The sequence below is a fragment of the Sorex araneus genome, chromosome 7, assembly GCF_027595985.1.
Source record: "Sorex araneus isolate mSorAra2 chromosome 7, mSorAra2.pri, whole genome shotgun sequence".
In the NCBI taxonomy this organism is placed as follows: domain Eukaryota; kingdom Metazoa; phylum Chordata; class Mammalia; order Eulipotyphla; family Soricidae; genus Sorex; species Sorex araneus.
Window position 1 is genome coordinate 7711930 of NC_073308.1, and position 60948 is coordinate 7772877.

General features: G+C 43.7%; 1 pseudogene; it reads left to right on the forward strand.

The window, feature by feature from the left end:
* Nucleotides 1-34893: 34893 nt before the first annotated feature.
* Nucleotides 34894-58520, forward strand: LOC129406565 (RAD52 motif-containing protein 1-like; annotated as a pseudogene).
* Nucleotides 58521-60948: the final 2428 nt, after the last annotated feature.

Consider the following 60948-nt stretch of genomic DNA (forward strand, 5'->3'; position numbering starts at 1 on the left):
GTAAAGAAGCAAAGCCAGTGGCTCTCAGGTTTTAGACTTGGCCGGGTAGGGCTCAGTGGTGGAGCATAGGGCTGGCATGTGCGAGGCCGGGGTTCCATGGCCAACTTGTGTGCTCTCCCATGCACAGTCAGGAGGAGTTTCTATCTTTTCAAAAATCAGTAATGAGACTGAACCTTCTCCAGTGCCACAAGAGGCCCTGGATCAGCCTCCTGAACCATCTGAGCATTTCTGCATTCACAAAAAATGTTCCATCTCCAAGTCAGAATGAAGCTCTAAGCTTAAATTTGCCCTATGTCACTGCTGAACCTATGGGTTTGACTAGTACTGTAACTACAGAGGTCAGTAATTGTAGGATATCATTAGTTTGTCCTTTTTCCCTTGCCACAAAGAGTTTAGGTTTATCTGGCAATAATCTCTAAAAATTTTAAGACAACATTGGTATGTCCTGTTCCCCTTGCCACAAGGAGCTTAGGTTTATCGGGTCGCACCCATCAAAGTGCTCCTGAGTCACTCCCATTCCTTTGTCTATCTGTAACCACTCCTTTATGTTCCCTTCCCTAACCAGTTAATCAGCTTTCCCCCCCAACCAACTCTGTTAATTTGTAAGGTCAGATCTTTCTAGGACACTGAACTTGTATTGTAAGTGTTAGGACAGGACTGCCCTGGGTGGGGCCAAAGACAATAAAAACCGTGTATTTTCCACTCAGGCCTCTGCTATATGCTTGCTCCAAGAAGAATGCGGGCTCCTGAGCTATGATCATATAAGGGTATAATCCAGACAGATAGCCTCCTGGGCCAGGCTCAGCCCTCGGACCAATGCAGGCGCCTACGCAATTGTGACCTGTAAATCTATAGGCTGGACAAGCAGATGGGCCTAATGGGATTGGGGGGAGAGGCGTGTTGAATTATGAACTTATTGGCTAGGGAATGCGTGGGCTTTCATGCTTTCGCCGAAACGGCCCACATGGGCCTATATAAGTAACTTCTGCACACTGGGTCGGGGACTTTTGCCAAACCTGCTGCACCTGCGTGTCCGCATAGGCGGCTGGAACCTGGCTAGCCAGTCTTACAATAAACCCTGCTTGCTGTTTGCAGTCTCTGGAGTCTCTTTGTTGTTATAGGGAGATCTCGATTCGCGCCCTAACATTAAGTTAATATTGCCTTTCTCCACTTCTTGTGTCTTTTGAATAGTTTACTTTAAAGCAATGTCCTTTTTGTATGGACAAAGAAAGACAGTTGTTAATATGCTTTTATAACTTGGAATTTAATTGTCTTTGAATATTATTTATTCCTGGGCATCTGCTTTCACGACTTAAGCCTCAGTTGCCCTTAGTTCCTAGCACCCCAAAGGCAGGGTCCTGACGAGGAACGGAACAAACCCGGGGCAAGCGGTGAGCTATGTGCTACCCTGACATTCAAATGGGCCAGACCAAAGTGCCTGATGCTTAACTATAAGTTAAGAGCTTGGTCATGGACAAATGCTGTCATGATCCAAAAGTAATGACGAGACTAGGACCCTGCTAAGGATAGGAAAGACTAATCTGGCCTGAGCACTGTAGTCTGAAATGGAGATGACCCCAGGAGAACAATTCTATAAGCTTAATGCATCTCTTCCTGTGTCCATACAAAATGATTGATATTATGAATGCTTATGTTAGTTGGACAAGGAGAGGAGAAACACACCCATGGGATTCCGCTCTTGGGAGGGTATCCTGCTGAAAGAGAATCTGTCCTAGAAGCAGCATCCCTTGAGGGAAAAAACTTTACCCCTATTGATTGTGACCACACCTATGTGTAAGCCCAAACCCCTCATGCTTGGGGATTTAACTAGGCTGTAAGAGTGGGCTGGGGGTCCCAGTTCCAGATCTGGAGATGCCAGATCCAGATCCAGATCCAGATCCAGAGAAGGAGAATGAAGTAGCATGGGGGAGGAAGAAGCAGGAGGAGAATGGAGATGGAATGGCATAAACTGAAACTGAGACCAACCAGCCTGGCCCTCGTTCCAGACATACTCAAACTCAGCTTTCACAAGGAACCTGCTGAGGAAACGGAAATTTCTTAGCTATGCAGGAGACCCTCACCCAGCTCTCGCAGCTACCAACTGATACTTTTTGCCTCAGGCTCCCAAGCAGTTGGAAGGAACAGTTTCACCGTCAACTCAGCATCCATCATCAGTCCGGGTCACGACTATCATGGCGGAACCAATAGAAGACCAAAGGTTCTATGACCCTGAAGAAGACTACCACTCCTACAGAGCACACTGTGACAAAGCCTGTCAGGGCATGTGCAGAATCATTCAATCTCCACGAAAGCTTCAGCTCTACCCAGTCTGGGGGTTCAAATCAATATTTGACTGTAACTGCAGAACACACCAGGAAGACTAAACCCTCAACAACCCTGACATGTACCAGTGCTACCGAAACTCAAATGAGACACCTATCACACCGTCTCTGAGTCCTCATTCAAACCTGAGTAAAGTCACATATCCACCTATCAACAAGGACATTACTGTCACTGAAGGCAGTTCAGTTACATCTCCTTTGGAGATGTAACTGAACTGCCTGAGACTCCAGGTCAGTCTGCAAAGGCCCCAAAGAAAGCTGAGGTAACAGTTTCTACAAGTACCACTCCAACAACCCCCTGGATTGCAATCAGAACAGCGTCAGGATCAGCATACAGATCTGGGTGAACACACGTCTGTATCTTTGGACAAATCTCTACAACCAGAAACATCAAGGACAGCTCATTCTTCCCCGACTCACTCTTCAGCCCTGCCTTCTTTAGGATCTACTTCAGAAAAGGCACATGTAGATTTCCCTGAGCACCTAGAACAGAATGTACCCATGATCTTCGACATATGTGAGCTCTGTACCTGTACAGTGAATACCCTCTCCTGAATGGGTCTCGGTCCAGAGAAGAGGCTCCGTTGTGCCAGGGCCCAACATCAACAGCACCTTCACTATACTCTAAGAATCACCTTTCCTCTTGGGGGCCGGAGCGATAGCACAGCGGGTAGGGCATTTGCCTTGCACGCAGCCGACCCGGGTTCGATCCCCGGCATCCCATATGGTCCCCCAAGCATTGCCAGGAGTAATTCCTGAGTGCACAACCAGGAGTAACCCCTGAGCATCGCTGGGTGTGACGCAAAAAAAAAAAAAAAACAACAAAGAATCACCTTTCCTCTCATCTCTGCATTCTGCCTATTGACGTAGCAAGCCTTTGCTTTATGTCTTCCTGTATCTGCCTCACTCCCCCTGCCCATGTGAAATGATTCTCATTTCTCATTGAGCCCGATGCTCAAGGCTTGGCTACTCCCATACCCAAGCCTCGAAAGCAGCTCGAGGCGTTTCCAGTGCAAACACGTTCTCAGAGCAAATATCTCTCTGCCATGAGAGTTTTTTTCATGAGTTACGTTCCCTACTGATATTAAGCCAGAGAGACCACCACCTCTCTGGTGTGACTCCACTTCCAGTGAATCAGAGGAAAGTGAGGGGTATGATGAGCCAGCTACCAGTTGCTCAGATTCTGAGTCTGAGAGCGGCATGGTAGAGAAGGCTTCTCACAGGAGCCTCTGCCCTTCAACCAAGCGGCCTCCAGGTCACTCAGGACACAGGAGTCTACAGCTGAGACCTCTCGACTGTAAACGGTCAATCCCACCCAGGCCCCATGAGCTCCGTCTCTTTTTTCCCATCCAGGTGGAAGAAAATCAATCTCTTTCTTAGGAAGGGTTAAGAATGGACTCACTCAGTAATTTCATAAAGGCCTGTGTCTCATATGGACCTACACATCCATACTGTAAGGAGTATCTGACAGGCTGGATAAAAAGGCTCATTGGGTACCTCAAGCTTTTCATGTGGTTGCTAAGACTTGCTTAAGCCCTTCTCAGTATATGCAGTAGAGGATGTGGTTCAGTGATGTGGCCAAGGCAAAACTACAGAGCCTAGGCCATGCTGGACGAAAATTGTCAGGGATTAAATTGATTTATGAGGTGTTAATAGATGAAGGGAAATGGCAGGACCCTAAAAAGCAAGTCACCTTGCCCCGTGCTGTTTTTATTCACGTCAGTTATGCTGCCTTGTGGGCCTGGGAGAAGACTGATGCAGATGCTGAATTGAAGGGGAGCTATACTAAGATTATTCAGGGTGCCTCAGAACCCTATGCAGACTCCACAGGGAGGTTGATGGAAGCCATAGAAAAGCAGGTGAAGGGTAAGGAATCTCAGGAGCTTTTGTCCAAACAATTGGCCTTTGAAAATGCTAGTGAGGATTGCCAGGCCGTGCTGTGCCCCATTAAGGAGGAGGGGGACATTATGGGGTACTTGAAGGCATGTGGGAATGTTAGTTCTATCAAACACCAGGCACCTATGAATGCTGTTGAGGCCTATGCCATACAGAGGCAAGATCAGGGCAAATGTTTTTTTTTTTTTCTCTCTTTAATTTTTATTTTTTATTTATTTTTTTAATTTATTCTTTTATTGAATCACCATGTGGAAAGTTTCAAAGCTTTCAGATTTAAGTCTCAGTTATACAATACTCAAACACCCATCCTTTTACCAGTGCATATATTCCACCACCAAGAATCGAAGTATACCTCCCCCACTCCCCCCCGCCGCCCCCACTCCTCCCCACCTCCCCAGCCTCCCCCACCTCCCCAGCCCCCCCACCTCCCCAGCCTCCCTCACCTCCCCAGCCCCCCACCCCGCCTGTGTAGCTGGTAAATTTCACTTTACTTTCAGGGCAAATGTTTTAGTTGTGGGGGATCAGGCCACTTCCATAAGGACTGCAGGGCACCTCCAAACAGTGCCACTGTGAGAACACCACCTGGACCTCGTCCACGATGGACTAAGGGAACCACTGGGCCAGAGATTGTCCCTCCCATCTTGGCGTGGCTGGTGACCCCTATTCAGGAAACTTGCAGTGGGGCCATTCCCAGGCCCCGCAAAATCAGGGGACACTCCCAGCTGCAGCCCTTCTCCCCAACGTGGTAGTTTCAGAGCTCGAGTCAGTAGATTCACTGCAACCGGCCAAGGCAGGAAGCACTGCCTTGGATATTCCCTGCCCTGATAAGTTATCATTTCTCCCACCCAGAGTCCCCACAGTTTATAAATTCTGGTGTACAGGGACAAGATTTGAACCCTGGGGTGAAAAGGGAGCTTGTTCAAGAGAACCTTAGAAGCAGCACATCAGGTTTTCACGGTTGTCTGGAGAATTCCCTGACAGTGCAGTTAAAGGCGTCTCTGATCCCTGAATCCATTCCTCATGAAGCATCTAGAGGCTCACCGACAAGTGAGCTTTCAGGGAACAAGAAGCTATCCTGCATATGGGACATGCGGAGCTGAGCTCTGTACCTGATGGGCATCAGGTTTTGAGCCAGGTTTTGAGCCAGGACAAAGACTACATTTTCAACATATGAAAGCACTGACCTCATGGAGGGTGGGGAATCTTCAATCCTACAGGAAGTGCAGACTCAAGGACCAGACCACCCAGAGAAAAGCTTTTCTACTCTGGAGCAAGAATCGTCCCAGCCTTAAGAGAACCTTCATGATTACTTTCATAACCACTCAAGGGTATCTGCTCCACCCTCTATCTGGAACTGGGTCCCTGTCATCCAAGTTTTATTTATGGACACCTAAAATTTCAAAAAGTCATCAAGTGCTATCTCAGACTGCAAAGAGGTATCAGGCTCATCATAAGAAATCTGAAAGTAACAAGTCTGAAACCACTAAAACTTTTATCTTTTGCAACCCAGGAGGACTTCGTGCTTAAGATTCCTGAGCATCTTGAGGTAGTTATTTCTTCGACTCAGCCAGGCACCTCTCCTAAGGCTCCAGACTCTCCAGCTCAGACTCACGAAGCATACAAGTAAAAACTTGCATACAAGTAATAAATGACGTTTAAGCTAATGAAAGCATGGTAATCATAGGAATTTGATGCCAATTGGCAAGAGGGGAAAAGGCTATAATTTGTTCATATCTTAAAATATCTTTTTATTTTAGCCATCATGATTTACAGTTTTACAGTACTGTCCATGGTAGTGTTTCATGGTAGTTGCTCATGATTAGGTTTCAGTCGTACACTGTTTCAACACCCATCCCTCCACCAGTGTGCATTTCCCAACATTAGTGTTCCCAGGTTCCCTCCCATCACCCCCACCCCCCACACCATGCCTGCCTTAAGGCAGGCACTTTTCTTCTCTCTGTCTCTGTCTCTCTGTCTCTTTCTCTCTCCTTTTGGGCATTGTGGTTGCAATATTGATACTGAAAGGTTATCAAGAATATCCCCTTATCTACCTTCAACACTCAATTCTTGCCCAACGTGATCATTCCCAGCAATTACTGTCATACTGGCCTCTTCTCTTTCTTGCATACACTCTGCCCCACACACATCTGTGGTTGAGTTCAACCATTGACCCAGTCTTCCTAGCCCGTTTTCCCTGGTTGTTGGTGTACAACATCCCATAATCTCAGGCCTAGCTAGGCTTGGATGTAAATATCGTTTTTCTGTGCAGAACACAATTCTCTCCCTACTTTTTTTTTTTTCTTTTTGGGTCACACCCGGCAATGTGCAGGGGTTACTCCTGGCTCATGTACTCAGGAATTACTCCTGGCGGTGCTCGGGAGACCAGATGGGATGCTGGGAATCAAAGCAGGTTCAGCCGTGTGCAAAGCAAATGCCCTACCCACTGTGCTATTGCTCCAGCCCCTCTCCTACTTTTATCCATAAATCTAAATTGAATTGTTCTATATTTTGGGCCTTAAATCAATGACAATACTTTTGTATCCTCTCAAGGAGGCATCTTGTTATCTGTTCTTTTAAAGGCAGACCAGCTGCTTTTGTTAGAGAGTTCAAAGTGTCAACATAGGCATCCTGTGGAGACATTACAGAATTACCCATTGCCCTTTTTTCCTTTTCTACCTTTATTTATTCTTTATTTCTTTCTCCCTTTCTTCTTTTCCCTTTCTTTCTTCCTGCCTTTCTTTGTTCCCCTTCTTTCTCTTTTTCTTCTTCTACCTTTCTATCTATATTACTTTAATCCCTTTCTTTTTTTCTTCCTTTCTTTTTTCTCTATATTTCTTTATTTCCTTTCTCCTTTTCTTCTTTCTTTCTATCTTTTTTCTTCCTTCCTTTCTTTCTTTCTTTCTTTCTTTCTTTCTTTCTTTCTTTCTTTCTTTCTTTCTTTCTTTCTTTCTTTCTTTCTTTCTTTCTTTCTTTCTATATTTCTCCTTTCTCCCTTTCTTTTTCTTCTATCTTTATTCCCTTTCTTTATCTCTCCCCTTTCTCTATTTCTTCCCTACCGGGCCTTTATCTTCAGTTGGGCGCCATATGTTGCAATAACGTTGCTGTAAGGTTTGTTTAGACAGTCTGAGGCATTTAGATATGCACAGGAAAGAAATATGCGTTTTCTGTGAGGATCACATAACAGTCAGTCTTCAGAGTTTTTTGTGTTGTGGCCTGCTGGAGAGCAGCCTGTTCAGCCCCATTTTATCAACTAGGTTGGTGTTTTAACCAATGATATTCAGCCACATAGGCAGCATATGCAAATTAGCTTAGTCAATGGAAACAGTATCAAAGTCAGTTATAGCCGTTAGTATAGTCCTTTAAAGTAACAGCAACAGAAAAACGATATTTACATCCAAGCCTAGCCAGGCCTGAGATTATGGGATGTTGTACACCAACATTTCCCCCTTTTTTTTTTAAGATGACCAGTAATAAATAATACAAACATTTTCACAAATCTTTCCAGTAATATCTCAAGAAAATCTTAAGAAAATTTAACCTTATTCTACAGAAATTGTTTTTCATTTTACAATACAGAGTTTACATATAGAGAGTTTACACACATTAAGCAATATTTCAGTTCCAGTCATGGTTCAGAGACATTTGTCAACAAAGACCAATTAGTCTAAACAAAAACAACAATTTCATGCCATTTTTGGACGAACTTCAAAAATGGCATGAAAGAAGAATCACTGGCATGCATAAGTCAAATTAGAAACTTCCTCTTCCTCAAACTTCATAGATGTCCCGATAAAATATGCATGGAATATCATCTGGTCTTATATAATAAACCTGTTTTCTCTTAAAACTTATGTTTTGAACTAAACCAATAAATTTTGAACCTATTTTTATGTAAAATTATTTCAATTCTCTTTTTAACAACTCAATATAATGCAGATACAAACAAAAATTATAATATAAACATTTAGAGAAAAAAATGTACTAATAAAAACTTGTATCATTTTTACAAAGCATGAGGAAAACATCTTTTTAATTAATTTTATTAGCTCTTATGCTTTAGATATTTCAAATCATGAATCTTTTACACCAGTCTTTAACAATTTTTACCTTGGTTTTGTGCTCTAATTTTACAACTCTTCATAAGCTCCAAAAAACACTCAAACTTTAAAAAATTTTTTGGAGTACTTATTACTTACCTTTAATTCTGATTTCAATCTGACTTCAATATTTAAACACTTAACACAGACAGACATACAGAAAGGCAACAAAATCATATGCATGTGCATTCATACATACCTGATCAATCGATCTGACCCTCCAAGAACCAGGGAAGAAAAACTGATGGACAGAGAAAGGAAGGGCAGTCCCCAGGGTAAAAATTTCCCCCTAAGATTGGTTACCTTCTACTTTAAACCCCATTAAATGTGGAGTGCTACTCTTGGAATAATATTAGCCTTGGTATGTCAAGTTTCTGCTTTCTAGTAAAGTAGTCTATAAGTGTCAAGTTTCAATTTGCCCATTTGCCCATTTGAAATATATCATCAGTGTGAGATCTGTGCCATGATCTTGACTAATTTCTCCCTTCCCATTGACCTATTCAGGAATGTCCAGAATAGATCAGACGGCAAAACTGTATGGTTAACAGCACTGACAGAATATACCTACCACAGAGCCTTTGAGACATAGCCTTGTATGGTGCCTTCCCTTTGTCACTAAAATCATGATTTAGTTCTCTTTTTAATTTTTTTAATTTTAATTCTTGTTTTTTTATATTTTTCTTTTTTGGGCCACACCTGGGTGTGACCCCCAAACAAAACAAAGCACCAAAGGAACCCCCCCCCCAAATAACAAAGAAATGTTCATTAAAGTCAGGGGTGTGTGATAAGACGTCTTGGGACCTTTGCTTTATTGTTCTTTCGTGTTGGGGGGTGCACAGCCACTGGTTCTGGGCTCAAGGTTTACTCCTGGGGGATCATATGGGGTGCTGGGTCTGACCCAGTAAGCCATGTGCAAAGCAAATGCCCTTCCCTCTGTACTATTGCTCTGGCCTCAATCGTTCTTGGGTATTTGTCATGTGCATTTTGTGCTCATTTTACTTCCCAGAACAAAAAAAAATTTAATGGTGTTCAGTTTCGAAGGGTTTCCTTTACAGACTTAATTTTATTCTTCATGGGGTATCCAGAGTAATGTTTGGGAAGAGAGGAGGGAGTGGCAATCCTGTGGTTCTGGTGTCATCCAGAATTTAGATTTGACAGATTTTGTGACCTAGAGAATATGCTTTATATAGGTTACTTGGTGAGAAGAGTCAATAGCTGTGTTCGTGTGCATGATGGGTATATGGGAGGACAAAGCAAAGAGCCTAAACAAAGATCACTATCCCTAAGTTAAATAAGAATTGGGATCTTTAGATAGCACCATTATTATGTGTAAGACTTAGTCCTATGTAGTAAATGGTCATAATTATTTTGCATTTTGGTCCAGAAATAATTTTTCCATTTCTCAGAATCCTCAGTGACAATTCTTTGACTGAATTACATAAGGATTCATTTGAAGGCCTGCAATCCCTCGAGTATTTGTAAGTTAATCATTTATCTATGAGTTTTTAGCTCTGTTGTTTATAAAACAAAGAGTGTACAAGTTAATCTTTATCATTTCTTCCAGCAAAACTATTCTATAGTTTTGTGATTACAGCATTAAAACCTCTCATGTCATTTCTGGCACTAAATTACATTTGCGTGTATATATACACACAAACACACACACACACACACACACACACACACACACATATATATATATATATATATATATATATAAAACTTTAGGCTTACTCTTCAAGCCCATGTTCTCCCTGAATCATGTACTTTTTTACTTGTCCCCATGACTCTTTGTTTGCTTATTTTGCTCTGGAGAAGCCCGTGTTATCTCATGAACACATTCTTTCTTTTTTCCCACCCTCCACATCTTTCTAAGAAAGTTTCTTTCAATATAAACTATCTTGCTTCACAAAAGTTTTTTTTTCAAACTTTACTAATAGATGAAAAGTATTTATATCTGCGCCACCCATATAAACCTAAAGTAAGTGCTAATTTACCATCTCCTCTATGTCCATGTAGAGTTCCTTTATGTCCCCTGAATCCAATCCAACGCATGGTCCTGTTTTACATAGCCCATTAGCTTAAGATTTGTTTTTGTCAGCTGGGGAGATTGCACAAATGGTGAGTGTGATGCTGAGCAAAAGAAGGCCCAAGATGGATTCCCAGCAGGACACGGTTCTGGGCTCCCCATTCCCTGACCCCCCAGTAATTTCCCTGAAGTAGCCCCTGAGCACTACTAAATAAAAACAAAGATCTATGCAAATATGTTCATGTTTTTATTTTTTAATTTTTACTTATTTATTTATTTATTGCTTTTTGGATCACACTCAGCGATGCTCAGGGGTTCCTCCTGGCTCTGCACTCAGGAAACTCAGTAATTACTCCTGGCAGTGCTGGGGGGACCATATGAGATGCCTGGGATCAAACCCGGGTCAGCTGCATGCAAGGCAAATGCCCCACCCGCTGTACTATCACTCCGGCCCCATGTTCTTTTTTTTTTTTAATTTTGTGTATGAAGCAAGACAGCTTTTATTAAAACTTATATAGAAAGATGTGAGGGAGAGAAATTAAGAAGTATGTGTTCAAGAGAGAACACAGGCTCTCCAGAGTGGAAATAAACCAGCAAAGAAACAGAGAAAGAAGCAAGCCCTGAGGACTTTCAGGAGGTGCTTTTATTCAATCCTTCCAAAAGGTTGTTCTCTCTCCTTTTGGGTGTTGTGGTTTGCTATAGGGGTATTGAGTGGCCATCTTGTTCTTTCCTGGAGTTTTGCATACTAAAATTTAGTCTGGGTGTTGTCACAGGAATGTCTTGCACTGTTGATGTTCTCTTTATAATCTCATGGATTCTTGTGTAACTTCTTTTCTGAGGGGACCAGCCTTTTCTGGGTGGGGCCTTGGATTTTTGCATCCTGGAGGTACCTCAGTTTCTCTCCCAAGAATTCAGGATTTGTATTTCAAATGATGTGATCATCAAGCCCTTGAGCTATTTTGGGGCTAGGGAATTTCTTCTTTAGTCTTATTATTCCCCCAAAGTACATCTGCCAGCCTGCACCAGCAGGAACGGGAAAGCAGTCCCAACCTCATCACAGGCATCCTGGGTCCACTGCCTGTCCCTTGCAGGAAAGAATTTCAAGAGGTGCAACAGTGAAGCAGGTTAGTTTTTATTGAATGAAATGTGCTTAGGAAGATGTGGGAGGAGAAAAAGGAGGGCGATGTTGGAGAGAGAGCACCGGATTTTCCAGAGTGCAAGTGAATAAGCCAAGGAACATAGACTCTAGCAAGCGAGACACACGGGAGAGCACAGCTTGAAGAGCAAGCTCAAACTATGTTTGTGTCTTTAAAGTCGATGTTTGTGGTTTTCTGTAAAAGAAAAAAAATCATAAAAATATGCTCTGCAAAATCTAAAATATTATTATTTTTAAATTTCTGGCCTTTATAAAAAGCTTTTTAAAGCTGGTTTAATAAAAAATTTATTTTAAAAATGAAAATAGGGGCTGGAGCGATAGCACAGTGGGTAGGGCATTTGCCTTGCACGCAGTCGACCCGGGTTCGATTCCCAGCATCCCATAAGATCCCCTGAGCACCACCAGGACTGATTCCTGAGTCCATGAGCCAGGAGTAACCCCTGTGCATCGCCGGGTGTGACCCAAAAAGCAAAAAAAAAAAAAAAAAAAAGAAAAGAAAAGAATCCTGAATTATAGAACAAGAAAATAAAGAACTTTACTTGAATCCCGTTAGCCCAGAATTTTATAAAAAGTTTTAGTCTTCTCGTTATGATTTGCAATGCAACATTCTAACACCCTATGTCAGCATATTTCCAAATTATCTATAACTGAAATGAACATTTAAATATGAAATACTTGACTAAAACAGATTGATTCTATAGCAGTAGTATAAAGAACATGTGAGATTATCTCGAGAAGAGTTCTGGTGTTAAGAATTTTAGTGTAGGAATTGTTGGGCTATTGTCAGACAGACATCTTGGACAGAATCTTGTAAAAAGAGAGTAGGAGAAAGGTAAAACACAGGAAAAACACCACAATGCTCTCAGAATACCAAAAAAGAGGGTAGACACCTAGACCCAGGAGTTGTAAGCCAGGGCTAGCATGCAGAGCTCCCTCGTGCCCACCTGCGCTGGGTCACTCAGGCCTGCAGTAGATCACTTGGAGGGCCTGTTAACCCCCCACCACAGTTCCCGCTCCAGCTGATTTGGAGTAGGTTGATTGGAGAACAGGCATCTTCAATCAGCTCCCAAGTGAGACTGGTGTTTGAGAACTATTTGGAAAGTTAATACATGACGGTGTGCATTGTGGGTCAGAAAAGGAAAGCCTGGGACTGGAGTGATAGGACAGGGGTAAGGGGCTTGCTTCTGCACATGGGTGACCCAGGTTTGATCCCCAGCACCATGCAGGGTCCCCTGAGCCCCCCCAGAGTGATCTGAGTGCAGTCAGGAGTGAGCCCTGAGCACTGCTAAGGAAGGGAAGGAAGGCAAGAAGAGAGGCAAGAGAAAGAAGAGGAATGAGATTGAAGATAGTTATACCCATCTTGGTCATATGTGAAAGAACTTAAGTAGAATTCATAGATATAAAACAGTCAACTGTAATCAAATAAAAATTCAGCACTCTGATTTTGTTTGTTCCACCACTTTATAATGAAAGCAGTGAAATTCATGAAATATTCAGAAAATAAAAATTTAGAAAAGAAAATGAAATAATTTTATTTTATATAAATTATATAATTTTATTTTATATTTAATTTTTAAATATATTGTGTATTTGTATGTGTTGTTTATTATATTTTATTTATTATTTATCATAAATTTTGATTAAAATTAAAATTGATATTCAGAAAATATTCAAAAATAATTCAGAAAGTAAAATAAAATTTGAATTTCTATTATGATATAAAAGTTTAATTCTAAATTAGTTCAAAGTTCTGTCTGGAAGAGTAACTTCATCTCATACTATATGAAAATGGATCAACTTTTTAGCCTAAAAAACAGTTAAATAGGAAGGTATATAAACATGATATTATTTATATGAATTTTTGAAAGAATAATATTAAATTTAGTAATTTATATGAATTTTTCAAATAATTATATTAAATTTAGTAATTTTACATGAAGATAAAAAATTGAACTCCATCTATCATTGAGAACATAAAAATCACCTAATCAGTTCTCTGCTCTGAGAAAAGTTTAAGTCCAATATTAGAACCAAGTAGTCATACACTTTATTCCTGAAGATTTGTGGTTGAGAGAAATGAAAGCAAGGTTAGGAGTTCTGGAACATTCAAATCTACTCATTCAATATTATTTTGACTTTACTTCTTATTCCTAAAATTAGATATTTTGTAGTTAATTGGAGCAATATTTTCCTAGAGATTTATCCTTCAATAAAATGCAGTTTATTAAAGGCATATATTTGAAGCACTACCATATCTGCAGTATGTGTAAGTTAAAAATATGCTTCATTATTTTTGGAATTTTTAGAACACTTAAATGTCAGCCTCTGTTATTTATGTTAATATATTAGAACATTATAAATAGCTACGAAAACTGTACAGCAAATCCGTTTTGCCTGTAAGTAAGGATTACTATGAGAATTACTAGTCAGAGCAATGTGAACAATCGAACCGTGGCCCTCAACCAGGATGATTTTGTACCCACATGATCCTTGTTAGTGCTTTGAGGGTTTTTTTTTATTATTTTAATTGTCAGATCTATAATGATGCTGTTGGTACCTAGTGAGCAGAGGCCTCCAGATACACTGCTGAATAGCTACAATGCACTGGACAGCGCCCCCATGACTAGCCAGCCCCCATGTGGCAGTAGTGCTGAAGTCATGAATCCCTGTTTTAGAGAAATTAATTAAGTATTTGTTAAGCATTTGCTATTTTGTGTCTAATGCCCCCACAGCATCATAAACATCAAAGAATAAACCTTAAGCTTAGGTCTTCCACAGTGATGTTTAGTGCATAAAATGCTGTGTTTATGTGAATTGAAAGTAATGCCCGGTGTGACCCCAAAAGAATAAAAGAATATTTCTTCTTTTTCTTCTTCCTCTTCTTCCTCTTCAACTGCTTCTTCCTCTTCTTCCTCTTCCTCCTCTTCCTCTTCCCCCTCTTCCTTTTCCTCTTCTTTCTCCTCTTCTTTCTATTACTCTTCTTCTTCTTCCTCTTCTTCCTCTTTCTCCTCTTCCTCTTCTTCTTCTTCTTCCTCTTCCTCTTCCTCCTCCTCTTCCTCTTCTTCTTCCTCCCCTTCCTCTTCCTCTTCTTCCTCCTCTTCTTCTTCCTCTTCTTCCTCCTCCTCTTCCTATTCCTCTTCTTCCTCTTCCTCCTCTGCCTCTTCCTCTTCCTCCTCTGCCTCTTCCTCTTCCTCATCTCCATCCTCTTCCTCGTCTCCTTACTCTTTCTCATCTCCTTCCTCCTTTTCCTCTTCTTTCTCTTCTTCATCTTCTTCCTCCTCTTCCTCCTCCTCTTCTTCCACCTCTTCCTCTTCCTCTTCTTCCTTCTTTATCTTCCTTCTTTCTCTTCCTCCTCCTCCTCCTTCTTTTTCATCTTCATCTTCTTCCTCTTCCTCTTCCTCCTCCTCTCTTTCTTCTTCCTCTTCCCTCTTCCTTTTCCTTCTTCCTCTTCTTTTTTGTTTTTGTCTTCATCTTCTTCCTTTTCCTCCTCCTCCTCCTCTTCTTCTTCCTTCTTCCTACTTCCACTTCCTTCTTATTCCTCCTTTTTCTTCTTCCTTCATCTGTCTTCTTTCTTCCTTCTTCTTCTTTCTTCTTTTTCTCCTTCCTTTTTCTTTTTTCTTCTTTCTTCTACTGCTGCTGCTTTGATTTATTTTTTATTTTTTTCTTTGATAGGAATCTTGGTTGCAAGTTGATCACTGAACTGATCTTTGGAACATTTCAGTCCTGGCATGGAATGCCTTTTTACAAAAGATGAAAGTGAAACAGCAGATAAATATATATATTGAAACTGTGCATAAAAACATCACACAGTTATTATTAAGTCACTGGTATAAGGCCAGTGTGAACTCTAACAAGTATGTCCTGAGATCCAATCCCTTTTTTTCAAATGAGGAAACTAAGGAACAAAGAGGCCAGGAGATCTGCATGGGGCATGGCAGGCTTTGCTTTCTCTATTATTGATTATTGGCGCGAGCACTAACAGAAAGGCACCTGTTAGCATTGTCACTGGTACGTGCTGAACTGTGAATGAGGCTTTAAATTCCCAGTTAAATCCCAACTTTGGTTCCTGTTCATGTGCAAAGTTCCAAACCACTTAAACGTATGCAACAAAGATAGGTCATTTTATTACCTATCTGACAAATGACTGGGTTGATTAGAGGCTGGGTTGATCATAATTTACTCCCTGCATTAAATATAGCTGAGGAAAGGTCAAGGTGAGAGCCACACAGAGAGCTCAGTGGGCTGAGGCATGCCAGGTGTAACCCAAACCTAAGCACCAACAAAACAAAAAGACCCATCTGAGGTGAATTGATAAGGAATTAAAGGAAGCTGAACTCCAAACCTTACTTGCCAGATCTCGGGGAAGATCCCAGCAATTTTTATATTCATAATTTTGCATTTCATTTATTTTGTTAAACAGGATTTTGATAAACTAGATGAAATTCAGGGCCCACAAAACCTTAATTCTTCCTGGGTTCCGGGTAATTATCACTCAGTCAGTTTCTTGAATGAAGCATCTATAATATTAATAGACATTGAGTGGTGAACATGTCAGTTAAATAAAAAACAGGTCACCTACAATATGCCATAATAATTTGCAACTGTAAATTAATAAATTTTCCATAAATTGTCAAAATATTAATAAGATGCCATTGTTTTTGAAAGGGTGATAATCACATCTCTTACAGATGAAATCAGGAATGAAGTATGTTATGGAAATCCTACAGTGTTTGCTAATCCTAAATGTTCAGTATCTCTTTTTTTCTTTTGTTTTTGTTTTGGGGCCACATCGCCATGCTCAGGCAGGGGTTTTTTCTGACTCTCTTCTCAGGAATTACTCCTGGTGGTGTCTGGGGAACCATATGTCATGCCAGGAATTAAACCCAGGTCAGCTGTGTGCAAGGCAAACGCCCTACCTGCTGTTCCTCCTGTACGATTGCTCCAGCCCCAAGAATTTTTTTTCCTTCTGACTTTCAAGTGTTTCTTCATTCACCTACACAGGTCTAGACTGATGACTTGTTTAAAAAATTCTTTTAGTCATTTCATCGGTACAAGTTCCATGATTGTAGCAACTGAAGACTTGACAAAGTAGAAAGGCGATGCCTTACTCAGACAGAGCAGTGGACACTCTGGCATGTTTGTGGAACATCAGTATTTTGCCAAGACATAAGTACTAAAAGAGAACAAAGGAAACCCAAGCCTTGTTCCTACTGATTGCTTGACCCCACTGTGGAGATTGTCAGTGAGGTGGGGAGCTGCACTGTGAAGGCAGACGGAGCTGTGGTCACAGTGAGGCCCTCACGCTTTCCCAGCCACATAGCATAATGGCCTGTCTTTAGATGAGTGTCCACACGAGAGCTTACTCTAAGGCATTGTTATCAATTTGGGGTATGTACTGAAATCCTGGCAGCAGCTTCTCATCGTTCAAAAGCTTCTACCTTAAAGATGAAGACCGCTCGGGACCTTGGAATGGTTTAGGGGTGACTGGATTCTTTGTATAGTTGGAAAGCTGAGGAGTTGATCACATTCAGCAACTGAAAGCGTCTGTTCTCCCAAGTGCGTTTTTCCCTTCCCATCCTTATAAGGAGATATCTTCTGTTTCAACTTACAGTGCTGCTGGAGCACTGTAGGGGTCACACCTGAGCACCACCCAGATGTGGTCCAGCTGCTCCCTTTAGGCTCCCTGCTGCCCCCACACCCCCAAACAGGTTCTACCTTCACTTCTCATCTTTATTGTTGAGAGATGTCTGAGGGTCATACACACCCCTGGCTGTGATGCTCAAATTCAGTTGCGGTGCTCACTGGAAATCCTACATCAGGGCCAGGCACTTGCCCCCTGGGCTGATGTTTGCTAAAGGCCTCCATGCTTTGGGGTGGGGGGGGAGGGTGGGAGGCTCACACACACACAAACACACACACATACACACACGACCAACAGGTGTCGCTCTTCTAATCCTCGTGTATTAGAGCACCTTCTATGAGCCATGCTCACACCTGTGCTTGTCAGAGGCACCACTTCTCGGCATGGTTCTTGTGCACCCTTTCTCTTTTATATCAAAGATCAGCAAAGACCTTTGTTGCCTGAATTTCAAGGTGGATTTATATGCTTCTTGGGGTCTTGCTATTCCGGAGACTGAACTCCACCCATGCCCACTGGCAGAGAGCCATCTGCTCAGCCACAGTGACCTAGGCAGGAAGCCACGACAGGGTCTGTGGTCTCTAGCAACAGAGGGCAGTGTCCCCAGATAAGATCTATTTTAAAAAGTCATTTAAAGTAATATTGGCTGGGGCCAGAGAGATGGTACAGTTGGGAGGGCACTTGCCTTGCACGTCACTGACCTATGTGTAATCCCCAAAACTGAATGTGCTCCCCAGAGCACCACCGGGGTTGATCCCTTATTGCACAGCCAGGAGTCAGCCCCGAGCACAGCTGGGTGTGGCCCAGTAACCAAAAGAAAGGTTTTTGGTTACTGAAAGAGATCAGTCTTTTTTACTGTTTTTGGACTATACCCTGCAGTGCGCATGGGGTGCTGGTCCCTGAGGGGGTGCTTGAGGGGGGCCAGGTAGTGCCATGAACCTGTCCACCCCACCCCCTTGGGCAAGGCATTTACCCCAGCTCTTTTTGGTTTGTTTGTTTAAACCCTCTTTTTGTTTATTTTTAAATAGGATTCTCCAATAACATCCAAAGGACCTAGGAACCAATTATGGTGGTACTCACGGATCTGATTATACCAGGAGTCAAACTCAGCCCCTCGCAAATGCCAGGCATCTGCTCTGCCACTTGGAGCAAACTCCCCAACTGAGTCATGCTCTCAGAGATTGATAAAAACTGTTGCTCCTTTATTTGCTGGGCTGGGGATAGAACCTCAGATTTCATACCTGCAAAACAAGTGTTTTACCTCTGAGCCTTATTTCTTAGTCGTTTTGCCACAGTTTACTCCATAAAGCAAAAAGATAAGGTCATGAATATAAAAGAGGCAATAAATGAGCTAGGCATGCGCATACATTTATTTTAAAATGCAGAAGAAGTCAGCCAGAGAAAGTACTGACATGCAAAGCACGTGCTCAGGTGCCCCTTCCATTTTTTGACTATGAATACTCACTTTTGTATAGACATGTTTCCATTTTTCTTGGGCACATACCCAGGTATTAAATTGCTGAGTCTTTGGTAACTATGGCTAACCTTTTTAAGGAACCATCAAGCTTTTTCTGCAGTGCCTCTTTTTATATTTTCACCAGCAGTGCATAAGGATTTCAATTTCTCCATCACCCTGGTTGCACTTAATGTCTCCTTTTAGCCATCTTACTGAGTATGAAGTAGTATCTGATGTGACTTGGATTTCTGTTCTGCTAATGGCAAGACATTAACTATCTTCTCAGGCTTATTATAGTCATTTTAAAATCCACTTTGGGAGCTGAGCGATAGATAGTACAGCAGGTAGGGCACTTGCCTTGCTGTGGACAATCTGTTTTTATCTCCGGTACCACAGATGGTCCTTTAGCACCTCCAGAAGAGACCCTTGAACACAGAACCTGGAATAAGTCCTGAATCCTGCTAGATGTATCCCAGACCTCCAAAAATAAATAAATAAATAAATAAATAAATAAATAAATAAATAAATAAGGCTGGGATTTGTACAAAGATGATACTAAAAACATAGCTCAGTTTGATGAATACTATCAGCAATAGGGTTCTGGTCAGGACCGTCTTTCTGTTTATTTCCATCTTTAATGTCTCCCAGGTATTTTTACATTTATGTTTGGGTTTTGGGTTTTGTTCGTTTGGGGAACACACCCAGTAACATGCTTTGCGGCCTCTCGATATCTTTGACCTACTTCTCCCTCTGGGAGAAACTGGCAATCCTCTGAGAGTTTCCTGCCCACATGGGACAGCTTGCAAACTTCCCATGGTGTATTCATATGCAAAATCCAGTAACAAGCTGGATCTCATTCCCCTGACCCTGAAGAGCCCCCAGTGCAACATCATTAGGAGGGCCCAGTCGAGATAGGCTTCTAAGATATCAGGGAAAGGACGAAATGAGATGTTACTGAGCCCGCCCGAGAAATCGGTGATTAACGGGATATCGTGATCGTGATCGCTAATGTCTCCCAGGTATTTTTAAATTTACGTGTGGTTTTTGGGTTTTGTTCATTTGGGGACCACACCCAGCAGCTCCCAGGGTCATTCCTGGCTCTCTGTACTTAAGAGTGTCCCTTGGTGGGAACCACCTGGGTGTGGGGGATTCAACCCTGGGTCAGTGGATGCAAGACAAGCACCTTAACCCCTGTATGCTCTCTCCAGTCCCTTTATCCTTTAAAAAATTTTGTTTTGAATCCCTGTGAATTACAAAGTTACAAAGATATTTATGATTGAGGTGCAGGCACACATTGTTCTAACACTAATCTCTTTACTAGTGTCCACTATTCTCCACCCGTCCCCCCTGCTCCCACCCCGCCCCGCCCCCTCTGCCCCTGTAGCAGGCACTTTATCCAGCCATCTCATTGTCCTACTCTTCCCCTCACAAACTTTTCTCCCACCTCTGCCCCAGTGGCAAGTTCCTACTGAAGACCAGTTCAGCTCATTGTTTCCATTGCCATTGGACATTTGAGGTTCCCCTACAAAGTTTGAGATAGATGGTTCTGAGTCCTTTCCTCTCCCTCTGACTCATTTCACTCAACACGATACTCTTCAGATCCATCCACATTGCAGCAAATTGCATGACTTTATCTCCTATATGGCTGGGCAATATTCTATTGTGTATGTATACCATAGCTTCTTTATCCAGTCATCTGTTGGTGGGTATTTGGACTGTTGCCATGTTTTGGCTGTTGCATATAGTGCTGCAATGAACCTAGGAGTGCAGACATCTTTTATGCATTGTGCTTTTGGGCCCTTAGGATATATTCACAAGAGTCATCACTGTATCACTGTCATCCCGTTTTTCGTCGATTTACTCGAGCGGGAACCAGTAATGTCTCTATTCCTCTCAGCCCTAGGATTTTAGCAGTCTCTTCTTACTTGTCTTTCCCAACGATTGGAGGCTCTTTCAGGGTCAGGGGAATGAGACCTATCGTTACTGTTTTTGGCATATCGAATATGCCATGGGTAGCTTACCAGGCTCTGCCTGAGCGGATGGGATACTCTCAGTAGCTTGCCGGGCTTTCTGCGAGGTATGTATATACTGTCATCCTGTTGATCAATGATTTGCTCCAGCGGGCCCAGTAATGTCTCCATTCATCCTAACCATGAGATTTTAGCAGCCTCTCTTTACTTGTCCTTCCCAACGGTGCCTCATTAGAGGCTATTCAGGGTCAGGGGAATGAGACCCATCATTGTTACTCTATTTGGCATGTGAATATGCCTTGGGGAGCTTGCCAGGCTTTCCCGTGTGGGCAGTAAACTCTCGGTAACTTGCCAGGTTTTCCAAGAGGGATAACCAGGCTATCAGATGTTGTGTGATTGCATCCGCACGCTTCTGGGAGCTTGGTTTTATATTCTCTGGATGTTGGCCGTTGAAGGGATTACATGGTATGTGTGTGTGTGTGGGAGCTGGAGTGGGAGGTTTCTGGGTGTGACATTCTAGCTACAGGAAAAATGGGGAATCTGGGTAGAAGAGGCCCAGTCCCGATCTGAGCAGCCTTGGAGATCTAGGCCCCAGGTCCCGCACACCTGGGTTCCTCTGCCAGTCATATGGAAGTTTAATTCTTAGTGTTTTGAGGAATGTCCATATTGTCTTCCCAAAAAGGCTGGATCAGTTAGCATTCTCACAGCAGTGAATGAGGGGCCCTGTTCCCCCAAATCCTCGTAAACACTAGTTATTGTTGTTCTCTTTGATGAGTACCAGTCTCTGTGGCATGAGATGATCTCTCACTGTTGCTCTGATCTTCATTTCTCTGATGATTAGTCATATAGAACATTTTTTCCATATGCATTTGGTCATTTGTATTTCTTTTGGGCTGGGAGTTGGGTCATATTTGGCGATATTCAGGGCTTACTCCCAGCTCTGCACTTAGTAATCATTCTTAATGCTGCTTGGGGAACCATATGGGATGCTGGGGATTGAACCCAGGTTTGCTGCATCCAAGCAAGCACCTTATCCACTATGCTATCTCTCAGTCCCTGACCATTTGTATTCTTTTTCGAGGAAGCTCCTGTTCATCTCTTCTCCTGTTTATCATTTTTATGTCATTATATATGAAACCTTTAAAATGTATTTTTTTTAAATTATTTTGCTTTTTGAGCCACACTGGGTGACTTCCTCCTGGCTCTGCACTCAAGGATCACTGCTGAAGTGTTGTGGGGGACGATATGGGATGCCAGGGGCCACACCCAGATCAGCTGCATGCAAGGCAAACACTGTACCCGCTGTACTATAGCTCTGGCCCCTATATGTGAAACTTGAAAAAATGTTCATCTTTAATTACTTCTAGCTAGTGTCTAGAAATATGACTAATTTTGGCATATTGCTCCTGTATCTTACAACCTCATGGAATTCATCTATTAATGATAGTAGTCTTTTTGGCTACAGTCACATAGACTTTGGGTCTCATGGTCTAGTTTCCCAGGAATTTGCCAGAGCATCTAAAAATTTTTTTTTAAATTTTTAGTGGTGAATCACCGTGAGGTACAGTTACAAAATTATGAACTTTCATGTTTACATTTCATTTACATCCCTCTAAAATTTTTTATTAATGAATCACCATGAGGTACAGTTACAGACTAACAACTTTTCATGCTTATGTTTCAGTCATACAATGCTTGAGTACCCATCCGTCTACCAGTGCCCATTCTCCACCACCGATGATCCCAGTATACCTCCCACCCCCTCCCCACCCTACCCCCCCACCCACCCAGCCTCTGTGGTAGGGCATTCCCTTTTGTTCTCTCTCTCCTTTCAGGTGTTGTGGTTTGCAATAGAGGTATTGAGTAGCCATCGTGTTTGATCCATATTCCACTTTCAGTGTGTATCTCCCATCCCCAGTGGGTCCTTGAACCACCCTTTACCTGGTATTCCCTTCTCTATCTGAGCTGCCTTTTCCTCCAGCTTGTTTGGCCAGCTTCCAAGCCGTGGGCAGACCTCCTGGTACTTATCGCTACTACTCTTGGGTGCTAGTCTCCCATTCTCTTACTTTATATTCCACAGGTGAGTGCATCTTCCTATGTCTGTCTCTCTCTTTTTGACTCATTTCCCTTAGCATGATACTTTCTATGTTGATCCACTTATATGCAAGGGTCATGACTTCATTATTTTTCTAACAGCTGCATAGTTATCCATTGTGTAGATGTACCAAAGTTTCTTTAACCAGTCATCTGTTCTCGGGCACTCGTGCTTTTTTCCAGATTCTGGCTATTGTGAGCAGTGCTCCAATGAACATTCGAGTGCAGATGTCATTTCGAAGACACTTTTTTGTCTCTCTGGGATATATTCCCACGAGTGGTATTGCTGGGTCAAATGGGAACTCAATGTCTAATTTTTGAGAAGCATCCATACTGTTTTCCAAAAGGGCTGAACTAGTCGGCATTCCCACCAGCAGTGTAGGAGAGTCCCTTTCTCCCCACATCCACGCCAACAGCAGTTGCTTTTGTTCTTTCAGATGGGTGCCAATCTCTGTGGTGAGAGGTGGTATCTCATAGCTGTTTTGATCTGCATCTCTCTGATGATTCGTGATGAAGACCTTTTCTGTTTTTCCTTTTGCTCTTTGTGTCACACCCCGCAATACACAGGGGTTACTCTTGGATCTGCACTCAGGAATTATCCCTGGCGGTGCTCAGGGAACCATATGGGATGCTGGGAATCAAAGTCAGGTTGGCCGCATGCAACGCAAATGCCCTATCTGCTGTGCTATTGCTTCATTCCCTTGGAACAAAATTTTTTGTCAAAAATGAACTGCTTCTGGGACTGGAGTGAGAATATAGCAGGAAAGGAGCTTGCTTTGCAGGTGGCTGACCCAGGTTCATGCCTGGCATTCCCTATGGTCCCCTAAGCACCATCAGGAGTAATCCCTGAGCATTCCTGGGTGTGGACCACAAAACAAAGAATGTAGTGAGGAACTGAGGGAGGGAGGGAAGGAACTGGTTCATTTGACCAATATATCCATAATGTTATTTCTGAAGTATCTAGTAACTACCGGATATTGTCAGACCAGTGACAGTCAGGTGGCCCTGGCATTCAAGAAATTGTAAATTCAGGAGACTGACAGGTGAGTCAGTGATCACATACAGTGTGACAAAGGTCAGGGCACAAAAATCTCTGTGGGAATGACTGGTGAGAAGACAGCTCCCACCAGCTCCTCTAGTGACCTGTATTCTTTTATCAAAACCAAGGATTAATCCTACTTTTATCTTTAGCTGGGTGTGTTAAGCCATGAATTGGTTTGAATTTCTCAGGGTGTAAGAAAGATTTTGAATTGTAGTGGCATCCGTTAGAAATATCTGTGGGGGTATGATGTCACCAGCAGGTCCACCTGTACCTGGGGCAAGTGTATCAACAGCCTGATGGTGCCTTCAGATTTCCATTTACCCCAAAATTGCTGCAGTGCCTTTGGCAGACCCCAACAACTTGGGGCCAAGTATACCAAGAACTTAAATGGTCAAAAGTTAGGTATGTGGGAGTCACACCCACAGACCACATCCGGCTCAGCTTTATAAGCTCATTTATTGGCCTTATTTCAGAGGCCCATAAATCTCAAAAGAGATCAAAAGACACAGTTAGGGCCCATAGTGCAGAGGTAGGCGGGAACCCATGCCACGCTCAAGGCTGCTCCCTACACACTCTGGCCGAGCCTCACATGAGTGAAATCCTACAGGACCCAGGTAATGTAGAACTTTGTGACCTTGGACTCTAGATTCAATGGGACCAGGAGTGGAGATCTTCTGCTCACTTTCTCCAGTCTCCGGTGACCCAGGGGTCATGCCATAAGCCACCTCCTGCCGGTGCCAGATAATCTCATCATCAGCCACTGTCCAGATGACATGGCTGCTTCTCCCGAAAGGGAGCATAACATGAGTTCCCCATAACCATGCCACCGGACTCCGCACCAGGCTGTTTCACATAGTGCACCCCAGAGGGGTGTGGGTGAGAGCCCATCCCACCCCAAGGGACCCAGCTCTGGCAGCCAAAAACCTCCACAACCCAACAGCCACCATACTCAAGGTCGTGCCCCATGCACTCGGGCTGTGCCTCACCTATGAGCAAACATATTCCTGGATTGTGCAGCAGCAAAAGTGGCCTCACAACACATCGTGCAACACTTCCTACCCATTCTCCATAATTACCACACCACATTTGATGGAGTTCAGATAGTAGGCAATAAATCATAGGGGGAAATGTATATATATATATGCATATATACATATTTTCAGAGATGTACACCAAAGTTCATGCCACACAAACTTCAACAACATGTTAGTGATATCCTCCAGAATGCCTTAATGGTTCCTGCCAAAATAGAACAATCTTCATGCTGTTTCCTATATGAATGCTTTTTTGTAAGCATGTTCAGCAGTTCTTCATAACAACACGAAATATATTACTTCGGTTGTGTTTTGTGACAGGGCTTGGGGCTTGGGATGGAAACATCCGGAATTTGGTGGACAGAAGGTATAATGGTGGTGGGATTGGTGTTTGAATGTTGAGTATAATCAAACATTGTGAACTAACTTATAAAATTAAAAATTTTTTAAACGTAATGTGGAGTTTATGCCCAATTTAATCAGCTTAACCAATGGCTGAATAAATAGCAGTGCTCCTACATTATAAACATTTTTTTAAAAAGAAAATGAAATAATATTTGCTGCAGAGCAAGGACTTCCTGCAGATATCATCACTCCTCGGGTTTTCTTTCTTATTTGGGGGTGATGGGAAGACATAACCAGTGGTTCTCAGGGCTTGCTCCTGACTCTGTGCTCAGGGATCACTCCTGGGATGTTCTGGGGCCTATATAAGATTCCAGGAATGAAACCTACAAGTCAACTGCATGCAAGGCAAGTGCCCCACTTGCTGTACTATGCTGTACTATTTGGCCCCTATCATAGGGTTTTCAACATGGAAAAATTTGTTAGCATATTTTTTTTTGCTGTACAATTGTTTTGTTTCCCCCCTCCCACACGCCCCCCCCCACCCCCGTTTGCCCTTCACTTTATCATCTTGAGACTTGGGTGTTTCCCAAAGGGAGAATGCCTAGCGCTGGAGAAATAGCACAGCAGGTATGGCGGTTACCTGGCACACAGCTGACCCGGATTCAATTCCCAGTATCCCATATGGTCCCCCAAGCACCACCAGGAGTAATTCCTGAGTGTATGAGCCAGAAGTAACCCCTTGTGTATCACTGGTGTGACCCAAAAACAAACCCAAAAAAAGGGGGAGAATGCTTTATGGATTCTAAGTGTGATTATAGATAATCACAGAAAATAATGTTTTTCACCTTCAAGTTCCATGCCAGTAATATAAATCTAAACTTTAATGCTAGTTCTGATTATGCAGATAATTTTCATTTTATTGTACTTTTTTAGAATTCTCAGTCATAATCCTTGAACAACTATGGAAGATTCATATCTTTTTCAATTGCCAGCATTAAAATATCTGTAAGTATTGTAATAGTTTGTAGCTCATATGATTTTTGCTATGATTTGTGGTCTTTATTTTTCTCCATTTTTGTCAAAGATTCAGTGTCTTGCATTGAATTTAAAAGTTATCATTTGAATATTAACACTGGATTGTTGAAATGAGATTTATTGTCAAAGGAAAAGATTAAAAAAGAATGTACATGGGTAACAGCCAACAGAGGAAAAGAGCAATGTTGAGTACATATAGATAAGAAACATACAGATGCATGTAGAAGTATTATTTATTCCAGAAAGTAACAAATAATAATGTAAACATTATTTTTAAAAAGAAAATAAAGAAAAGAGGACCGGATAGGTCAGTGGTTGGAACCCATGCACTGCGTGTGAGAGGCCTGGATTCAATCTCTGGCACCATATGTGTTCCCAGGAGTCCTACTCAGAGCAACCCACAAGTACAGCACCCAACATATCTCCCAAGTATTGCCAGATGTGGCCAAAATACAAGGCCACCCCCAGCTCACATGAAAAAGAAACATTAAAAGAAGTAGATGCAATATAAAATGAGAAGTCTAAATTGACAAGAGAAGGAAGAGACAAGAGAAGGGAGGTAGGAAGGGAGGGAGGGAGGAAGGGAAGGAGGGAGGAAGGGAAGGAAGAAAGGAAGGAAGGGAGGAAGGAAGGAAGGAAAGAAGGAAGGAAGGAAGGGAGGGAGGGAGGGAGGGAGGGAGGGAGGGAGGAAGGAAGGAAGTAGGAAGGAATGGAGGGAGGGAGGAAGGAAGAGAGGGAGGAAGGGAGGGAGGGAGGGAGGGAGGAAGGAAGGAAGGAAGGAAGGAAGGAAGGAAGGAAGGAAGGAAGGAAGGAAGGAAGGAAGGAAGGAAGGAAGGAAGGAAGGAAGGAAGGAAGGAAGGAAGGAAGGAAATTTATTTAGTCTACCAAATTGTCATTAATTTGATGACAGAGATATCTCTTATCAGTAAGAGCTCACTGGAATTATGGTCTAGAGTAAACAGTTGACCTGGCTTTAGAGCAAAGCCAGAATCAAAGATATGCTTCATTAATCTCATCTACTTAACTCTAAAGCTTCTGCATTTGGATTCACATCATGCTTGTGCTTTCTCCCTCAGAGACATGGGAGCAACACAAGTGTCGCTTGGACCAGTCCAAAACATCCTCATGATGACTCTTGAATTGGAAAAACTGTAAGTTGATTTTTCTGACATTTATTTTCACTTTGTTTTTTAAGGCTTTTTATTTTTGTTTCTCTTCTTTTTAATGTAAGAGTACTGCTGTTTATTCAGCCATTGATTGAGCTAATACAACTTGGCATGAACTCCACATTACTATTTTTTATTCAGAATGTTAACTTAATTTAATTTATTAATTTTTTTGAACCACCGTGAAATACAGTCACAAAGCTTTCCTTGTTGAGTGTCAGTCATACAATGATAGGACACCGAACCATCCACCACTGCACATCTTCCACCACCAGTGTTCCCAGGATCCACCTTCTCGTCCCACCAGACAATCTTCCCCATACTCTCTTTTGTAATGCTTGTTATAAATAGTATAAGATGTCATATGGCCACAAGAGCGGCTGCATGCTCCTGGAATTCTAAAAGTTTAGACAATTAGGGTGTGGAGAAACCTCTGCAGAGAACTGCTCAGTTCAGAGATTATTTTGTGTGTCTCTGGATCATGGCCCTTGTTTTCATCTTTTCCAGAGAAATAACTCTTGGCATATGCCCTGCAGAGTATGCCCGCTTGGCCGTAGGGCGCCTCACGACCAGCCCTAAGTGCAGCTTTTGATGTCTTTTGAGATTTATGGGTCTCTGAAATATGGCCAGTAAATGAGCTTGTATAACAGAGCAAGACCTGGTTTGTGGGTGTGGCTCCAACATACCAAACTTTTGGCTGTTTAGTTTCTTGGTAAACTTGCCCTAAGTTGTTGGGGTTCGGCCACAGGTACATCGGCAATTTTGGGTTATCAGGAAGCCAGAAGGGTCCCTCTGGCTGCTGCTGCACTCGCCTCACAGGTATAGATTGACCTTCTGGTGGCACCATATCCCTTCTTGTTTATTTTTCTTAAGCTATGTTTAATTGAGATGTAATTTTATTTTTTAAAAATATTTTTAAATTGAGATACTCAAGAATCATTTTTGGTGTCTCATGGATGCTGCGATCAAACCCAGGTCGACCGTGTTCAAAGCAAATGCCAGACCTGAGATACTATACTATTACTCTAGTCTTTGTTTTTTCATAGTCTGGAAAAGTGCTTTCAGATTTCCCCAGAGGATAACTGGAATTTTTATTGTTATCTGGGAGCTGGAGAGATAGAATAGTGAGTTACGTGTTTGCCTAGCATGTGGCTAACCCTTCTTCAGTCTTTGGCACAGTCTGTAGTTCTCTGAGGCCTACAAGGAATCATTCTTGAGCCGAGAGCCCAGAGCAACCCCTGAGCACCACCAGATATGACTCAAAAACAAAACTCAATTTTCTGAGGGCTGAAGTGATAGTAGAGGAGTTCAGGTACACACTTTGCATGCATCACCTCCCAGTTGGGTTCCCACCACCACCGAGTTCGAGCAGCGCCTCATCCATGGTTCTCAGGAACATTTTGAATAGCTGCACAGTGGCTTTGGCTGCCTCTTCTACCTATTTAAAGTAACCCCTTTACTCTGCACTTAATTCTCTGTGTTTCCATTCATAGGATATTACCTAGGCATCTCACCTGCTGCCTCTGCCAATTTAAGAATAAAATAGACTCTGTCTGCAAAGTAGTCAAACTACATTGTGAATGTACCAGCAGTACACACTGCGGTGAGTCTGAATTGCCTGCTGATAGCTTTTTAATTTGTTTCATTTTAACTTTAATCACTAATGGTCCATTTTAAACTGATTATGCAGTTGCATTATTTTTATTCAGAGTTCAACTCCCTATATTTCTAAGAATGATTTCCCTTGGTAAAGTCAGAATCTCAGTCACATCATTACCTTAGCAATATATGCATGGCCTGAAGATTTAATAAGAATAGAAGAGAAGGATGGAAGTGGGGAAGGGAGCTAACACTAATGGTCACAAATGAGGGCCACACTCCGGGCAAGGTGCTGGTCCTCCAGATGAGAGCTCAGCCACAGAATGCAGTTTGTAAACATATTTTATACACAACAGATCTCAAGTGCCCTTTTCTTCACAGGACAGGTGTAGGTATTTTATTGCATGTGTTTCTGTAATTTTATAGGCAAGTACAAGTCATACTGTCTTATGAAAGTTTTGCTTAGAGCCTGAGAATCTCTGGTTTTCTAAGCAGAGGTTGCCACTCAATCCTTCTAATGAAGGATGGGCTCATGGATTCTTAGACCATCCTCACCTCTGGGCCTACTTTGAATTTTAACCCTTCCATCTACAAAGCACTCAGGTGCTCTTAAGTATCTTTCCACATAGTAAGTTTACTGACCTTAGCTTGATAACTTCCAAAATGTGCTTTTAGGGGCCCAGGAAAATAGATCAATATGTTGTACCACATGCTTTTCATGTGGGAGGTGTGGGTTCAACCCCCCCACAAAACAGTTTCCCAAGAACTGCTGGGAGTATCCCCTGGGCACCGCTGAGTGTGGCACATTCACGAGTGCCCACGCACTCACGCGAGCACACACACACATACACACACACCCCACCCATAAAAGTGTTTTCACGCTGGGATATTATGAATCAGATTCACTATCAGCAATTGGGCACATCAAATCACTTTGCTTCTTACACAAAGATAGTGTTATTTTCAAAATCAACTTTTCACAATCTACCACTCTCTTCTCAGAGGTGGGTATAAGAATCATTTACGAATCACCTTTCATAAGATGAACATCAAACCTGGGGATTTGTTGGGGGTGGCAGGGAGAAGAGGGAGAAGAGTCAGACTGGAGGTGCTGTAAGGACCATGGTGTCTCGGCACTTCAGAGGTGGTCCAGGTGAAGTTTACTTTGTACGTGGAAACCAATAGCATTGGTACTATTAAAACCATGTTACTCCAACTGCAATAATTTTATTTAGAGAATAACTAAACCAAATAATCGAAATCAGAATAAGATACTAATAACATTTTTTAGGTGAGGAAAAGCAAAACTAAAAGTGTTAAATGTGCCTAATGCCTAGGTCTTGTGATCCCAGTCTTGGATTCTTTGCAAGTCCATGCTTCTTCCTCACTTCCCTTAACTCCCCCTCTAAACTTCACTCCACCAAAAGCACTTTGAATTCTTCAGTAAAGGCTGGTTGGAGAGATAGTCTAGTAGCTATGATGTTTGCCTTCCATACAGCAGACCTGGATTTGATCCCTAGCATTCCAGACGATCCTAATTACTAGCAGCAGTGATCCCTGAGCACAGAGAGAGAAGTAACCCCTGAACATTGCTGGGTTTGGCCCCACTGTTCCCCCAAGAGAAACCCAACTGCTCAATGTTATACTTGACCTTGACGCAGTCAGAAACTTTGTATGGTTCCCTAAGTAGAGATGAAAATAGTAGGAAGTAGGTGAAGGCAAAATACACATCTAATAAGAGTTGTTTTCCCCCAATTTTGGGAGCTCAAATATTATTTCAGGATCCAGAGAGTTAGTACAGTGGGTAGGGGACTTGCCTTGCACACAGAAGACCTGGGTTCCATTGCCGGCATCCTATACAGTTTCCCAAGCACCACCAGAAGTGATTTCCTGAGCACGGAACCTGGAGTAACCCCTGAGCATCACCGAGTGTCGCCCCCAAACAAAAAAAAAAACAAATCATTTTCTAGATTTTCTCAACATTGCACATTGACATACACTCTGGCAAATCCATTAACATATCCTCAGACATCTGCCCAGATTCAACAACATGAGACTAAAGGGCTAGTAAGCAAAGGAATTAGTGGGTAGTGGAGGAAGGGTGCATTCAGATGAGGACCTGATTTCTGGAGGAATTTCTTTGTTGGCTGTGATGGTAATAAGAATATTAGCACACCTGGGGCTGGAGAGATAGCACAGCGGGTAGGGCGTTTGCCTTGCACGCGGCCGACCCGGGTTCAAATCCCAGCATCCCATATGGTCCCCTGAGCACGGCCAGGGGTAATTCCTGAGTGCAGAGCCAGGAGTAACCCCTGTGCATCGCCAGGTGTGACCCAAAAAAGCAAAAAAAAAAAAGAATATTAGCACACGAAAGAGGTAAAGAGAAAGAGCCCTCTCTCCTCATGTGGGCAGGACAGGATAAAGGTATGGGAGTATAACAAGTCATAGTTGAGGGGCTAGAGAGATGGTATAATGGTGCAAGAGAAGGTGCTTGCATTTTTCTTTTTATGCTTTTTTGGGTCACACTTTGGCAATGCACATGGGTTACTCCTGGCTCTGGCTGTGTTCAGGGAACCATATGGGATGCTGGGAATCGAACCCAGATTGGCCACATGCAAGGCAAACAACCTACCTAGTGTTCCAGCCCCAGGGTGCTTTCTTTCATGCAGTCAACCCGAGTTTCATTCCCAGATTCCCATGTGGTCCCCCAGGCACCACTCAGAATAATTTCTGAGAGCAGCACTGTAGCACTGTCGTCCTTTGTTCATCGATTTGCTCGAGCGGGCACCAGTAATGTCTCCATTGTGAGACTTGTTGTTATTGTTTTAGGCATATCAAATACGCCACAGGGAGCTTGCCAGGCTCTGCCATGTGGGTGGGATACTCTTAGTAGCTTGTCAGGCTCTCCGAGAGGAATGGAGGAATCGAACCCGGGTCAGCCAGGTACAAGGCAAACGCCCTACCTGCTGTTCTTATCGCTCCAGCCTGGTGGCCATAATTAGCAAAAAAAGATTTGTTGATTAATTTTTAATTTGCTTTTGGGAGCAACACGCATTAATGCTCAGGGCTTACTCCTGGCTCTGCACTCAGGAATTACTTCTGCTGGTGTTCAGGGAACACGTGGGATTCCAGGGATCAAATCTGGGTTGGACACATGCAAGGTGAATGCTCTACCTTCTGTACTCTCTCTCTAGCCCGGCATTTATCTACTTTCATAAGGTGGTTCTAGATTACTTAAAAAGTATGCTATCAACAATTATGCAAACAAGTATAAGTAATAGACACATGTAAAATTTAATTAAAGTAAAAATTTAGCCATTATAAAGATGTTTTCTCTTGGGCTGGAGATAGTAAAGCGGGTAAGGTGATTGCTTTGCATGTAACCAACCCGGATTCAATCCCCAGCATCTCAAATGGCCCCCCAAACACTATCATGAGTGATTTCTGAGTACAAAACCAGAAGTAACCCCTAGACATTGCTAGGTAGCCCCCCAAAAAAAAACCTCAATTATTTTTCAAGTGTAGTTTATCTTTTCAATGAATTCTGAGCACCAAGTATAAACTTTATCATCTATCTTTTTACATATTTGATTAGTACACCTTGTTATGATCAAGAGCAGGATAGTTTCATTAAACTTTTGTTAGACACGTGATAATTGTGAGCCATAAGAAAACTAACTAAAAAATGATTATTTTTGTAGTCCATTAAACCGTTCAAAGTTCTTGAGCTTATTCCTATGCTACTCTAACTCAGTGTTGAATTATCTAAAAACTCCATTATTATATCTGTAAACTTTATTAAATAGTTTCTCTGATAAACCTGAAGAAGATCCAAATACGTGTGATTTGTTTGAAATACCAGGAACTAATCTCATTGCTCTCCCTGTGATACATTATGTAAAGTTTTCAAATGTTAATAGTGATTGATGGTATTAATATTTCTTCAGTTAGCTTATAAGTTATAAGATAGATTCTAACATGGACTTTAGTGTTAAATTGTGTTACTAAAAGAGTAAAACTATCAGCATAAAGAATAAATTATTAAATTAGTTCAATGTTTAACTATATAAACCAATAAGCATTGAGAGCAGGTAGATATTAAAAAAGGCATTTGTTTTTTAACAAAAAATGTATTTTTTAACAAAAAATGTAGACTTTAAAACAGAATTTGGAACTTGTTCAGTTTTAATCTTCAATTTTATCTATCTAAAACTCTTCCTTAATCATAAAGGAAGGTCATTTATCTCTAAGATGCATGTTATTTAAGTCATCTGTTGTTCAATTCTGTGTGCTGTGGCTGAATCACAGACCCAAAGTTAGTTAGTTTTTAATGATCTGAAATACTTTCAGATTCACAGTATACAGTTGGAAACAGATCATGTTGAATTCAAGAATTCTGAGAGCAGAACCAGGAACAACCCCTAAGCATGGCTGGGAATGGCCAAAAAATAAAACAGAAGTCAGTTGATCTGTAAAGAGTCTAACTGAGCAGCAAATATTTGTCATGAATACTGGGTACTTGGTCCTTGGGGACCAGTGGAATAATCGTATTATTATTGTTTGAGGGGCATACTCAGAGGTGGTTAAAGTTTACTTCTGACTTTGTGTTCAGGAATCAGTCTTGGTAAGGCTTGAGGGACAGTATGGGTGCTGGGGATCATACTCAGGTTGGCTGCGTACAAGATAAATACTTTATCTGCTCTTCTGTCACTCTGCCCCCCAGTGGGATAATCCTAAATACATGCACTAAACTTCATGCCCTATTTATTCTGAATAAATAGCGATGATCACTTTGTTTCTCCTTCTGTTCTTGCCAATCATACGTGTAAACTTAGGGCTTCCCTGTGCCCCCGTCCCCCAATATCGCTCTTGTTTCCTGATTACTAATTTACTTGTCTGGAATTTATGTCTGTGCTCCCAAAATTATCCCCAGTTATCTTTCTTGATCAAAAGCAAGCTCTTTTTTTGATAGAGGAGGAAGAGTCCATAAGTACCACGAAAAGGGAGTTCATGAAGGTTTTACAGACTCGAAAGAAGAATACCAGCACCGAGCTGACCATTGAACCGGAGGAGGCCTCAGCATAGAGAAACAGCCTGTCCGTTCTCATGAATGAGCAGCTAGACTTAGGGAACATTGCCTGAGAGAGAAGGCTCAGGAGGCGGCCCCAAGAGAACCAAAAGAGCTTCCCTTGGCGGAACACCCAGGAAATGGGTGGAAAACTCCTTCAATGAGGAGTCCTCCTGCATCCAGGAGCACGGGGCGGTGGTGTCCACCACCTGGAGCAGTTCTCCATGGGCAGCCAGCCCGTCTGCCGCCACTTCTCCGAAAATCCCAGCCGAGGCGAAAAACAAACCCAAAGACTCGAAAAACACGCTCCTCGGTTTGGAAGACGCAGACGCTCGAGTTCGGAACATGAAGTTTCCCAGCCCCGTGTCACACACTGGAAAAAATTACCGTTTTCATAAGTCTTACTCTCGGCTTTGCCCAGAATGCCCAGAGCCAGAGTGAGTACAGAGACGAAGGAATCAGCACCCGAGAGGCCGGTGCGAGTCGCCAAGCGGCCTCCTTTCGCTGCGGTGAGAACCTCATCAAGTCCCCGCCAAGAGAGGAGTCTCTGTCTTGGAGAGGTCAGGACGGACCTTGGCTCCAGTCCTTTCAACCTTCACACTCACCTGCAGGAAAGAAGACCGCAGAAAGCACGCGTGCTGCAAATGGGGCGAACACCAGAGGCATCGCGCTGCCAGAGAAAACCGTCGGTAGCAAAGGCACCGCCCATGAGAAGGACGCCGGGATGCCCGGCAACCTCGTGCCGGCTGTCAAGCAGTCCAGCGAGACGCAGTGGGAATATCACAACGTGGCCACCGACATCGTCTCTGCCACACAGAAACCACACCCCGGAGACCAACTGGACATGCAACTCATCCAGCAGCTGTGGTCCTGATCCCCAACAGTGACGTGAGGAAGCTCATTGCTCACGGGATCCGGACTCTGAAATGGACCGCTCTGAGCCCCAGGTGAGGCTGGCGTGTGCCAAGCTCCTCTCCGGAACCGGCCTCCTGATGAAGCGTCTCAGTGAGCAGCAGGAAGTAAAGGTTCCCGAGGCAGAATGGGATACAGACCAGTGGAAGACTGAGAACTACATCAGTGAGAGAAGGAAGACCAGGGTGAGCAGAACAGCCAGAGGCAAGTGAAGTGAGAACAGATTTCTTTCTTTCTTCCTTCCTTCCTTTCTTTCTTTCTTTCTTTCTTTCTTTCTTTCTTTCTTTCTTTCTTTCTTTCTTTCTTTCTTTCTTCCTTTCCTTCTTTCTTTATTTCTTTCTCTCTCTCTCTCTCTTTCTTTCTTTCATGAAGAGGCTCATGCTGAGTGAACAGAACAGCAAGAGGCAAGTGAAATGAAAACAGATTTATTTCTTTCTTTCTTTCCTTCTTTCTTCCTTTCTCTCTTTCTCTCTCTCCTTCTTTCTTTCTTTCTTTCTTTCTTTTGTTTTCTTTCTTTCTTTCTATTATTCTTTCTTCCTTCCTCTCTTTCTTTCACTTTCTTTCTTTCCTTCTTTCTTTCATTTCTTCCCTTCTTTCTTTCTTTCTTTCTTTCTTTCTTTCTTTCTTTCTTTCTTTCTTTCTTTCTTTCTTTCTTTCTTTCTTTCTTTCTTTCATTCTTCCTTCCTTCCTTCCTTTCTCTCTTTCTTTCTTTCTCTCTTTTTCTTTCCTTCTTTCTTCTTTCTTTCTTTCTTTCTTTCTTTCTTTCTTTCTTTCTTTCTTTCTTTTTTCTTTCTTTCTTTCTTTCTTTCATTCTTTCTTTCTGTCATTCTTCCTTTCTCTCTTTCTTCCTTTCTCTCTTTCTTCCTTTCTCTCTTTCTTCCTTTCATGGAGAGGCTCATGCTGAGTGAAATAAGTCAGAAGAAGGACAGACATAGAATGATTGCACTCATTTATGGGATGTAAAAAAAAAAGTAAAAACATAGTATGCGATTAACACCCAAGGACAGTTAGCAACAAGGGCCAGGATGAATGGTCTGTGGTTGGAAGCCTGCCTCAAGGGCTGGGAGAGAGGGCAGCTGGGATAGAGAAGGGATCACGATAACAATGATAGTTGGAAGGGATCGCTCTGGATGGGAGATGTGTGCTGAAAGTGGGTAAAGGATGAAACATGATGACACTGGTGGAGGGAGGGGTGTTCTAGCATTGTACGGCTGAAGCTGGATCACAATCAGGAAAGCTTTGTAACTCTATCTCACAGTGACCTGGCTCAGGGGTTTCCGGGCTCTCAGGCCATGCCATGAAAGAACATGAGCAGGAAGACCACAGTCTTATTCCTGACTCTCCCTCTCTTGCTTGCTCTCTTTTTTCATGGCCACACAACTTTTTTTAAAATTCAGAATGTTCACTGTCATCCCGTTGCTCATCGATTTGTTCAAGTGGGCACCAGTAACGTCTCTCATTGAGAGACTTATTGTTACTGTTTTTGGCATATCCAATACGCACGGGTAGCTTGCCAGGCTCTGCCCTGCTGGCTCCATACTCTAAGTAGCTTGCCGGACTCTCGGAGAGGGGCGGAGGAATCGAACACGAGTTGGCCTCGTGAAAGGCAAAAGCCCAACCACTGTGCTATCGCTCCAGCCCCAGAATGTTAGGTTACCATATTGTTTTATTATTACTTCCCTGCTTTTAATTGATTCACCGTGAGATAGTTACAAAGCTTTCATGTTTGACCTTCGGTCATATAATCATCAAACACCCATCCGTTCACTAATGCACATTTTCCACCATCAAAATCCCCAGTATTCCCCCCAAACCCCATTCCAACCCCTCCCCTGCCTGGTGGTAAACAATTTCCCCCATACTCTCTCTCTACTTTGGTTACATCCGATATTTAGACACCAGTCCCACCATGACTCAAACCTGCTAGAAAGACAATGCTAGAATTTCATGGCATTCCTATACACAAATAACGAGAGGAGAAAAAAGTGATATGAAAAAGGCAACCCCGGGGCTGGAGCGATAGCACAGCGGGTAGTTGCCTTGCATGGGGCTGACCCGGGTTCGATTCCCAGCATCCCATATTGTTGGATATCATTGGTTTGTCCTGCTCTCCTTGCAACTAGGAGCTTAGGTTTATCAGTCACACCCATCAAAGTGCTCCCGAGTCACTCCCATTCCTTTGTTTATCTGTAACCAGCTCTTCCCCTAATCTGACTCTGCTAATTTGTAAGGTCAGAACTTCCTAGGACACTGAATATTATAACATTGCCTTTCTCCCCTCTTTATGCCTTTTGAATAATTTACTTTAAAGCTATGTCTTTTTTGTATAGACACAAGAAGACAATATTATGTTTTTGTAACTTGGGACTTAATTGGCCTCGAATATTATTCCCTCCCGGGCATCTGCTTTCTCCACTTAAGCCTCAGTTGCCCTCAGTTCCTAGCACCCCAAAAGTAGGGTCCCGACGAGGGACAGGAAGGATCCAGGGCAAGCGGTGAGTTATGTGCTACCCTGGCATCGAGATGGGCCTGGCCAAAGTGCCTAATTCTTAACTATAAGTTAAGAGCTTGATCATAGACAAATGCTGTCATGATCCAAAAGTAATGATGAGACTAGGACCCTGCTAGGGATAGGAAAGACTGTTCTGGCCTGAGCACTGTAGTCTGAGATTGAGATGGCCCCAGGAGAGCAATTCTGTAAGCTTTAATGCATCTCTTATTGTGTCCATACAAAATAATTAATATTATGAATTCTTATATGTTTGCTGGCTGAGGAGAAGAGAAACACATTCATGGGACTCTGCCCTTGGTGGACCCTCCTGCTGAAAGAGAATTAAGTCCTAGGCGAAGCATCCCCTGAGGGAAAGGAACCTTACCCTATTGCTGACCACACCTATGTGTATGCCCCAACCCCCTTATGCTGTGGAGATTTAACTAGGCTGTAAGAGTGGGTTGGGGGCCAGATCCACAGATCGAGAGAGAGACCGAGAGCCGGGAGAGAAGCAGAGAGAGAGAGAATGAAATAAACCGATCGAGCAACCAGTTTCGCCTTCTTCCTTCCATCGCCTGCCCCTTGACCGATGGCACACACAGTGGTTCCGGGGTACCGAACGTGGGCGGTGAGACAGAGCCGCCCAGAGAGCCCGCAGGTGCGCGCGCCCCCTCGGCGAAATTTAGTTTTTTACACCATATGGTCCCCTGAGCACCGCCAGGAGTAATTCCTGAGTGCAGAGCCAGGAGTAACCCCTGTGCATTGCCAGGTGTGACCCAAAAAAGAAAAAAAAAAGAAAAGAAAACGGCAACCCCATTCACAATCAGGCCTCAGAAAATCAAGTACCTTGGAATCAGCTTAACTAAGGAGGTAAAGGAACTGTACAAAGAAAACTACAAAACACTACTTCAAAAATAAAAGAGAACACAAGGAAATGGAAACACATCTCCTTTTCATGGATTGGGAAAATTAACAATGTCAAAATGGCAGTACTCCCCAAAGTATTATACAGATTCAGTGCGATCCTTATATGGGTACCCATGACATTCTTCAAAGACATGGATCAAACACTCCTGAAATTCATATGAAACAACAAGCACCACAAATAGTTAAAGCAATTCTCCAGAAAAAGAAGATGGGAGAGGGCATCACCTTCCCAAACTTCAAACTGTACTTCAAAGCAGTAATAATTAAAACAGCATGGTATTGGGACAAAAGTAGACCCACAGACCAGTGGAATAGGATTGAACATCCTTACACAAACCCTCAAATATATGAGCATATAGTCTTTGATAAGAGCAAGAAATGAAAAGTGAAGAAAGGAAAGTCTCCTTAACAAATGGTGCTGGCAAAACTGGACAACCACATGCCAAACAATGGGTTCAGACCTCTACTTAACACCATGCACAAAAGTCACATCAAAATGGATTAAAGAACTCAACATCAGACCCGAATCCATGAGGTACATTGAGGAAAAGGTCAGCAAAACCCTCTACGACATTGAAGCCAAAGGTATGTTCAAGAATGAAATGCCATTGACCAAACAAGTGGAAACAGAGATGAACAAATGGGACTATCTTAAGCTACTAAGTTTCTGTACCTCAAAGAAACCGTGACCAGAATACAAAGACAGTCTACAGAATGAGAATCCAGTTTAATTCCAGGTTTAACCTTTTTCATTTGTTTGTTTTAGTTAGGGGGCAAACACAGAGGTGCTCAGGGCCTACTCCCAGCTCAGTGCTCAGGGGTGGCTCCTGGAGCTGCTTGGAGTTGGAGACTAGGGGGTACCCTCTGCTGCCAGAGGTGGAATCTCATCTCCCAAGCATGTACCGTGTGCCGTAGACTGTTAAACTCTCCCTCTGGTCTCTCTGTTTAGTCTCTTGAATACTACCACATTGTTAAAAACTAAAAGGTACAGTATGTTTTTCCACCTCTTCACCACCAATTTTGATTGTCTGCCTCTTTCGTTGCTGCCAGCCTCCTGGTGAAAAGGGACAGCTCGACCTGGTTTGGTGTGTTTTTTCTTTTTGTTTTTAACTTAACTATTTTTTAAAATTTTATTTTCCCTTACCTTATATAGACACTGTGGCTTACAAAATTGTTCATGATGATTTGTTACAGACATTCAATTCCACCATCACTGCACCTTCCAACCACAATTATCTCCAGTTCTTCCAATGATCCCTTAAGCCTATCGACAAAGCAGGTACTCAGTAATTTATTTTATATTGCTTCTTATAATTTGCTAAAAGAATAATGAAAAAAAATTCCTCAGAAGAAAATTAGTGAAGATTGTGTATCTCACCCTGAAGCTATTTTTTTAGTTATTTTTAGTTTTGGGTGTTTTTTTGGTTTTTGTTTTTTGTTTTTGCCTTTTGGTTCACACTCGGTGATGGACAGGGGTTACTTCTGGCTCTACACTCAGGAATTTCTCCTGGCGGTGCTCAGGGGACCATATGGGATGCTGGGACTTGAACCTGGGTTGGTCGTGTACAAAGCAAATTCCCTATCTGCTGTGCTATCATTTCAGCCCCTTACCCTGTAGCTATTAAGCAATTGTACAAGACATTGCTAAGATGTTGTTATAGGGTATGCTTCTATGTTGGTACTTTCCTAATCAAGATTGGATGCCTTCTACTTTACATCCCACCCAGTCTGGTGTGCTACTCCTGGCTAATGAGTGTTGTATAGTTTGAGGTGTCACGTGGCTGCAATGCCCCTGTACATTCCAGTTAAATCCAAAGTTTTCAAGGGTGTGATAGAGGTGAAGTGAAATTCTTAACTGCTCATCTAGCCAAGGCATGCGATTCCGTGCCAGAGCGTAAGAATGTGGTCCTTTTGTGCCAGAGACCACCAGTGTGACAGTGATCCTCAAGGGTCTCCAGAGCTATACCTAGTGATGCTTAGAGTCAGATGGTGCCCGGCATCAAATCCAGGCCTGGTATGCACTACGGCCCCTAAACTTGGTCTTTATCATTTGCCACATAAATGTTTTCAGTTTATTTCAGTTTTGGGACCATACCCGGTGGCACTTAGGGCTTACTCCTGGCTCTGTGCTCAGGGGTCACTTCTGGCTGAACACCGGAGACCATATATGGTGATTGGGATCGAACCCAGGCTGTTCATATGCAAGGCAAATGGCTTACCCCTGTCCCAGAGCTCCATGAAAAGTTTTGAGTTTTGATGTAGTCCAGCGTCTATTTCCTTTTGTCACTTCGGGTTTGGGTGTTTGTAATTAAGATCCTAATTGCCAGGTGTAAGGTCATGAAAATTTATTTCTGTGCTTTTTCTTGGGAACGTGATTATTTGCTTTGGACTAGTTGTATAGGGAGACGACTCTTGGCTCTCTATTTGGGGGTCACACTGGCGATACTGAGGGGAACCTGCCATGCTGGGGATCAAATTGGGCCTCCCCTGTACAACTCATGCATTCAGTCTGCTGGGCAGCCCTCTGGCCCACCGCTTCATAGTTACGGAGTTAGCTCTTATTTTTAGATCCATGAGCCGCTTTAGCTCCCTTCTATGTCTGTTGTAAAAAGGCCCTGCGTCCGCTTACCCCTGCCCAGTCACTGAAGTCTGTTTTTCCTGCCTCTTCCTCGCCCCCTTAACATTTCTCTGTATTTACAGTTCCCTTATTTTTGTGTACACCTCAGTAATATTTACATATGGCATATACTCTGTAGCTACTTTATGTATCCAATTCTGGAACATTCGTAGCCCACGACAACAGTGGTTTCCCAACCCGGGGTCTGTGGGTTGGTGCCAGCCTGTCCTGCCAGAAGGTTTCTGCCACTTTGTGACAAGTGATGGCCACTTTCCATGTGGCAAACCAGAGGCACGATTTTCACTTTGCAATGTTAGACTTTAAAATGAATCCACAAAGTGACGTTATAAATGATGCCTTTTGTTCCTGCCTTGTTGGTCTGCAAAAGATCACTGCCCTTTTCGCTGGTTCCACAGAAAAGGGTTGAAAACCACTGGCCCCCTGCCTTGGTTGTAACTGCGGGCTTTGGACTATGTGCAGGACAGCTGTCGGCCCACCAATGTGACAACGTCGAAGAACGCTGCTCTCGAAGGTTCCCTCCCCCACACAGAAAACACACTCTGACTGATCCCTTTTCCCCGGATGGCAGCACACAGAGTGTACTGTTTATGCCTAACATCTTCGGCTGAGTGAAATGACCGGGATCCACCTGTAAATACAGCAGGAGGCTGCGCTTGTCAGTTTTCCCTCTGTGCAGTAGTATCCCCTAGGAATACTCTAGATTATTATTATTATTAATATCTCTGGATTATTTCCAGGGTTAGATTATTATGAAGAAAGCTTCAGAGGTGGACATTGGTTGTTGTTCGGTTGTTGTTCTGTTGACACAGCCAGGTGTGTGGTCAGGGACTGGGGATTGATTGGGTCCCCGCATCCAACATGCCAAGCATGCACTCCAGCCCTTTCGACTCTCTCCCCAGCCCAGCTTTTGTGTTTTGTCATGGGGGCCATCCACGTGGGACTGGGGCTGATGGTGCCTGAAGTCCCCGTGCATCGCTGCTCACCCTGGCTCTGCAGGCCTGATGCTCTGGCACCCAGAGGTGTGGTACTTGAGCCTGATGAGACTTAGGCCTGGAGGTGTTTGAGTCCGCCAGAACTCCTGACTGTGCATGGGAGAGCACACGAGTTGGCCATGGAACACCCGCCTTGCACATGCCAGCCCTATGCTCCACTGCTGAGCCCTACCCTGGCCAAGTCTAAAACCTGAGAGCCACTGGTTTTTGCTTCTTTACCAAAAAGAAGATGGCACTGGAGAGAGAGTGCAGCTGGTAGCCAGTCCAGAAACTAACTGGAGGCACTGGGATGGGGGAAGCCCAGCACAGGCCCTGTTGGGAAAGGTCCTAGAGCCACTCCCTCCCTGCCCCCATTCGTTTTCCTTGGGGAGTTGTGCCAGTGGCTCTGGCAGATTTGTTCAAAGGCTGTGCTGTGAATGGGCCCCAGTGGCCGCCCAGATTGACATGCTGTCCCCGTCACTAGCGAGGAAGCCCCTGTGGGTCTGAGGGTGGAAGCCCAGGAGGCTTAGTGCTGAGGCTCCCCAGTGCCTGACTGAGCAGGAGGGATGAGGAAGTGGTGAGGAGGGAAGATGAACTAAGACTCGGGGAGATGGGCAGCATACTGAAGATGTGGCAACAGAGGAAGGAGCAGTGGGCAGGAACTGTCAGTGCCTAGCGAGCTTCGACTCACAGGGCCTGGGATTTTCTGGTTCTTTCTTGGAAACAGTGTGGAGCAACCCTGGGTTGGTTGCAGTAAGAGACCCACTTAAACTAGAAGAGGGAGAGCAAGAGGAGTCTTTTTTTACAAATTGTATTTAATTTATTCATTTATTTTGTTTTTTACATCACACCCAGCAGTGCTCAAGGGTTACTACTGGCTCTGTACTCAGGAATTACTCCTGGCAGTGCTCTGGGGACTGTATGGGATGCTCGGGATCAAACCTGGGTCGGCCACATGCAAGGCAAATGCCTTACCTATTGTACTATCTCTCTGACCCCAAAAACGAGCAGTCTTGCAGAGCCCAGCCAAGGGGCTCAGGGGAACCTTGGGAAGCAAGTGGAAATAAATCTGCAAAGCTGCAAAGTGTTTGCAGGAGGATTCAGAGCCACCGTGTGTAAGGAGCTTCCTTAGCATGCAGCTGACCTGGGTTTGATCCCCAGCATCCTTTAAGGTCCCCTGAGGCTGGCAGAAGTAATTCCTGAGTGCAGAGCCAGCCAGGTGGGACCGAAAACCCGAGTCAGGTTGCCTCTGCTTTGCTGGTAACCTGGCTCCACAGCTCCCCCTGCACTCCAGCTTTCTCCACTCCTGATGGGCCCCTCAAGTTCCACCACTAAAGTCTTAAGTCTTAAAGTCTTAAGCAGCCATGAGGGTGGCTTTGGTCCAGCCTAAGTACCTGGGATGCAAAGTCCGATGTATCAGCTCCTGGTTCCAAAATTGGAGACACGGGAGCATTTGCACCAAACAATCGTGTCTGGTCGCAGCTAGCCACGCAACATTTTCAGTGGAAAAAGAAATGTCCCATTCCCCAGAGAGGTAGACACCCTCAAGCAGTCAGCTCAGCCATGGCGGGTGTTCCCATGGTTACTGAACTTCACTGCCCTTCACGGTGAACAGATAAATTAATTGTAGAAGCACCTGTCCTCTCCAGGTGACTGTGCGGTGTTGGGCAAACTCAGGTACCTCAGGGGTACTTATGACTGACTCTTTCAAGAGAGAGAGTCTGTGGGGCAAGGGTGGGGGCAACATTTTTCTTTAGCAACTCTCAGCCCAAGCAAACAGGGCCCATTCCTGTCATGGGAGAAAACTGTTTAAAATGTGGAAGCCCCCGAATGGGGTAGAGCAAAGGCCACAGATGAGGGCAATTGACAGGAACCATCAGAAGGGCCACAGGAGGCCGGAGCAGAGATCCACCACAAAGGAGACCCAAGGAGTGGCCACGGGGCCTCACAGAGCACTGGGTCAGGATGGATGAAGCCAGAACCAGTGTTTTGTCTCTACAGGCTGATGTGGAAGCTGTGCTGTGAGGGCCGACCACTCTCTTCCTGGGTGACAGAGTGTCCCCTGGAATGAGGCGGGGGAAGCCGGCCTGCTGTGGAGTTTTCCCAGAACTACTCTCGCTCCTCACTTGGGGATTCTACATTTCTTCTGTCCTTTGCTTTCATTCTCTGTCACTTTCTTCCCTTCCCCATCACAAGCCAAATGGAGCCAGAGCCCCAGGACTAATGGGTTTCCAAGGGCTGCCTCCTCATTCTCATGCAAGTCTGGGCCCCTAGCTCCTGACTGTCATTCATAAAACCAAGGGGACCCCAATGAAATGTCTATATTTGGGGGTTCATTAAAGTATTCCTTGTACGAAGAAAGCGTTCACATTTTCCTGATCGAATTTGAGTGTCAAGGGCAATCGGATCGCTCAGGGTAGTAAAAGGAAGATAAAATTATTGTCCTCGAATGTTCATTGTGAAGTGGAGACCTGTGTGAACAGTTTCACAGGGTATTGGGAGAGTCAGTGAACTCTGTAATTACTGGTTTGAAACAGTATCAGACTCCAGGTAACATAACTAAAGCCAATCGTTTTCTATGGAGAGAGAAATCTCGGGTACAGCTTTATGATCTCGTATTGATTGAGGCATGGAAAATAGTGGTGGGTGGAGGAAGTGTGTCAGAATGCCAAAGATTTCAGCCTGCTATGGAAGAATGAACTAGAATTCAGATCATCTTTACAAAGTCCTGGATAGGGCTACAGCAATAGTACAGCAAATGTTGAGTTTGCCTTGTACGCGGCCGACCCAGGTTTGATTCCCAGCATCCCATATGGTCCACTGAGCGTCGCCAGGACTAATTCCTGAGTGCATGAGCCAGGAGTAATTCCTGAGTGCATGAGCCAGGAGTAATTCCTGTGCATCTCCAGGTGTGACACAAAAAAAGAAAAAAAAAAAGGAAAAAAGTGCTGGATGGAATCTATATCTCTGTTTTGTTTAGGGCAGGGCTATTTGGGACCACACCCAAGTGTCTGGGGCTATTCCTGAATGTCTTGCTCAGGAGTGACCCCTTGGAGTGCTGGGGATACACTCCCAGTCATCAACCAAAAACAGGAACAATAATGATTAGGGATGATCCTTTCTAAAAAGACGAGGGTGGGGGGCTCCCAACATGTTCCTTTATATTTTACATACTATTCCGAGGATCAGAGTTGGGTTGGCCACATGCGAGGCAAGCACTTTACCCTCTGTCCTATGTATCTTACACAGGATCTAATTTTTTGCTTTTGCACCACATCCGGTGATGTTCAGGGGTTATTCTTGACTATGCACTCAGGAATCACTCCTGGCAGTGCTCAGGAGACCATATGGGATGCTGGGGAACGAACCAGGCCACTCACATGCAAGGCAAGCACCCTACCACTGTTGATTTCATTTTCTTAGGAGGTGCCAATATGGAATGAAACCTGCTTAAGGACTTTTAGGGGTTAGCAGATCTCTGCCCCGGGGAGGCGCGGTGGAACAAAAGAACAAAAGAACAAAACCAAGACAACTCTTTCTGCAAAGGCACGGGGTTTATTCAAGCCAATATAGCTATATTGGGACCTTCAACTGTGCCTGAAAAGCAGCAAAGTCGAAGGCCTCGGAACTCAAAAAGAGAGCTGTTTTTAAACCCTTTTTGGGGAGAAAAGGGAAAATCACACATATTGGACCAAAGGAAATTACACCTATTAGATCAAAGGAAATCACATCTATGGATCAAAGGGGATCACACATATGTCACTTAATTTGCTTATCTCAACATTTGTTGACTTTTAACTGTTTCCCTGCAAATGCAAATGTTTGCTTACAGTTCCTAGGGCAGTTTGTTGGCTCATTTGGTGACAGTTTCCTGCCCAGCAGTCTGGAAAACCTCTTTCAAAGCAGCCAAGAAGTTACAAAGGCAAATTTAACCCTTAACCTGCCCTCCTCTTCAGACAATACAGGGCAATTTGCAGAAAAGGGACAGATGGAGGCATGTCCTACATGTAGCAGCCATCAGTACTGATAAAACTGGGGTGTGCCTTGAATCACTCATGTTCCTACTTTTGAGTTTTAACTACAGCAGATATAAAATGAGAAATGATGATGTGGTAGTTTCCAGACGTGTAGGTTTCCAGAACAGAAAAAAACAAGAATAAAATTAAGACTATGATTAAAGATTTTCCATTTGTAAAGCAACTTTAAGACTGAAGGGAATAAATTATTTTTAAAATTCTTCTTTATAAAACAATTATTAGCATTGTAGAGAAGTCACACTTAACTAATGCAATCAGTTTTTGTCTTAGAAAAGAAGAACATTGGTTATATTATCCTTTATGTTTTTTGGGAGGGGCCAAACCAGGCAATGCTCAGGGGTTTCTCCTAGCTCTGCACTCAGGAATTACTCCTGGTGGTCCTCAGGGGACCATATGGGATGTTAGGGATTGAACCTGATCAGCTGCATGCAAGGCAAATAAATACTCTCCCTGCTGTACTACTGCTCTGACCCCTGATTATATTATCCTTTTTTCAAGTGTAAAAATCTAAGCAAGCCGAAGTGCGTGTGCACTCATGGGCTCTCAGGGCGGCTCTGTCTCACTGCCTGCATTCGGTCCTCTGGAACCGCTGTGTTTGGGCTGGATCGGGAAGGCTGTTGGCCAAAAACAGGCGAAGGAAGAAGGAGGACCAAGCTGGTTGCTGATTCGTTACCGTTTATTCAATCTTCCATCTTTCTCATCTCCCGCACTCCTAGCTCTGTCCTCTCTCTGGATCTACTGCAGCCTCTCATCTCCTCTTTTTCTCTCTCCCCCTTGCCCCTAGGCTACACACATCCAGGCAGCAAAGTCAACATAGGAAAGCCCTTCCTGAGGGCTCTCAGGTTCAAAGCCAATACTACCTAAGGGCATTCCAAAGCCCTTCCCCACTGTCAGCAGGCAAAATACCTCTTAAGGTGTTTTTCTCCTTTCCTTCCTCCAAGAACTTATTCAGTCTTAATACTAGTTATTTTTGTATGGACATAGCAAGAGACACATTGAGGCTTGCAAGGCAGCTCTCCTGGCAACATTTTGCCACAGACTCAGACTACAGCACTCAGGCCAGATTAATCACTCCTAACCCTAGCAGGGTCCAAATCTAGTTATCACTGTTTGGATCATGACAGCATTTGTCCATGACCAAGCTCTTCACTTATAGTTAAGCATTAGGCACTTTGGCCAGGCCCATCCCGATGCCAGGGTAGCACACAACTCACCGATTGCCCTGGGTCCGTCCCGTCCCTCGTAGGGACCCTGCTTTTGGGGGGTGCTAGGAAGTAAGGGCAGCTGAGGCTTAGGTCAGAGAACAGATGCCCAGGAGGAAAATATCATGTAGAGTCAAATGACTCCCAGGTTACAAAAGCATAGCATTTGCTAAGTCTTCCTGTGTCCATACAAAAGGACATGGCTCTGAATAAATTATACAAAGGACTCAAGAAGAGTAAAACAATATTTACAAGTCAACAGAACACAAAGAAAGAAGTTATAAATAAACTCAGAGGGATGGGATCACTGTGATGAGAGTAACCCAAAAAACCTAAACTACCTGAGGCTATGTTATCCTACATACCCCCCTTTTTCTTTTACAGAAACACAAAAATTTGAATAAGGAACAATTCCAAATCACAACATAATTCCAAATCACAATACAGTCTTATTAGTTGTACTAAGATTTCAGTCCAACCCTGGGCTCAGAGCAGTGCTTGTAGTAAAGCGTCCAATTGTCCTGCACTGTCCAGGGGTGATAAGAGTCACCAATGATAAGTCATGTAGTCCCATTTTGAAGAAATGAAGTGTCTGGATCAAAATTGAAGAGTTGTTCCTGTAACAGCATCAATAGTGGTTGCAGCAATGAGTCTCAAGGGAGCAGCTATTAGGAGTCTGATAAATTTCAGGAATCAGTTGGGGAACACTGGAACAGGAGCATCACAACTCCTGGCAGGAGAACTTCAGCAGGGGAATGCAGCCATTCTTTGGTCAGGTTCCTCGGTAGTCCTAGAGGTGCAACCTAGCTTATGTCTGAGAAAAAACACTTTTTTAAAGTTATCAGAGACTTTGACAGTTGAGGTTTGGTCTCCATGCCTGTGAATAGAAAGAGTCAGAGGGAAGCTCCAATACAAAAGGATATCCTAGAGAGAAATGAAAAGGTGTTCCTGTTAAAAGCCATTCCTTTCTCCTTCAGGAAACTGTGAATTCCAAGGAAAGAGTAAAAGTAAAATACTGGTAATTCAGGATACTTGGTGTGGCATTGTCCAATCCACAACCTGTAAAAGAGAGGTATAAGAGATGCTCTTAATGTGATCTCATGTTATTTTAAAGGAGTTCAGAGGCCTTTTCTTCAGGTTCTCTGACGCTGGCTCATCTTCTTTCCTTGTGATTTCCAGCTTGGAGCTGGAATTTGAAGGGTTGTGAGTCTCTGGAGGTCTGAGATCCAAATCACATGGTTGAATTCTACTTCTTATGAGACATAATGGGATCCAAAGTTTCTCAGTGGGGTTATCATCTGTTGAAACAAAAGCATAGCCTTTTCCTCGAATGAGGAGTTTTCCTGCTACATTCAGTTGAGAAAATACCTCCTTTTTGTATTTGATTTAACATTCCATATGTCCACTGAAGATGCAGAGGTTGTGGGCTTATTGAAAAGGAGTTGTAGTAACTGTATCTGGGCAGGAAATATCCAAGGCCTTCCTGCCATCACTGGCTTCAGCGATTATACTGATTGGAGCTCTGAAGCTCCACACTGGGAAGAGGGGCTGAAACTGAGAACATCCCCAGATTTTGTGGGGCCTGACTCTGGCCCCCTTGCAGGTGTCCCGAGTTGGGGTCACCCACTGCATCAAAATTAAAGCGACAATCTCTGGCCCAATGATTTCCCCTCTTACACCGGGGACAGGGCCCAGGATGTGCTCTCACAGTAGAACAATCTTTACAAAAGTGGCCTGGTTTTCCACAATTAAAACATCTTTTCTGAGCTTGTCTCTGTAAGGCATAGACCTGCACCATATGTTTAACAGAACCAACATTCCAGCATGCTTTCAAGTACCCCATTATGTCTTCCTTCTCCTTAATAGGGCACAGAAAGGCCTGGCGGTTCTCATTAGCATTTTCAAAGGCCTATAGTTTAGTCAACAGCTCCTGAGTTTCCTTGTCCTTAACCTACATTTCAATGGCTTTCATCAACCTTCCTATGAAATCTGCATAAGGTTCTGAGGCTCTCTGGAAAATCTTTGTAAAACCTCCCTTAAATTCTGCATCTGGGGCTGGAGTGATAGCACAGAGGGCAGGGCGTTTGCCTTGCATGCGGCTGACCCGGGTTCGATTCCCAGCATCCCATATGGTCCCCTGAGCACGGCCAGGGGTAATTCCCGAGTGCAGAGCCAGGAATGACCCCTGAGCATTGCTGGATGGGACCCAAAAAGCAAAAAAAAAAAAAAAATTTCTGCATCTACATCAACCTTCTCCCACGCATGCAGGGCTGCATCATGGACATGAAGAAAAACAGCACACAGCAAGGTGACTTGCCTTTCTGGGTCACGCCATTTCCTTTCACCAATTAACATCTCATAAATCAACTTAATTCCTGAAAAGTTTTGTCCAGCATGGCCTAGGCCTTGAAGCTTTGCCTTGGCCTCATCACTGAGACACATTCTCCACTCCAAGTACTGAGAAGAGCTTTAGCAAGTCTTAGCAACCACATGAAAATCTTGAGATACCCAGTAGGCCTTTTTTGCTGCAGCCTGTAAGATACTCCCTACAGTACGAAGATGTAGGCCCATATGAGACACAGGCCTTTTTGAAACGACTGAGAGAATCCATCCTTAACCTGCGATAAGATGGATGCTGCTTCTGCTCTGCCTGGACTGGGCGATTGGGAGCATGTCCCAAGCGGTCTGGAGTCCCTCTCGGACTCAGAATCTGAGTAAGTGGTGGCAGACTCATAACTCGCATCACTTTCATCTGATACACTGGAAGTAGAGCTATATTCACCAGCCTCAGAAATATTTTTACTATGAAAACCCTTTTGAGACTTAGGTGTGGAAGGAACTGAGGTCGTGTTATTTATAATATTCTCCTCCACATCAATTGTACTTTTCAAAAACAGGAGAATAGAATTAACAATCTCCCATGTAATCCAGAATTCCACGGGGATCTTAGTCCCTTCCTTAGATGCCTTATAGGCATTATTCTTAACTTTTTTCCAAGTCTTGGTTTCTAGAGTTCCTTCATCTGGGAACCACGGGTTAACCTTATAAACTACTTTAAAGCAGGACCGGAGTTGGTCTCTGGAAATGCAGAGTTCTGGGTCTCCTGTTCTGCAGAAGAAAAATGGAATCAAATCCATAAATGGCCTGCCCTGTTCAGTCTGGCTCGAGAAAATATGAAAGATGTTGGGAAGGCCCAGAATCTGCCCCATCTTAGTGGGGGAATGCTGTTAGGATTCCAATCCCCAGCACACTAAAAATCCTGTTCTCCCACTCACTTTCTAGACTGGGGGTGCACCGAACGCTATTCTTACCTTTGGACTGGGTTGCGCAGATGCAGTGAAGCTGAGGAGGGCTGAGGTGGTACCTTTCACGGTTCCCAGCGAGAGTGACAAAACCCTGTTGGTGTGGGAGCTGAGCCCTGACCCCAAGGTCAAAGCCTTGCATGTGAGCCAGGTCCGGAGGGCAGGACAGGGTGTTCCGGGAAAGGCGCCCCGAGCCCTGACTTCCCACCGTGGCCCCGCACCCTGTCCTGTGCCAAGGGAACCGTGGCTGTCAGCTCGCCGCGACACTTTCTCCTGCTGCACCCCGGGGCCCGTGCCCCTGCGACGCTGCTGGAGCCCGGGCTTGCAGAGTGCAGCGTGCTGGGGAAGTGGCTCCCCGCGCGGGGCCGGGGCGTGTGCGGGGAGGGTGGGCCTCGGCCGCGGACTGTGCGGTGGGTGACCGCGGCGGCCCCGCATCGTTCTCTGTCCGCAGCCTTCTCCCGCTTTGGCCTCCTGTATGCGGTGCGCGTCTTCGCCAACGCTGCGGCCGCCCCGCAGGGTTCCTACGCCATGGTCAAGTTTTATTCTGCGCGCGCCGCTCACTCAGCCCAAGGGGCCTGAGGCTGGCAGCCGCTCTTCTAGTCCTCTCCGCTGAAGGTGGGTCCGCACTCGGCGGGGGCCGGGCCCCGTGGGAAGCAGTGCTGGGCGGGGGCACCTTACACTGGCAGCTAGCCGCCCCCACCCACCAGCCTCCCGCTGCCTTGCAGAGTGTCCCCCAGAATCCGGGTAGCAGGCAGCCTGTCCCCCAGGGCTGCTGCTGCAGAAAGGCCAGGGCTGGTTGCAGGAAGAGACTCGCTGACAGGGTCAGAGCCAGTTCCCAGCCTCCTCTGGGCTTTGATGGGGTCCACGTGTGCGCTTGGCAGTCCTTTTGGCTGGAGGGACTCCCGGCCAGCGTCATCCCTCTGTCTTAAGCCAGCCGTTCCCGATGCCCACCCCCAGTTTCCCACTGTAAACTTTCTTCCCTTTGAGTGCACCCCGCCCCACAGTCTCCAGCTCCCGAATTCCGTCTCGCTTGGGCCTCATTTTGGTCCCATTCTTTTGTCTGACCCATTTCCATTCTTCTGTGGTTCGTTTCGCTTTTGGTGGAATAGAGTTGGGTGTGGAGGGGATGGGGATAAGAACCTAGGGGTCCCCCTCTCTGCTGTTTTCCCGTGCACGCCCCCCACCACTTCCCATGCCTCTGAATATATGAATGAGGATTATTCTTTTACAAAACTTTCATTTGATAATTCTAAGCCTTCTCTGATTGGCTCCCTGAACTGGCTTCTCACCCCTCATCTTGCTGGTCATTCTCACTCCCCATCCTTTCCTCCTTGCCTGCTCCTCCATCGGACATGAGAACACCCCTCCGTGGTGACCATAGACTCTGCTGCTCCTCTGCAGGCTCAACGCCTGCTTCAGTCCCTGCTCTATGCCCTATACATACCTATACTCAGGAGCACATATGATTGCCCCAACCACCACCTGGAATGATCCCAGAGCACAGAGCTCCGAGTAACTGATTGTTGCTGAGTATGGGTCTGAAACAAGAGCAACCACCAAAGTTTGTACAATTTGCTCTTCACAGCTATCTTATGAAACTTGTATTGAGAAGTCTTGGGTCGGCTGAATTAGATCTCTGTGGCAATTCGTTCCAATCCTCGAGTATGTCTCTTATGTCTTTAGATTCGTCTCAGCAGACATAAAGCAGTTCAACATCGTGCCCTTGCCCTAAACAGCTCCCAATGCCAGGAACTGGCAAGCTACTATTTTGGTTTCAATGGATGGTCTGAAAGGATTGTCAGGGTAGGAAGTGGAGAGAGTTCAAGTGCAGAGCCTGTGCCCACCGTGTTCAAGGCCCTGGCTTTTGTCCTGAGTACTGCACGACTCCACAGCACTGTGGGTTGTGACCCCAGCAGGCCCTGTGGACCGACAGACCTGGCAGATGAGAGTTGTCTAAGTGAAAGTGTCTGAGCCTCGGTCACACCCAGAATCAGTAAAGATCTCAGTGAATTGACGGTGTTGTCCATATTCTACAACACTTGTGTGCTCTGCATGTGCATGGTTGGTGTAGTTCATGAAAAGTTTTGCTTAATGTTGAAGTCACAGGTTACTTCAAGTGTTAGCCTGGATTGCTGGAGTTTCATTTTTATTTCTAATTAAACATTTTAAAGTCTACATTGAGATGTCCAGAAGGACCTTCAATCTAAAATCCAGCTTCAGGATCTTTCTGACCTCGAAGAAAGGGAAAATGAAGATATTGTGGCACCACTTCAGAAGCAAAGCATAAAGATCTTCTGTGCTTTAGAGGTGGTATTGTCACCCTTTGATTGCAAGAGCCCTGGAGTTGGCATAGCCAAGGAAATTTTGGATAAACTGGAAGGTCTCTGTGGGGACTGGAATGGGGGTGTGGGAAAGAATTCATTCTCTCTCTCTCTCTCTCTCTCTCTCTCTCTCTCATCATATTTTCAGACATCAGAAACAGCCCTTTCCTTGCTAAGTTGCTAAAGCCTTGGGCAGATGTTTTTAACAATACTTGTTCAAATCTTAGGTAGTAACCACAGAACCATTGTTTTTTTTTTTTTGGGAGGGGAGGTGCTAGGGACACCTGATGATACTCCTTGCTCAGCACTCGAAATCACTCCTGGAGGTGCTCAGAGGACTCTGTGGGATGCTGGAGATCAAGCCTGGGTTGGCAAGTGCCCTACCTGCTGTTCTGTCACTCTGACAGAACCTTGAACTTCACAATTTTAGAGCTGTCTTCCTACCAAGAAGCTTAGGGGTATGGAGATGGGAACAGTGTTTCTCCTATTTGGAGTAATAATCTTCTTTGTTCCAAAGTATCTTTCAAGTATAGATCATGTGTAATCTTCTGTTATCCCAGCAAATTCTTCATCTAGATAATGAAATAAACTAATATAAATGTTTTTTCCCCCAGAATCTGTGGCACGTAGGCTTAGGGTATTCAGTCAAAGGCAGGGCTGTTAGTGAAAGAACTGGAACAGCCTCTGGTAGGTGAATCTTAGGGAGAGACCAGCTCATCTATGCCACTACCAACCCTTTCTCAATCTCCTGTGGTTTTTTTTGTTTGTTTAATTTTATAGAGTAATTCACAATATTTGATTACATTTAATATTCAAACACCAATCCCACCACCATTACACCTTCCTACCACCATATTTTGGGTGTTTCCATCCCGATCTCGAACTCCAGCCCCAAAGCAGAAAGAAAGAATTTATTTTGTATTGTTTGCTCTGAATCAACTGTTGAATATGCTCCAAAAAAGTTTCCTTAGAGGAAAGTATGTGAAGATTGCTGTATTTCCCTCAGGGACCATTAAGCCCTACAATAAGAGATTATTGATATGTTGTTAAAGGTTGAGCCTTGTGTAAAATGTAAAATGTATTTCCCTCTGTAAAAATGTATTTCCCTCTGAGATTGGTTGCCTCCTACTTCAAACCCCATCAACTGTGGTGTACTGCTCTTGGAATATTAGTGATGCGAGGTATGTCAACTTCCTAGTTTATAGTAGTGTAATCTGTAGGTGTCTAGCTTTACTTTGCCTATTTGAAATACATAATCAGTGTGAGCTCTGTGCCATGATCTTGACTGATTTCTCCCATCTAGTTCACTTATTCTGGAATGTACAGAATACATCAGACAGCAAAAATGTATGGTAATAGCCCTGACAGAATATACCTACCACAGAGCCTTTGAGACATAGCCTTGTTGAGCGGTATAGGCCATGTAGCAGCAAAGGATAGGGTTAATGTTTTGCTAACTTGCTTGATTGCTTTCTGTAACTTGCTAAATTGCCTTCTGTAACTTGCTAACTTACTTGATCACTCTCTGTAAAATAATACCTTGCAGTATGACCTAAGCTACACAAAACAAGGACCTGTTTCAGGAAATGAAACTGCCCAGACGCCTGGTAATGTCCAGGAAAGGCACGGACATATGGCGAAATTTTCTCTAGCAAAGCAGAATGTCACTGATGACCCCCCTTGATCCCAAAAAATGAGGATGTTGATCTAAGCGACCTGGGAAAAATGAAGATGTTGATCAAAGTTACCTTGGAAAAATGGGAAAAATGAGAATAATGATCAAAGTAATCTTATTTACTAAGGTGTATAAAAAGAGTCTGAACTCTGTATACGGGGCTCTCTTTCTCTCTCTCTAACCCTCCTCTGCGTAGGAGTGAAAGCGGAGGGAGAGCCCCAGCGTGCTGGCCTGAATAAATCCCCTTGCTGTTGCAGAAAGAGCAGTTTCGGTTTTGTTCCTTCACGCCTCCCCCCTCCCCCGGCAGAGATCTGCTCGACCCTAACATTGTGTGGTGCCTTCCCTTACTCACTAAGATCATGATGTAGTTCTCTTTTTCTTTCTTTCTTTCTTTCTTTCTTTCTTTCTTTCTTTCTTTCTTTCTTTCTTTCTTTCTTTCTTTATCTATCTATCTATTTACTTATTTATTCATTTATTCATTTATTTATTTATTTCCTGCACAGCAGAGCCTGGCAAGCTACCAGTGGTGTATTCAATATGCCAAAAACTGTAACAAGTCTCAAAATGGAGACATTACTGGTGCCCGCTGGAGCAAATCAATGAGCAAAGGGATGAGAGTGATACAGTGATACAGTGATTTATTTATTTTTAATTTTTAAAAACGTTTTGTGTCACACCCAGCAATGCTCAGGGGTTACTCCTGGCTCCAAACTCAGAAATTACTTTTGGCAGTCCTGGCTCTGCACTCAGAAATTACTTTTGGCAGTGCAGGGGAAACCAAATGTGATTTCGGGGATCGAACATGGATCCACTGCATACAAGGCAGAGTCCATACCTGCTGTAGTATTGCTTCATCTCCAGTTCTCTTTTTAGACTTCATTTAAGTCAGTTAATACAGATTGGCATTGTAAATCTATTTGTTTGGGTTGGATTTAGGATCATAATTATGACTCAGAAGTTTGCTATTCAAAAGGCTGTGTCAGATGCATTTCAGAAACTGCTCATTGTGGTTTTAGGTAAGACTTTTCTCAGTTGTCCTTGAAGTACTGCAGTTTTCTTATTTGAAGAGCAAATAAATTGAATTTGAGAAGTCAATTTTATTGAAAATGCACTGTGGCACTGTCATCCCATTGTTCATCGATTTGCTGGAGCACGCACCAGTAACATCTCCATTTTGAGATTTGTTGTTACTGTTTTTGGCATATTGAATGTGCCATGGTTAGCTTGCCAGGCTCTGCCGTGTGGTTCAGATACTCTCGGTAGCTTGCCAGGCTCTCTGAGAGGGAAGGAATAATCGAACACGGGTTGGCCGTGTGCAAGGCAAATGCCCTACCTGCTTTGCTATTGCTCCAGCCCTATATTGAAAATAATGGAAATAGTAGTACTTCCTATTCTTTTATTCACTAGATGCTTTTCAGAAGTCTCAAATTTGTTCTTTGTGGAACCTGTGAAAAATAATTACAGTAAATATTACCCCCAATGTATAAATATAGAATAGTTTAGATTGTAGAGTGTTTGATCCAATTCTTCTTTCTCAATTGCTAGTCAATAAAACAGAATAGTATAGTGGTTATAAACTTCAGACTCCTGTTTAAGTACTAGCTCTGTTCATTTTTCTGCCTTTGGACTGGAGCAATAGCACAGCGGGTAGGGTGTTTCCCTTGCATGAGGCCGACCCAGGTTCGATTCCACTGTCCCTCTCGAAGAGCCCAGTGAGCTACTGAGAGTATCCTGCCCGCACAGCAGAGCCTGGCAAGCTACCCGTGGCATATTCGATATGCCAAAAACAGTAACAACAAATCTCACAATGGAGATGTTACTGGTGCCTGCTCAAGCAAATCGATGAACAACGGGATGACAGTACTCCAGTGCTCCTTACTTTTCTGGGTTTTGGGCCACACCTGCTGATGCTTAGGGCTGACTCCTGGCTCTGTGTTCAGGGACCACTGCTAGCAGGACTTGGGGAACCACATGGGATTCCGGGACTCATCCTGGGTTGGCTTCATGCAGGGCAAATGTACTATCCACTGTAATATTACTCTGGCCCCTCTGTCTCAGTTTTTAAATGTAACTGTAGGTCTTCTAAACAGATATGCGAAGGTATTTCTAAGCTACAGTTTTCTGAAAAAATATACTTTTAATTTAGCTGACCTTATGGGCAATATTGTAAAAGTAAATACTTAACGCTTACATTTGTGGAATATAAAGTAACAGTGGGAGACTAGCACCCAAGGATAGTAGAGAATGAGACCAGGAGGTCTCATTCTCTACTATCATTGCTCACAGCTTGGATGCTAGCCTCACATGCTGGTGCATGTGGGACAGCTCAGATAGAGAAGGGAACACCAAGTCAAGAATGCTTGGAGGGCCCATTTGGGATGGGAGATGTGTGCTGGAGACTACAGACCAAACATGATGGCCACTTAATGCCTATATTGCTAACCACAACACCCAAAGGAAGAGAGTAAAAGGGAATGTACCTACCACAGAGTGGGAGGAGGGGTGTCATGGAGAGATACTGGGAACATTGGCAGTGGAGGATGGGCACTGGTGGAGGAATGGGTACTCAGTCATTCTATGACTGAAATGTAAGCATGAAAGTTTGTTCGTCTGTAACTGTTGTACCTCACAGTGATTCATTAAAAACAAGAAAATAAAGACATCAAATAATAAAAATTAATAAATAATATTTAAAAAACTTACCTAGAATTTAGTAACAGACAAAATATTCTAATTATTGCTACTGTTTTCCTACTGAACAGGAAACTCAACTGGCATCAGTTCAGGGTTGGTTTTCAGCACTGACATATTGAGTGGTTGTGATTTTATACAACAAACAACTATGTATTGTGAATCTTCACTGTGATTCTGCTGGGGCCAGGAAACAGCTGAGAGACGTAGTGCACATGCTGTGCATGTGGAAGGCCAAGGTTGGATTCCTGGCAACACATGGGTATCCAGGAGCACCCCCAAGTACCCAGCTCGGGAGAAGACGCTAAACACTGCTGAGTGTGATCCCAAATAAAAACAAATAATGGTCATACGATTTAAGATTTTAAAATTTTTTCCTCTTATGAAATTTAATAGTGCTATGAATATTGCCGGCTGTGCCAGAAGGAAACTGAAGAATCAGTAGAGAATCCACAAACAGAATTGCTCTCCTTGCTCTATAGCCCTGCAGTCTTAGAGACAGAAATTTTAAGCTGTCAGAGACCTTATTTACTTACACGAGTAGACCCGGAGTTGACTTCAGCCTTCCAGTCTGGGTAATTCTTCTAGGAAAAGTGACTTCTTTGGTCAGTTGGTAGAATTTCTGTCAACTATAGGAACATTTAAGAACCAATGGGGGCTTAAGAAGATGATACTGGAGCCAAGGCACCTGCCTTGCACATCCCTGCCATGGCATATGGTCCCCTCTAGCACCACCAGGGAGCACAGAGCCAGCAATAGCCCCTGAGTACCAGAAGATATGATCCCCACACCCAAAATATAAAGAAACAAAAGAAGCAGTGGGTTGGACAGATAGCTCAGCAGACTGGGCACATTCTTGGCATGCAGGAAGCATAGTTTCAGTTCCAGCTCAGCATGGCATTACTAGGAGTGACTCCCAAGTACGAAGTGGGTATAATCCCTGAGCACCATCGAGTCTGACTTCAAAACAGAGAAACAAAAAGAACCAAACTTAATTTCTGCATTGAAAAGGAAAATGCTCTTATTTTATGCCTTAAAAATAAAATTATTGGATGTATAACGGAGGTACACACCAGTATCGTTGTATACTGCCTTTATAGAAATAACATTTTAGACAGTAATTTTTCTTTTTTGCTTTTTGGGTCATACCTGGCGATGCACAGGGGTTACTCCTGGCTCTGCACTCAGGAATTACCCCTGGCGGTGTTCAGGGGACCATATGGGATGCTGGGGGTCGAACCCGGGTTGGCCTCGTGCGAGGCAAATGTCCTACCCAATTTAGACAGTAATTTTGAATTTATCCTTGTTAACTTTATTTCAGAAAGTGGTAAAATACCTGTGGAATATAGGCCTTTTGAGGAGCTGACTGATGCCAGAACTACATGATTTAATTCAAGTATGTGAAGAGAAAAACACAAGGATAACATACAGAATATGGCTATAATTCAAAATAATGAGCCGACCTTGGAAATTTTTAGCATATGCAGTCAATTCTACCATCCCCAGAAAAAAAATGAACTCTAAAACTTTATTTGAGGGAATTTCTGAAGTTTTCCTGAAGTCCTGGCCCTTGGTTCTAAACTCTTATTTGAAATTTGGAGAGTTTTCCCACCGCTGCCGAGATGTGACCCTGGGGGCCGCACGCGCGTGCGGCTCCTCCACAGCTGCACGAGCATGAATCCAGACCCAGCTTCACCAACTTCAACATGGGCTGCTCCTTGCAGACTGTCTCCAGCCAGAGAACTAAGCCTTGACCCCATGCCCGCCTAGGAGGGGAAAGGTATTTCTCTCGCGAGCCTGTCCCTTCCCAGGGATGAAGGGCGTGGGGACCGCCATATTATGACGACCACTGATGGGGTTTACAAGCTTGCAATGATTCAATATCCGGAAGAAATCTTCCTGGACTTAGTTGTTAAAGTACAGAAATACAAAACCGCAGTAGCAGCCGCGCGACCTCATCTCTCTTCACAACAGGTCTGACTCTAGTGGGGTGCTCCTAATAATAATGGTGAGGTTTGTGTTGAAATATTGAATGTAACCAAAGTAAATAGAAAGTTAAGTGAAATTTATCAGTTACAAGGCGGGGTGGGGTGCGGGGGTAGGTGGGATGGGAGGTGTACTGTGTTTTTTTTTTTTTCTTTGGTGGTGGGATATGGGCACTGGTGAAGGGATGGCTGTTTCAGCATTTTATGACTAAGACTTAAGCCTGAAAGCATTGTAATTTTCCACATGGTGATTCAATAAAATAAAATTTAAAAAAAGAAGAAGAAAATAAATTAGCCTACATTTAAAAATAAAAGAAATTTGGAGAGTTTTAAGTGCCCTCTGAGTTCTGTCAGAGAAATACCTTTTTGAAATCCCCTTAAACAGGATCTAGGGATTTTGGCCTTAATTGTGATTATGTTGCAGCATTTGAAAAGTTACATTTTTTTCAAGTAAGATACAATACCTAGAGCTCATTATCTCATATATATCTTGTATGAAACATTTTATGAAAGAACATTTCTCTTAAACAAGTGCACCGTATTCCAAATTAGGAATTAATTTGCTAATTTCCAGGAGAAAATATAAATGCACTATTTAACTGTGTGTGTTCTAGTGATGGCGGAAGGAGGGGCTGGGTGCAGAGGGGTGGGAGTAGGCGGGAAAATGTGTTTCATACCATTGGGATTAAATTTGGAGTTGGACATATGTAATTAATGTGGCTCAAAATCAGAAAATGTATTTTCAAAGTTAGGAAAAGAAAGGGAGAGAAAAGGTGTTGTGTTCCTCTTTTTAAAAATATTATTTTGTTTGTAAAATAATTTTTATTTGTGGAGTAGGTAGCGTGGCTCACACTTGGCACTGATCAGAAATTACCTGGCCTGCCTCTTTATTATAATCACTTGTCAAAGTGCTCAGAGGACCAGGTGATGGTAGGAAGCAAATCCAAACCTTTCTCCTGCAAAGCATGTGCTCAGTCTTTTGAACTCTTGATCTAGTTATGCAAAATAATTTTTCAAATAGTTTAAAACAAACACATCAAGAAAACTTCAAACACCTATACTTGGATCTTAACAAGACTAGCTCAGGAGCCTGAGACATAGTTATTCAGGCTGGAGCATGGACTGTGCGCGAGGGAGACCTGGGTTTGATACCTGCCACTGCATGGCCTCCGGAGCACTGCCAGGAGCAACCTCAAACACCTCCAGGTGTGGCCCCCAAACAAACAAAAACGTCCACCTTATTATGAAATGTGAGAAAACATTTAGTACTAATGCCAAAGAATTCAGAAAACTAACACCCATCCCTAAATGAGGACTCTCTTGGAACCAACTCCATTCAAAGCTCTCTACTCAACTAGACACTGGGAGGAAGCCCCTTCACATGGAATGTATATTCTAGAAGTGTGAGATAATGAGAACTGAAATCCATGAGAAGGACTGTGAAGAAAGTTAAATGGGTGCTAGTCACAGTATTGCAAGAGAGCCTTGTTACATTCTGACATTAAGCTCTTCAGTGGTCTCTCCAAGAGTGCTAGAAAGGCAGGCAGCCCTCTAGAAAGGGGCTTGCTACTTTTTCTCTATGAATTAATGTTGAGCTCCATGCAAGAAAGGGGGTTTTGCCCCAGGCCAGTGTAAAGGAGTGTATATGACTGTTCATTTGTTTAAGGTCGGTCTCCCAGAATAAACTGTTTATGGCCCCAGAGCCCTCCTTCAGAAAATTTTGGGTCAGTGGTTCCATGCTATCCCCTCTCTAGGAGAGTATTAATCAGAGATACTGAGAGTTTAAAGGAAATGAGAACATTTGGGAACCCCCATCCATCCTAAGTAGT